The 71,593-nt window shown below is 45.5% G+C and overlaps 4 protein-coding genes and 1 non-coding gene across 5 annotated transcripts; 3 read left to right on the forward strand and 2 right to left on the reverse strand.

Moving 5' to 3' along the window:
* The first annotated feature begins 22,577 nt into the window (after positions 1-22,577).
* Positions 22,578-26,305, forward strand: LOC124652501 (protein EMSY-LIKE 3-like). The gene is made up of 10 exons (XM_047191515.1): positions 22,578-22,846; positions 23,342-23,541; positions 23,643-23,752; positions 23,851-24,070; positions 24,147-24,269; positions 24,354-24,422; positions 24,947-25,144; positions 25,225-25,287; positions 25,414-25,477; positions 25,760-26,305. Exons 1-10 carry the CDS (start codon positions 22,810-22,812, stop codon positions 25,828-25,830), a joined length of 1,155 nt encoding a protein of 384 aa, XP_047047471.1. The 5' UTR covers positions 22,578-22,809; the 3' UTR covers positions 25,831-26,305.
* Positions 26,306-26,412: 107 nt separating this feature from the next.
* TRNAF-GAA lies at positions 26,413-26,485 on the forward strand. The gene has a single exon. It is a non-coding gene; the product is annotated as a tRNA-Phe (tRNA).
* Positions 26,486-26,776: 291 nt separating this feature from the next.
* LOC124654984 (flagellar radial spoke protein 2-like) lies at positions 26,777-29,798 on the reverse strand. Its single transcript, XM_047193957.1, has 3 exons — positions 29,407-29,798; positions 28,895-29,261; positions 26,777-28,040 (listed from the first exon to the last, which is right to left on the reverse strand). Exons 1-3 carry the CDS (start codon positions 29,796-29,798, stop codon positions 27,018-27,020), a joined length of 1,782 nt encoding a protein of 593 aa, XP_047049913.1. The 3' UTR covers positions 26,777-27,017.
* A 3,091-nt stretch (positions 29,799-32,889) lies between these two features.
* Positions 32,890-34,437, reverse strand: LOC124653371. Its single transcript, XM_047192437.1, has one exon. The coding sequence runs from the start codon at positions 34,238-34,240 to the stop codon at positions 33,191-33,193; it is 1,050 nt and encodes a 349-aa protein (XP_047048393.1). The 5' UTR covers positions 34,241-34,437; the 3' UTR covers positions 32,890-33,190.
* An 18,687-nt stretch (positions 34,438-53,124) lies between these two features.
* LOC124655320 (protein FAR1-RELATED SEQUENCE 5-like) lies at positions 53,125-56,913 on the forward strand. The gene is made up of 7 exons (XM_047194235.1): positions 53,125-53,173; positions 53,262-53,504; positions 54,033-54,297; positions 54,406-55,095; positions 55,201-55,658; positions 55,761-56,048; positions 56,178-56,913. Exons 4-7 carry the CDS (start codon positions 54,582-54,584, stop codon positions 56,784-56,786), a joined length of 1,869 nt encoding a protein of 622 aa, XP_047050191.1. The 5' UTR covers positions 53,125-53,173; positions 53,262-53,504; positions 54,033-54,297; positions 54,406-54,581; the 3' UTR covers positions 56,787-56,913.
* Positions 56,914-71,593: the final 14,680 nt, after the last annotated feature.

The following is a 71,593-nucleotide window of genomic DNA, read 5'->3' on the forward strand; positions in this document are numbered from 1 at the left end:
TAGGTTTACCATATCTGAACTTTCAAAAACCACTTGAGTAGCACAATAGTTGAAGAATAACATCTACTTATTCAACTAGATTACAAAGGTCATGATTACATAAAGATCATATATGGAGAGATAGATATACCACATAGCTACCGGTAAAGCCCTCAACCTCGGGGAAGAATGATACGTCTCAAACGTATCTATAATTTCTTATGTTCCATGCTACTTTTATGATGATACTCACATGTTTTATACACACTTTATGTCATTATTATGCATTTTCCGGCACTAACCTATTGACGAGATGCCGAAGAGCCGATTGTTGTTTTCTCGCTGTTTTTGGTTTCAGAAATCCTACAAAGGAAATATTCTCGGAATTGGACGAAATCAACGCCCGGGGTCTTATTTTTCCACGAAGCTTCCAGAAGACCGAAGAGCATACGAAGTGGGGCCACGAGGGCCCGTAACCATAGGGCGGCGCGGCCAGCATGGGGCCCGCGCCGGCCTATGGTGTGGGGCCCCTGCGCCGCCTCCAACCCTACCCTTCCGCCTACTTAAAGCCTTCATCGCGAAAACCCCTGTACCGAGAGCCACGATACGGAAAACCTTCCAGAGACGCCGCCACCGCGAATCCCATCTCGGAGGATTCAGGAGATCGCCTCCGGCACCCTGCCGGAGAGGGGAATCATCTCCCAGAGGACTCTTCATCGCCATGATCGCCTCCGGATCGATGTGTGAGTAGTTCACCCCTGGACTATGGGTCCATAGCAGTAGCTAGATGGTTGTCTTCTCCTCATTGTGCTATCATTTTAGATCTTGTGAGCTGCCTATCATGATCAAGATCATCTATTTGTAATGCTACATGTTGTGTTTGTTGGGATCCGATGAATATGGAATACTATGTCAAGTTGATTATCAATCTATCATATATGTGTTGTTTATGATCTTGCATGCTCTCCGTTGCTAGTAGAGGCTCTGGCCAAGTTGATACTTGTAACTCCAAGAGGGAGTATTTATGCTCGATAGTGGGTTCATGCCTCCATTAAATGCGGGACAGTGACGGAAAGTTCTAAGGTTGTGGATGTGTTGTTGCCACTAGGGATAAAACATCGATGCTTTGTCTAAGGATATTTGTGTTGATTACATTACGCACCATACTTAATGCAATTGTCTGTTGTTTGCAACTTAATACTGGAAGGGGTGCGGATGCTAACCCGAAGGTGGACTTTTTAGGCATAGATGCATGCTGGATAGCGGTCTATGTACTTTTTCGTAATGCCCAATTGAATCTCACTTTACTCATCATGATATGTATGTGCATTGTTATGCCCTCTCTATTTGTCAATTTCCCAACTGTAATTTGTTCACCCAACATGCTATTTCTTATTGGAGAGACACCACTAGTGAAATGTGGACCCCGGTCCATTCTTTTACATCTGAATACAATCTACTGCAAACATTGTTCTTTACTGTTCTTCGCATACAAACATCATTTTCCACACCATACATTTAATCCTTTGTTTACAGCAAGCCGGTGAGATTGACAACCTCACTGTTAAGTTGGGGCAAAGTATTTGGATTGTGTTGTGCAGGTTCCACGTTGGCGCCGGAATCCCTGGTGTTGCGCCGCACTACACTCCGTCACCAACAACCTTCACGTGCTCCTTGACTCCTACTAGCTCGATAACCTTGGTTTCTTACTGAGGAAAACTTGCTGTTGTACGCATCACACCTTCCTCTTGGGGTTCCCAACGGGCGTGTGCTTGACGCATCATCAAGACTGTTTTCTGGCGCCGTTGCCGGGGACGTGAAGGAAAATTACACCACAGAGATTGCCAACTCCCACGGCAACAGCCTGTTTTCTGGCGCCGTTGCCGGGGAGATCAAGACACGCTGCAAGGGGAGTCTCCCACTTCCAATCTCTTTACTTTGTTTTTGTCTTGCTTTACTTTATTTTATTTACTGCTTTGTTTGCTTTCTTATATCAAAACACAAAAAAATTAGTTACTTGCTTTACTTTATTTACTGTCTTGTTTGCGTTCTCTATATTAAAAACACAAAAAAAAATTAGTTACTTGCATTTAATTTATTTACCTTTTGTTTATTTCATCATGTTTCCTCCTAAGTTCACTCTGAAAGAAATACCGGTAGGACGAGGGTCTATCATTGGAAGAGATAATATAGAAGCATTTTTCACTCATGTTAGTATGGATGAAGATTTTGAAGATACACCCTTGGTAAAAGCTCTTCCTACTTATGAAAGTGCTACTGCATGTTTAGTACATATGTTGGAAACTAGATTTGTTAATCTCAATCCTATAATTCAACATATGTTTCTTACACTCTCTGATATGGAAATAGGAGAAAAGAGAAATTTTGTTTTAGATGTCCTTCTTAGAGAATTTGGTGATATAGCTAAAGAAGCTAGAAAAGTTTTTATTAAGCATAAGAGGCTTGGGTTGTTCACCGACTTTGCAAAAACACTTGAAAAGATGGACATGGATAGAATAAAGTACACTAATAATGTTAATGATGGGGGAGAGATTAAAGTACCGATACCTAGTAAGCTCCTAGGAATGCATGAAGCTCTAGAAAATAACTATGCTTGGCTTGTTCCTGAAAATTTGTTTGATGAGAATAGTAAGCCTGAAAGCAACGAAAGAGGAGTTACTTACATAGACCAGATACAATGTATTGTTGAGGAAACTCCCAAAGCCCCTGGTAAGAATGTTGATGCTTCATCTCTTGATAATACTTGATTCACACTTTCTGCGCTTAGCTGAAAGGCGTTAAAGAAAAGCGCTTATGGGAGACAACCCATTATTTTACTTCTGCACTTTTGTTTTCTATTTGAGTCTTGGAAGTTGTTACTACTGTAGCAACCTCTCCTTATCTTTATTTTATTTCATTGTTGTGCCAAGTAAAGTCTTTGATAGTAAAGATGATACTAGATTTGGATTACTGCGCAGAAACAGAATTCTTACTGTCACGAAATTGAGTAGCCCCGTCTGTAGGTAACTCAGAAAAATCTTCCAATTTACGTGTGTGATCCTCAGATATGTACGCAACTTTCATTCAATTTGAGCATTATCATCTGAGCAAGTTAAGTGCCCCAGAAAAATTTGTCTTTACGTACTGTTCTGTTTTGACAGATTCTGCCTTTTATTTCGCATTGCCTGTTTTGCTATGTTTGATGGATTTCTTTGTTCCATTAACTTTCAGTAGCTTTTTGCAATGTCCAGAAGTGTTAAGAATGATTATGTCACCTCTGAACATGTGAATTTTTGATTATGCACTAACCCTCTAATGAGTTTTTTTTGAGTTTGGTGTGGAGGAAGTTTTCAAGGATCAAGAGAGGAGGATGATACAATATGATCAAGAAGAGTGAAAACTCTAAGCTTGGCGATGCCCCCGTGGTTCATCCCTGCATATTTCAAGAAGACTCAAGCATCTAAGCTTGGGGATGCCCAAGGCATCCCCTTCTTCATCGACAACTTATCAGGTCACCTCTAGTGAAACTATATTTTTATTCCGTCACATCTTATGTGCTTTACTTGGAGCGTCTGTATGTTTTTATTTTTCGTTTTGTTTGAATAAAATCGGATCCTAGCATTCTTTATGTGGGAGAGAGACACGCTCCGTTGTTGCATATGAACACATGTGTTCTTAGCTTTACTCTTAATGTTCATGGCAAAGGTTGAAACTGCTTCGTTCATTGTTATATGGTTGGAAACAGAAAATGCCGCATGTGGTAATTGGAATAATGTCTTGAATAATTTGATACTTGGCAATTGTTGTGCTCAAATAGATCATGTTTAAGCTCTTGCATCATGTACTTTGCACCTATTAGTGAAGAAACACCGTAGAGCTTGTTGAAATTTGGTTTGCATGATTGGTCTCTCTAAGTCTAGATATTTTCTGGTGAGGGTTTGAACAACAAGGAAGACAGTGTAGAGTCTTATAATGCTTGCAATATGTTCTTATGTAAGTTTTGTTGTACCGGTTCATACTTGAGTTTGCTTCAAACAACCTTGCTAGCCTAAGCCTTGTATTGAGAGGGAATACTTCTCGTGCATCCAAAATCCTTGAGCCAAAAACTATGCCATTTGTGTCCACCATACCTACCTACCTACTACATGGTATTTCTCTGCCATTCCAAAGTAAAATTGCTTGAAGTGCTACCTTTAAAATTACATTCTTTTTCTTTGCAATATATAGCTCATGGGAAAAAATAGCTTAAAAAACTATTGTGGTATTGAATATGTACTTATGTATCTTATTTCTTAATAAGTTGCTTGTTGAGCGATAACCATGTTCCTGGGGACGCCATCAACTACTCCTTTGTTGAATATCGTGTGAGTTGCTATGCATGTTCGTCTTGTCTGAAGTAAGGGTGATTTATCATGATCAAATGGTTTGAGTATACATATTGTTAGAGAAGAACATTGGTCTGCTAACTAAAGCCATGATCCATGGTGGAAGTTTCAGTTTGGACAACAATCCTCAATCTCTTATGAGAATATTATCTGTTGTTGAATGCTTATGCATTAAAGAGGAGTCCATTATCTGTTGTCTATGTTGTCCCGGTATGGATGTCTAAGTTGAGAATAATCAAAAGCGAGAAATCCAATGCGAACTTTCTCCTTAGACCTTTGTACAGGCGGCATAGAGGTACCCCTTTGTGACACTTGGTTGAAACATATGCTATGCAATGATAATCCATGTAAATTCAAGCTAATTAGGACAAGGTGCGGGCACTATTGGTATACTATGCATGAGGCTTGCAGCTTATAAGACATCTTATACATAACACATATGAATTATTACTACCGTTGACAAAATTGTTTCTTGTTTTCAAAATAAAAGCTCTAGCACAAATACAGCAATCCATGCTTCCCTCTGTGAAGGGTCATTCTTGTACTTTTATGTTGAGTCAGTTTACCTACTTCTTTCTATCTTAGAAGCAAACACTTGTGTCAACTGTGTGCATTGATTCCTACATACTTGCTTATTTGCATTCATCATATTACTTTGTGTTGACAATTATCCATGAGATAAACATATTGAAGTTGAAAGCAACCGCTGAAACTTATATCTTCCTTTGTGTTGCTTCAAAACTTTCTACTAAGAATCTATTGCTTTATGAGTTAGCTCTTATGCAAGTCTTATTGATGCTTGTCTTGAAAGTACTATTCATGAAAAGTCTTTGCTATATGATTCAGTTGTTTATTCATTGTCTTTACCATTGCTTCGAATCACTGCATTCATCTCATATGCTTTACAATAGTATTGATCAAGATTATGATAGTATGTCACTTCAGAAATTATCCTTGTTATCGTTTACCTACTCGAGGGCGAGTGGGAACTAAGCTTGGGGATGTTTGATACGTCTCAAACGTATCTATAATTTCTTATGTTCCATGCTACTTTTATGATGAAACTCACATGTTTTATACACACTTTATGTCATTATTATGCATTTTCCGGCACTAACCTATTGACGAGATGCCGAAGAGCCGATTCGTTGTTTTCTGATGTTTTTGGTTTCAGAAATCCTACAAAGGAAATATTCTCGGAATTGGACGAAATCAACGCCCAGGGTCTTATTTTTCCACGAAGCTTCCAAAAGACCGAAGAGCATACGAAGTGGGGCCACGAGGGCCCGTAACCATAGGGCGGCGCGACCAGCATGGGGCCCGCGCCGGCATATGGTGTGGGGCCCCTGCACCGCCTCCAACCCTACCCTTCCGCCTACTTAAAGCCTTTGTCGCGAAAACCCCTGTACCGAGAGCCACGATACGGAAAACCTTCCAGAGACGCCGCCACCGTGAATCCCATCTCGGGGGATTCAGGAGATCGCCTCTGGCACCCTGCCGGATAGGGGAATCATCTCCCGGAGGACTCTTCATCGCCATGATCGCCTCCGGATCGATGTGTGAGTAGTTCACCCCTGGACTATGGGTCCATAGCAGTAGCTAGATGGTTGTCTTCTCCTCATTGTGCTATCATTGTAGATCTTGTGAGCTGCCTATCATGATCAAGATCATCTATTTGTAATGCTACATGTTGTGTTTGTTGGGATCCGATGAATATGGAATACTATGTCAAGTTGATTATAATCTATCATATATGTGTTGTTTATGATCTTGCATGCTCTCCGTTGCTAGTAGAGGCTCTGGCCAAGTTGATACTTGTAACTCCAAGAGGGAGTATTTATGCTTGATAGTGGGTTCATGCCTCCATTAAATCTGGGACGGTGACAGAAAGTTCTAAGGTTGTGGATGTGCTTTTGCCACTAGGGATAAAACATCGATGCTTTGTCTAAGGATATTTGTGTTGATTACATTACGCACCATACTTAATGCAATTGTCTGTTGTTTGCAACTTAATACTGGAAGGGGTGCGGATGCTAACCCGAAGGTGGACTTTTTAGGCATAGATGCATGCTGGATAGCGGTCTATGTACTTTGTCGTAATGCCCGATTGAATCTCACTTTACTCATCATGATATGTATGTGCATTGTTATGCCCTCTCTATTTGTCAATTGCCCAACTGTAATTTGTTCACCCAACATGCTATTTCTTATTGGAGAGACACCACTAGTGAACTGTGGACCCCGGTCCATTCTTTTACATCTGAATACAATCTACTGCAAATATTGTTCTTTACTGTTCTTCACATACAAACATCATTTTCCACACCATACATTTAATCCTTTGTTTACAACAAGCCGGTGAGATTGACAACCTCACTGTTAAGTTGGGGCAAAGTATTTGGATTGTGTTGTGCAGGTTCCACGTTGGCGCTGGAATCCCTGGTGTTGCGCCGCACTACACTCCGTCACCAACAACCTTCACGTGCTCCTTGACTCCTACTGGTTCGATAACCTTGGTTTCTTACTGAGGGAAAACTTGCTGCTGTACGCATCACACCTTCCTCTTGGGGTTCCCAACGGGCGTGTGCTTGACGCGTCATCAAGACTGTTTTCTGGCGCCGTTGCCGGGGACGTGAAGGAAAATTACACCACAGAGATTGCCAACTCCCACAGAAACAAAGAACTACTCACTCCTCATCGTGGGAGTCAGCAAAGGCGATGAAGATGGTGGTGGAGTCGATGGAGATGGCTCCAGGGGAAATTCCCCGTCCCGGCAGGGTGCCGGATGATACGTCCATTTTGCATCACTATTTTATATCATAATTTACTGTTATTCATTGATATATTTCATATTTAGAGATGATACTTATGTTATTTCATCTATTTTGCATGTTTCATGATTATTGGAGGATCGCGCACCGGAGTCAGGATTCTGCTGGAAAAAGCGCCGTCAGAATGCAATATTTCGAAGATCAACAATTGACGAAATTTATATGAAAAATCCTATTTTTCCAGAAGACGAAGGGAGCCAAAAGGGGGAGCCAAGGAGGGCCACCATGGGCCCCCCTCACAGGCCGGCACGGGCCCTGCCCTGGTCGCGCCGCCATGTAGGGAGGGGGCCCACAGCCCCTCTGGCCGCCTCTCCTCCGCGTACTTCTTCGTCCCGAAAACCTAAGCTCCAGAGGATAGTCGCGAAGAGTCACAGCCGCCTCTGCGGGACGGAAAACACCAGAGAGAAAAGAGCTCTCCGGAAGGCTAAAATCTGCCGGGGAAATTCCCTTCCGGAGGGGGAAATCGACGCCATCGTCACCGCCATCGAGCTGGACATCATTGGGATCATCATCACCATCATCTCCATCATCATCACCGCCATCTCCACCGCTGCACCTCGTCACCGCTATAACAATTAGGGTTGGATCTTGATTGTTTGATAGGGGAAACTCTCCCGGTATTGATTTCTACTTGTTATTGATGCTATTGAGTGAAACCATTGAACCAAAGTTTATGTTCAGATTGTTTTTCATCATCATATCACCTCTGATCATGTTCCATATGATGTCTCGTGAGTAGTTCGTTTAGTTCTTGAGGACATGGGTGAAGTCTAAATGTTAGTAGTGAATTATGTTGGGTAATATTCAATGTTATGATATTTAAGTTGTGGTGTTATTCTTCTAGTGGTGTCATGTGAACGTCGACTACATGATACTTCACCTTTATGGGCCTAGGGGAATACATCTTGTACTCGTTTGCTAATTGCGGGGTTGCCGGAGTGACAGAAGCCTGAACCCCCGTTGGTATATCGATGCAGGAGGGATAGCAGGATCTCAGAGTTTAAGGCTGTGGTTAGATTTATCTTAATTACTTTCTTGTAGTTGCGGATGCTTGCAAGGGGTATAATCACAAGTATGTATTAGTCCTAGGAAAGGCGGTGCATTAGCATAGGTTCACCCACACAACACTTATCAAAACAATGAAGATTAATCAGCTATATGAAGCGAAAGCACTAGACTAAATTCCTGTGTGTCCTCAAGAACGTTTGGTTATTATAAGTAAACAAACCGGCTTGTCCTTTGTGCTAAAAAGGATTGGGCCACTCGCTGCAATTATTTCTCTCGCACTTTACTTACTCGTACTTTATTCATCTGCTACACTAAAACCCCCTGAATACTTGTCTGTGAGCATTTACAGCGAATCCTTCATCGAAACTGCTTGTCAACACCTTCTGCTCCTCGTTGGGATCGACATTCTTACTTATCTAAAATACTACGATACACCCCCTATACTTGTGGGTCATCAAGACTATTTTCTGGCGCCGTTGCCGGGGAGTGAAGCGCTATTGGTAAGTGGAATTGGTAAGGGAAACTTTTACTGTTAGTGCTGATTTTATTTCTGCCTGCTGCCATAATTCATTATGGAGAGATCTTCCCTTGAATTTTTATTTGGAAAATCTACTACTACTGCAAAGGTAGTGGATGAGGCGCCAGGTGAGGAAGATGTTCCATACAAAATACCTATGAAAATTATTGAACGTGTTGTGGATAACCGTTATGAAGGGGATGGAACTGTCCATCCTGGAGATCATTTACTGTTCTTACATGAATTATGCGGTTTATTCAAGTGTGCAGGTATTGCTATGGATGAAGTGAGGAAGAAGCTATTCTCTATATCGCTGTCTGGTAAAGCGGCGCATTGGTATAAATTACTTAATAATGGGGATTCTCTTGAATGGAATGATATTGTGCCCCTATTTTATTCTAAATTCTATCCTCCAAGTGAAATTCACAAGGATCGGAACCGCATATATAATTTCTGGCCTCATGATGGAGAGAGTATTGCCCAAGCATGGGGGAGATTGAAGTCTTTAATGCTCAAATGCCCCATTCATGAGCTTCCTGGTAATATTATTATTGATAATTTCTATGCAAGACTTTCTTTTCAAGACAAGACCTTGTCTGGATACTTCTTGTTCTGGATCATTTACACGCAACAAAGAAGAGTTTAAAAGGGACCTTCTTAATCGGATTCAGGAGAATACTGAAGGATGGGAGAACGACAAAGATAGAGAGTCATGTATAAATTATGATTATAAATGCATTGAAGCTTTTATGGATACTGATAAATTTCGTAATATGAGTGCTACTTATGGTCTTGATTCTCAAGTCGCTGCAAATCTTTATAGAGCTTTTGCCTCTCATTATGAATTGCCTAAGAAGAATTTTGATAAGTTTCATGAACCGTATAAAGATAAAATTGATTCATCTATAAATAAAGGTGTTGTAATTGAAACTGTGGATCATGTTATTCCTGAAGCTTATATTGAAAAAACTCCTTTCCCTGCTAAAATGAAGGAGTATTCTGTTATAAATAGTGCGGTTAATAAAAGTGAAAAGAAACCTATAGAACCTGAAGAGGAAATAAAAGTTGAACCCGCTATTGCAATAGTTAAAGATCTAGTGACTGAAAATGTGGAAGATGGTCATATTATTTTCTGTGAAGATGCTTCTAATATTGTTTCGCATCCTAATAAGTCTAGGAAAACCAGTGTTCCTATGCTTTCTGTTAGAATTGGTGATCATTGCTATTATGGTTTATGTGATATTGGTGCAAGTATCGTTGCTATTCCTTATGAGCTTTACACGGAGATCATGCATGAAATTGGTTCTTGTGAACTTGAAGATATTGATGTGGTTATTCGGCTAGCTAATAGAGAAACTATCTCTCCAATTGGTATTGTTCGAGATGTGGAAGTTCTATGTGGTAAGATTAAATATATCCTGCTGACTTTTTGGTACTTGGTTCAGCTGCTAGTAAGTATTGTCCTATCATTTTTGGTAGACCTTTTCTAAATACTTGTGGAGCTGTTATAGATTGCAAGAAAGAGAAAATTTTGACTAAATTTGCTGGTGAATCTTATGATTTTAATTTCTCTAAATTTGCCAAAACTCCTTATAAAGCCGATTCGCCTAATAATGATTTTAGAGTTGAACAGTGTGCATCTATTGCTCTTGCTCCTAGTAATCCTTTGCAGCAACATTTGGAGAATAGTGATAGTGAAGTTTTTAGGGAAGAAAGAAATGAGCTTGATGAAATTTTCCTTCGTCAACCTATTCTTAAGCATGATTTACCAGTAGAAGATCTAGGTACAGTACCACCACCAAAGGAAGATCCTGTTTTTGATTTAAAACCATTGCCTGATAATCTTAAATATGCTCATATTGATGATAAGAAAATATATCATGTTATTATTAGTTCTAAGCTTTCAGAGTTCGAGGAAGAAAGGTTATTGGAAATATTGAAGAAACACCGAGGAGCTATTGGCTACACTCTTGATGACTTGAAGGGGATTTCTCCCTCTATTTGCCAACATGCCATTAATATGGAAGATGATGCAAAGCCTGTTGTTGAACATCAGCGTCGTCTAATTCCTAAGATGAAGGATGTGGTAAGAAATGAGGTATTAAAACTTCTTAAAGCTGGTATTATATATCCTATTGCTGATAGTAGATGGGTTAGTCTTGTACATTGTGTTCCTAAGAAAGGAGGAATGACTGTTGTACCTAATGATAATGATGAGCTCATCCCTCAAAGAGTAGTTGTAGGGTATAGAATGTGCATTGATTATCGAAAAGTTAATAAGGTTACTAAGAAAGATCATTACCCTTTGCCTTTTATTGATCAAATGTTAGAAAGGTTGTCTAAAAATACTCATTTTTGCTTTCTTGATGGTTATTTTGGGTTTTCACAAATTGTTGTTAAAACTAAAGATCAAGAGAAAACCACTTTCACTTGTCCCTATGGAACTTATGCTTATAGACGTATGCCTTTTGGTTTATGTAATGCTCCTGCTACTTTTCAAAGATGCATGTCTGCTATTTTTCATGGCTTTTGCGAGAATATTGTAGAGGTATTCATGGATGATTTTTCTGTCTATGGGAATTCTTTTGACAATTGCTTGCGAAACCTTGATAAAGTTTTGCAGAGATGTGAAGAAACTAACCTTGTTCTTAATTGGGAGAAATGCCACTTTATGGTTAATGAAGGAATTGTATTGGGACATAAAATTTCCGAGAGAGGTATTGAAGTTGATAGAGCTAAAGTTGAAGCAATTGAGAAGATGCCCTATCCTAGGGATGTTAAAGGTATTCGTAGTGTTCTTGGTCATGCTTGGGTTTTATAGGAGATTCATTAAAGATTTCTCCAAGATATCAAAACCTCTTACTAATCTTCTTCAAAAAGATGTACCTTTTGTTTTTGATGATGATTGTAAGGAAGCTTTTGAAACTCTAAAGAAAGCCTTAACAACTGCTCCTATAGTTGAACCTCCCGATTGGAATTTACCTTTTGAAATTATGTGTGATGCTAGTGATTTTGCTGTAGGCGCTGTTCTTGGACAGCGAGTAGATAAAAAGTTGAAAGTTATTCATTATGCTAGTAAAACTCTTGATGTTGCTCAAAGAAATTATGCTACAACTGAAAAAGAATTGTTAGCTGTAGTCTTTGCTTGTGACAAGTTTAGATCCTATATTGTTGATTCAAAAGTTACAATTCATACTGATCATGCTGCAATTAGATACCTTATGCAAAAGAAAGATGCTAAGCCAAGGCTTATTAGATGGGTGCTTTTGTTGCAAGAATTTGATTTGCATATTATAGATAGGAAAGGTGCTGATAATCCTGTTGCTGATAACTTGTCTAGATTGGAAAATATTGCTTATGATCATGTTCCTGTTAATGATTGTTTTCCAAATGAATAATTAGCTGTAATAAAGGTGAGATCGCGAGATAGTCCTTGGTATGCTGATTATGCTAACTTTATTGTTTCCAAGTACTTGCCTCCAACCTTTTCAGCTCAGCAAAGGAGGAAATTCTTTTATGATTTGAGGCATTATTTTTGGGATGACCCACGCTTATATAAAGAAGGAGTGGATGGTATTCGCGAAGATGTGTTCCCGAATATGAACAACAAGAGATATTGAGTAAGTGCCACGGTAGTGCTTATGGAGGACATCACGCCAGAGATAGAACCGCGCAAAAGGTTCTACAATCAGGTTTTTATTGGCCAACTCTCTTCAAAGATGCAAGGAAGTTTATTTTATCTTGTGATGAATGTCAAAGGGTTGGTAATATCTCCAGACGCAATGAAATGCCTATGAATTATACTCTTGTTATTGAACCATCCGATTGTTGGGGATTTGACTTCATGGGTCCTTTCCCTTCTTCAGAAGGTAACACTCATATACTTGTTGATGTTGATTATGTTACTAAATGGGTGGAAGCCATACCCACAAAAAGTGCTGATGGTGAGACCTCTTTAAGAATGCTTTTAGATATTATTTTTCCTAGATTTGGAGTTCCTAGATATCTCATGACTGATGGAGGTTCTCATTTTATTCATGGTGGTTTTAGAAAAACTCTTGCTAAATATGGTATTAATCATAGAATTGCTTCCGCTTATCATCCTCAAACTAGTGGGCAAGTAGAATTATCAAATAGAGAGATTAAATCTATCTTGCAAAAGACTGTTAATAAATCTAGAAAGAATTGGGCTAGTAAATTGAAGGAAGCACTATGGGCTTATAGAACTGCTTATAAAAATCCTATGGGGATGTCACCTTATAAAATGGTTTATGGAAAAGCTTGTCATTTACCTTTAGAACTAGAGCACAAAGCTTATTGGGCTGTAAGAGAACTAAATAAAGATCCTAAACTAGCCGGTAAGAAGAGATTGCTACAATTGAGCTCTCTAGATGAATGGAGGAGTGAAGCTTATGAAAATGCTAAACTCTTTAAAGAGAAAGTTAAGAAATAGCATGATAGAAGAATCATTAAAAGAGAATTTAATGTTGGGGATAAAGTCCTATTGTATCGGTCTCGTCTCAGATTTTTTGCAGGGAAATTACTCTCAAAGTGGGAAGGACCATATGTCATTGTGGAGGTGTATCGTTCAGGAGCAATTAAAATTGGTTCTCTGCAAGGCGATGCCACACAAGTGGTGAATGGACAAAGACTCAAGCATTATATCTCTGGAGATTCTTATAATGAAGATGTTGATGTTATTCGAGTGGTAACTCCGGAAGCTTTCATCAAAGGTCAAGTTGACAGTCCGGCAGAGTTCGACTTTGAATAGGTAACAGTACTGGTAATAAAAAGTCCGCATTTAACTTTCCGAACAATGTTTTTGCTGTTTTTGGAAAATATGAAAAATTACGAGATCGAAACGGAGTGGAGGAGACGCACGAGGGCGTGCCCCCATAGGCCGGCACGGGCCCCAGCCTGGCCGCGTCGACCTATGAGGAGGGCCCCTCGTTGCTCCTCTCTGACTCTGGTTCGACCTGGTACTTTCCTTCTGTCGTAAAAATTTCTTCTATATAATCCCCCAGACCCCTGGAGGTCCGTATATTGTTTTCTCGACGTGTTTTGTTTCGAGCTGTTTTCTGCCAAGATCTGTTTTTGATCTAGAAGCACCATGGTCCCCAACAACAAGGGCAAGGGGCTTTCGGAGGAAGAAGTGAAGAAGATGTCGTCAAAGCGAGAGCAACAAGCCATTGGGAGTAAGCAAATCTTGGTGGGATCTGTTGACGCTCGACGTTCCTTTTCTCATAACTTGCAGGGACCCTTACCATCCTCCCCTAGCCTCGACTCTTTCCCTGTTTTGGAAGAAGCTTTACGGGTTACCGATGAGTTTTGTGATCAATACCGTGCTCTGAGAAGGGAAGTGGAGATACTTCAGGAGGAGAATCACCGACTTCGAAGAATGCTAGAGCGGTTCCTCACTCCCATCAAGGTTGTCCCATCATCAACACCACCGCCGAAGGCGTAATTCATCATCGGTATTGGCATCCCCTTGGTTTGTTCCAAGCTTGGGGGAGTGCCGCGGTATTACATCATTATTATCTTTTACTTTTTACTGTCAAGTAGTGTCATATCATGAGTAGGGAAGTTATCATATAAGATGGGTTGCAGTGTGGAAGTATCTCTCTTTAGTTGGTTGTCTATGTATCCCTTGGTGTGAGCTATCGTTATGGAATATTAATGAGAAGTCTTATCATTTACATATTGCACATCTTATTTTAGTTTGCAATTTCTACTATATGATTGATCTTGTTGTTAGTATTGGTATCGCTTTGGGAGCATTGAGTAAATCTATTTGGTTTTGGCAAACTTAGCATTGGTCAATAGCAACAAACACTTTAAGTTTAAGTAGAAAAGAGAAATACATGTAGATATGGTGTTTCATTGTCTTTCTTTCTTGTTAGCTCTTAGCTTATTATTCTAAGGTTAAAACTGTTTGTGCTTACAAGGAAGATGCATGATTGTTTCTATCATATGTATATTTGTTTGTTTCCCTCAACTCTTATGCTTGCTAATCAACCTTGCTAGCCAAAGACCTGTACTGAGAGGGAATGCTTCTCGTGCATCCAAACCTTAACCCAAACCTATGCCATTTGTGTCCACCATAACTACCTACTACATGGTATTTCTTGCCATTCCAAGTGAATACTTCGTGTGCTACCTTTAAACAATTCAAAATTTGTCATCCCTTATTTGTGTCAATGTTTTATAGCTCGTGAGGAAGTATGTGGTGTTTTATCTTTCAATCTTGTTGGGCAACTTTCACCAATGGACTAGTGGCTTCATCCACTTATCCAATAATTTTGCACAAAGAGCTGGCAACGGGGTTCCCAGCCCCAATTAATTAACTTTCATAATTTTTACAAATAGACACTCCTCCGCGGTATGTGATTGTTGGAAGGCACCCGAGGATTCGGTTAGCCATGGCTTGAGAAAGCAAAGGTGGGGAGGAGTGTCAACTAAATAAAACTAAAATAAAAAGGCACTCCTTCATGGTATGAGATTGTTGGCAGGCACCCGCGGATTCGGTTAGCCATGATTTGTGAAAGCAAAGGTTGGAAGGAGTGCCAACCAACTAAATAAAACTTTATGGGAGCCGCTCTTCGAGAGTCTGTCTGGCAAGGGGGTTAGAGTACCCGCTACCATTCGTTGACAATAACAAACACCTCTCAAAACTTTACTTTTATACTCTCTATATGATTTCAAAATTGAAGAAGCTCTAGTCATGATTTAATCCCTGCTTCCCTCTGCGAAGGGCCTGTCTTTTACTTTATGTTGAGTCAGTAAACCTATTTCCTTCGATCTCAAGCAAGCATATGAGTTGTTGTGATTAAACCATTTATGTTGTGATCTATTTCATCATGTCTTTTACTCTTCCTTGTTTAGTACAAGTTTTATCTGAATGAATATAGCTTTGAAGTTATCAATGATTGTGAGGAGATTATTATGATTGAGTATGCAAGTTGTGCCATATAAGCTTTAACATAAGAGCGCTGCTCGATGGATAAGTACAATCTGTTAATTGTTCTCTGACCAAGAACGAAGTTTGCCATCACCAATTATGATTTCTTATGCACCTTTATTTGTGATTACCTTATACTTGTTTCAAGTTGAATTATATGAGGAAGTTGTTCACTAGAATGTCTTGTGTGAATGAATATGATGCTTCTTGTCCGTATTTTGTTTATCGACTCTTCACTCCATAAACATGTGGTCCTGTTTACCGAGTTCAGTTTCGCTTGGGACAAGCGAAGTCTAAGCTTGGGGGGAGTTGATACGTCCATTTTGCATCACTATTTTATATCATAATTTACTGTTATTCATTGAGATATTTCATATTTAGAGATGATACTTATGTTATTTCATCTATTTTGCATGTTTCATGATTATTGGAGGATCGCGCACCGGAGTCAGGATTCTGCTGGAAAAAGCGCCGTCAGAATGCAATATTTCGGAAGATCAACAATTGACGGAATTTATATGAAAAATCCTATTTTTCCAGAAGACGAAGGGAGCCAAAAGGGGGAGCCGAGGAGGGCCGCCATGGGCCCCCCTCACAGGCCGGCGCGGGCCCTGCCCTGGCCGCGCCGCATGTGGGAAGGGGGCCCACAACCCCCTCTGGCCGCCTCTCCTCCGTGTACTTCTTCGTCCCGAAAACCTAAGCTCCAGAGGATAGTCGCGAAGAGTCACAACCGCCTTTGCGGGGCGGAAAACACCAGAGAGAAAAGAGCTCTCCGGCAAGCTGAAATCTGCCGGGGAAATTCCCTCCCGGAGGGGGAAATCGACGCCATCATCACCGCCATCGAGCTGGACATCATTGGGATCATCATCACCATCATCTCCATCATCATCACCGCCATCTCCACTGCTGGACCTCGTCACCGCTGTAACAATTAGGGTTGGATCTTGATTGTTTGATAGGGGAAACTCTCCCGGTATTGATTTCTACTTGTTATTGATGCTATTGAGTGAAACCATTGAACCAAGGTTTATGTTCAGATTGTTATTCATCATCATATCACCTATGATCATGTTCCATATGATGTCTCGTGAGTAGTTCGTTTAGTTCTTGAGGACATGGGTGAAGTCTAAATGTTAGTAGTGAATTATGTTGGGTAATATTCAATGTTATGATATTTAAGTTGTGGTGTTATTCTTCTAGTGGTGTCATGTGAACGTCGACTACATGATACTTCACCTTTATGGGCCTAGGGGAATACATCTTGTACTCGTTTGCTAATTGCGGGGTTGCCGGAGTGACAGAAACCTGAACCCCCGTTGGTATATCGATGCAGGAGGGATAGTAGGATCTCAGAGTTTAAGGCTGTGGTTAGATTTATCTTATTACTTTCTTGTAGTTGCGGATGCTTGCAAGGGGTATAATCACAAGTATGTATTAGTCCTAGGAAGGGCGGTGCATTAGCATAGGTTCACCCACACAACACTTATCAAAACAATGAAGATTAATCAGCTATATGAAAAGCGAAAGCACTAGACTGAATTCCCGTGTGTCCTCAAGAACGTTTGGTTATTATAAGTAAACAAACCGGCTTGTCCTTTGTGCTAAAAAGGATTGGGCCACTCGCTGCAATTATTTCTCTCGCACTTTACTTACTCGTACTTTATTCATCTGCTACACTAAAACCCCCTGAATACTTGTCTGTGAGCATTTACAGCGAATCCTTCATCGAAACTGCTTGTCAACACCTTCTGCTCCTCGTTGGGATCGACATTCTTACTTATCGAAAATACTACGATACACCCCCTATACTTGTGGGTCATCACTGAAACATAGACTTCTATCCCCGAAACTTGTCTGCGACGGCGGCGGAGCTACGGAACTTTTCGTGGATGGAGGCTTATTGATATAGGGTTCACGCGTCGGGAGGCTTCTTATAGGCAAAAGGGAGAGGTCAGTGGAGGCCAGGGGGCCTACACCACCCCTAGGAGCGGGCCAAGGCCAGGCCACACCTAGGGTTGGTCTGGTCGCCCTGCTGCCTTTCTTCGGCCCCCCTCTGGACTCTGTCTTCGTTATGGAGAAATATTTACTTCGACTTTTGTTTCGTCCAATTCCAAGAATATTTCCTGTACAACTTTTCTGAAATACAAAACAACAGAAAATAGGGAAATGGCAGTGCAACATCTTGTTAATACGTTAGTGCCGAAAAATGTATAAAAGTGCAACGAAGCATGAGCAAAACATATACAAATTGGTGTAAAACAAGCATGAAGCATCAAAAATTATAGATACGTTTGAGACGTATCACCACCCACCTCCGTTCGCACCTCGATCGTCCGAGTACTCTGATTCTTTCGCCCACCGATGTATTTTGCCCTAAAAACGACTATATATATGGCCCCAAAGAGTCCTCGGGAGGAGAGCGCCGTAGAAAGACAGAAACACCAAAGCAGAGGCTTCCTGCAGAGAATATTGGATGGGGAAACTCCATCAGGATCACCGCCGAAGGGATCTCCACCCTCTGTCTTCATCATCATCACCATGATCAAGAGGGAGAGTCCACCTCTGTACTACGGGTTTATGGCAGTAGTTTGATCTATTTCTCTCATGTTCTTCATAGTATTTAGTGCCATATGAGATGCCTATCATGATTATGGTCATATTTGTAATACCTATGTGGCGGATCCTTGTTCTATGATATTTTTACATGATATATGATCGTATTATATTTGTGAGATATGTTGATAGATGCATATTATGTACCCCGTTCTTAAGTTCATGTTCTGATCCAACTTCTATGCAAGAGCGTGTGTGGGGTGATGTGTGTGTTAGATGGAGTAGCAAGGTTTTAGTGATTGGTACTGACAACATGTTCATGATCTATTATGATTTTGCCTTTCTTTTGCTACCTCACTAAGGATAAAGTGAATGCATGTGTTATGTTCATCATGTGACTGCAATGATGATCGTATTTTATCAAGGTAGCATGTTCGATATTCAAACTTCATGTCAAAGTACTTATTGCTATGCTCTGTTAATTCTTAATACAAGATTGATTAAGTTTCATTCTTGTGGAGCATAAGAGAGGTGTGTTGCATCATCTCTATGTTAGGATGTGATACCCATATTAATATCTGATCTTACATAATACAATTTTTACCTTCATATCTCATTGATGAATTGATTTTTGTCCACCACAAGTTTACGAGAGAATAGTCAAGTGAACCCATGAACCCCGGTCCACTTTTTATCATAGGAAACACCTTTAACTTGTATTTACATTGTTTTCTATTAGCCGCACTATTTTATTTCGAAAATACAAAATATTATCTTTCTTGTTTGCATTCAAAACACCAAAAACAATCAACCTCTTTATAGTTTTTACTTAGTTATTTTGTCTAGTTAAGTTTACTAGTTTTATTACTACTTGTGTTATTTACTTACACGGAACCTTGTGCTTGACAACCACACGGTGGAGTTTGGGACACAAGGCATTTACTTATTTGCAGGATTGCTTGAAGAAGAGAGAAGATAAATACCTTTCCATCCAGTTCCCCGAGTGACATGGTATCCGAATAAAGTACCCGAGTTATATGGAAAGAACATGAAGCCCACGGATCCGAAGTTTTGGAGGCCTAGAAGCCCAGAGAACCTCGGATAAGGAAAGTAGAGTTGTAGTAGGAATAGTGTAGCAATATAGGAAAGGCCCAATACGCCTCTCGCGGTTTGTACCTTATACGGCACGAAAAGCCTTGGCTCCACCTCCTATATAAAGGGGAGCCGAGGGAGAGGGAGGGATCGAATCTTTATCAACAGAACCACTGTAACTTTTAGTCGAGCACCTTTGTCGGCTGAAACCTTCGAGATCTACTTGCCCTCTACTTCTTACAAAACCCTAAGTCTACAATCTGTAGGCATTGACGAGTTAATCCCTCGTCAATTGGCGCCGTTTGTGGGAATTGTAGGTCGCAAGGTCCTGATCTCGATGTCATCATCAACTGTAAGCAACGCGATGGACGGAGGTAAACAAGTCCAACCTGATCTCGCCGATTTTGTTCCTCACCCTCCCGCCCATTTGCATGCATATACCGACCTGGAGGAGTCGACGGAGATTACGTTCGGGAGCTTCCGCTTCCTCTTCGGGAAAGAAGGATCACATCGTCTCGCGGCACCGATTTTTTGGGACCATTAGCGGTCGTATCTGATTTTTCGGGATCGTCAACATCATCTGTCGAGTCAGGCGATGAGGAAGTTTCGCCACCATTCTTCACCAAGCCCGCTGATGGCGGGGCACTCACCGATATGTTTGGTGACATGACTTTCGGGTCATTCACAGATTCTGATCTGGAAAGCGATTCGGAAAGCTTCAACAACTACGACTTCACCAACAACTTTACTGCTAGTAGGGAGGTCTTCACCGATCCATACGATGGTGTTACCGACCCTGAGGCTGATAAAAGCACAACTACAATATACCATCAGATCTACGTAATCGCGGGAGCAAGCCGTCAAGAGGATGAAGTGTCTTAGGCTTTCGACGATTTGAGTAACCCCTACATCAATCCCGCAGATCTCACGCGTGGAACTGGCAACAAGTACATCGGAACCACGCCGCGAGAAAAAGTGCAGCTGCCGCAGGAAGCGTGGGATAGAGCTCTGAGAGCCATGAATGGTACAGAGCCGATGACCACTACAGCCACGCCGCAAGCCGCTGCAAGCATATCAATATAAAATCGCTCGTTCTAGACGAGAGTTAGAAAAGTTACAGCAAACACTCGATGAAAGAAGAGCTGCATCTGATGCGTCAAGTGAGCGCAGAAATAACCTGAGTCGACACTCAAGGACTTCAGAAGATAGTCACAGGAACACCCGCTCAAGAGCAAGGTCTCGATTGGCAGGAATACCCGAGCAAGATCGGGAAAACCTGATTCAAAACCTCGACATGTACTTTATGTCAATAGACACGGGTCAATACAAACATTAATTCATAGGGATCATCATTGATTACCAAAACCGCCCCCGGAGACTTCATGGACTTTCAAAATTCAGTTTCATCCAAAATAGGTTGGTGAACGGGTGTCTTGGGATTGGTTTCTAGAGACGAGGGGGCGGCTTGGGATGGGGATGTGGATGTTGAGGGGAGGCCTTAGTGGAGACGCTGGATTAGAAAGGAGTTATAGATAAGGGGGTGAGAACGAGATGACGGGCGGCAAGGGATTCAACGACACGACAAGCAGCCTGGGAAGCAGCGTCATGGGTAGTTTCAAAATCGCCTAGGAGGGAAGAGAGAGACGCCATACCACCGAACACCTTGACAATATGTTATTCAGTTGATCCAAGCTGGTGATTTGCTAATACCGATTCTAAGGTTTGCTATTCATTGTCTCGCTTTTTTTTTTCAAGAGTACGCCAAAGGCGTACTATCTTTATAGAAGGCAGAGGTTTGAGTACAAGAACACGCTACCACAAGTAGCACACACACCAGACCGGCTAGTCCAAAGACAACCACCACCGACAAAACAACAACAAAACGAAGGACCCTACCCTAAGCTAAAACACACAAAGCCACGTCTCGACCGACGCTAGACACCTCCGAAGAGGAACAAGTCCAAAAGGGCACTCCTTGTCAACGCGCCAAGAAAGGGGAAGATGGCGGAACTCGGACAACCCAAAGAAGACATCGTCTTGGGGATGCCAGCAATGGCGTGCATTGCGCCCTTGCAGCTAGGCTCGGACAGCGGTGAACACCGGAGGAATGCACCAGGACCTCCAAGCCGTGTCTCCAAACGCGAAGCTCCCAACAGAGGAACGACGTCGAGGACGCCGCCATCGCGCCGATCCAAAGGATCTAGGCTTCCCCCCAGAGACAGCAACAAAACCAGGCGAGAACACGAGAGACACCGACATGCCTCGGCGACGCCTCCAGAGAGTGGCATGACACCCGCGGGCGCCGTCGCCGCCGGCCCAACGAGTTGGGCAAGACCTTTGTCCGTATCGCCGCACGGCTCCGAGCCTCCGAGGTTTGGGGCAAAACTGTCCATGGAGAGACACACCGCCGCCACCGCAACTCCTCAACATCATGGTCACAAAAAGTCGTGGTCTCCAGCACGACGGCCCAAGCCACCAGCTTTAGCCTTGACGAAAACAGCGCAGCAACTCCCCACCACCTCCGACGAAGGCCAGGCTGTCTCCGGCACACCCGCTCCAGGCACAACCAGCAGATGACCAAGTCTAAAAAAACTCACATCTGGCCCGAGAAAGCGCAGATCGAGCCCACCCCAACCACCAGCTCCCACGCCGGCACCACCGAGAGGCATCGCAGCACGTCCCCAACGCCGGGGTGGACGACCGACGCACCAGGGCACTCCGCCCTGGCAAGGCGTCCTCCGCGCCGCCGCCCCCAAGATGGGGTCTTGCGCCTCCGCCTCTCGACAGCCCCGCCGCGCCACGCCGCAACCACCGGGAGCCCCGCTGCTCGACCCCAGCACAGGGACGACGGCCAGGAGGAGAAGATTGGGGGCTTTTTTTTTTGTTTAGGGTTTAGGGCTAGCCGCTAGCACGAGAGCGGCCCGGGAGAGAAGTCTCGACTCCAGCGTTTTGTATATCCAGCGTTTTTTCATTGTCTCGCTTGAGAAAAGGAATTTTGCACTCGTATTTTCGCAAGGAAGAAAAGAAAAACTCGTTTTCAAACTCCATCGTACGACTCGTGGACGGCTGTGCTCACGTGCTGGCCGACGTAAACACACGGCTACCAAAAGTCCACGTCTGACGCGCCAATAAGCAGAAAGGCCCCCAAAACTACCACCGCAGGGTGCAAAACACCAAAGTCAGAGCAAAACCGACCTTTTCTAGGGGGGCAATCGAAAATGACACTTCCTAAATTTCCCGATCGCCTTGAACCCTACCAGCCCCTCCCCGTCGCCCCCGCGTTCCCCCAAATCCTCATCCGATTCCAAGCCGCAAAACCTCCCCAATCGGCCTCCGGCGCTCCCAGGTACGCCACGATCCGTCCTCAGGCCGCTCCGTATATCTCCGGGTTCCTGCTCAGGCCGGCCGCGCCGTCCGGATCTGGGGAGGAAACTCGGCGGATTTGACTTCTAGGGTTTCTCCGCTCTCGGCGCGCCCGGCGGGTCCATGAATCCCATGGGATACAACCAGTATGACAGCAGCGGTGAGTCGCCTCGAATCGACCGCCTTTTCTTGGTCCTTTGAACTTGGCCGGGCGGAAAAGCTCCGTTCTTTCGCTCGTAGCTCGTGAGATTCCTGGAGGAAAATCTCTCGAGGAGATTCACATGAGTGGAGGATACCAAAAACATGCGAATAGCCACTAGGTATAAATTGTGCCTCTTCCTTTCTAGCAACGCCGAGCCTGTAGATAACTGGAATTCTCAAAGTTGAACAACGTGTAAACACATTTGCATGGTCCTGATGTTATTGGAACAGAAAAAATACTTCCTTTTGCCAAACCCTTGGTGCTGCACATTGATTACTTGATGTATAAATACCTAGCCTTTCCTGACCAGTTGTAGGATTCTTGAACCTCTTGCAAAACTGTAAATTTGTATGTTTTATGATGACCCTTTACGTGCTTTCGTGTTAGCAAGACTCGCGGTCAAGCTCTGTATTTCAATATGCGGTTTCATTGATTCCTTTCCCTTGCCTGCAGGGACGGACGATGATCTCGCCCCGTCGCAAAATAGAGGAATGCGAGGCCGATCTTTCAGTGGGAATGGGAGAGCATCTGCTGGACCATTTCCTTATGCAAGGACACACAATGATTTGGAGAGCGAAGTGCATCTGGTTGAGCAGGAGGCCTACACTGGCGTTCTTAGAGCATTCAAAGTGCAATCTGATGCATTATCTTGGGTAAATATTAGTAGCAAACTGAAATTAGTGCCGATAGTCCCAGTAATCACTGTTTGTCCTCCTCTTTTAGGCTGGAAGTTAATAGTTACGCTTGTGCGCAGGATAAAGAAAGCCTGATTTCTGAACTCAGGAAAGAACTGAGAGTTTCTGATGAGGAACATAGGGATCTGTTAAACAAGGTGAATGAAGACGGAGCCATTCGTAGAATGAGGTCTTTGCTTACAGGATCCGATTCTTTCTTGCCTGAAACATGTTTTACTTAATCGTCATATTCTTATTTTATTTTTCATTTGTGTAAACTTACAATAGGGAGCTGAGACAGGGAGGTGGAACCCCGAGTGGGCTGCACCGTGGCGGCAGAGTTTTTCATGACGGAGAACCTGGGCCAGCTGCCAAGAGGCCACGACCATCTCATTTAATTCCTTCGCATTCTTCAGGCCTCCAGTCCCCTAATATGTCTTCACACTCAGTTCCCTCTTCTGCAAAGTGGGGACTGGCTTCAGCATCAAAGGGCAAAAGGGCTAAGTCGGTATGTTTGGAATACTCTGCGTCATGTTCATTTGCATTCGGGTCAATTTTATGGCGATCTGTTGATGCATGTACAGACCACGCCACTGGCATTACCATCCGTGGATCCAACTTCATTGATTAAACGGAAAGTTTTTACAAGATGGCCAGATGACAACAACTTCTATGAGGCCACTATAACCCGTTACAATCCTGCTACGGTCTGTTCTAAATTTTACTACTATTTTGCTCCTTGATGCAGATATGCATCTGTGTTAAGACTTACTCTCCTGGCCCATTTTCAGGGTGAGCATGCTCTTGTTTATGACATGGGCAAATCAACGGAGACATGGGAGTTAGTCAGGCTTTGTGATGTAAGCATTGTTTAAGTTTGTGATGCTTGAACTGTTATTTATCTTTCTTTTTCTTACTCCTTGTATGTTTCCTGATTTGGTTATCTGCTTAGCACTGTACACCGTGTTGTATTTTCCTATGAATTTAAGCCGTACTGTTTTCTGTTTTTCAACCTTTTTGCTGCGAACTATACATTTTTATATGTTAATCTACTGAGTAACCCCAGTAATTTACCAGATACTGGCAGATCATGTGTCCAATACCATAGAAATTAAAGCTGTTGTCCAATACCATATCATGTCATAAATTTCGTAACATGGTACCTTTGGTGATCCATAGGGGCTGCAAATCGGCTTTGGACAACTAATCTATTTAACTATTAGCTGCATGAATATTTTGATTTTATATTGTTTCACTGGAGTATGGATTTATTTAGCCTGTCCACTCTACCGGGGATTAAATTTTACTAGCGTGACTGTCCAGAATGTCTGATTGCCAGTTTTTTAGTAAATAAATAACTATTGGACGAACAACCCTTCGACAGATGGCACCTGAAGATATAAGATGGGAACATGATGATGTATGGGGTCCTTCTGGTCCTATGTTACAGAGAAACCATAGCAACAATGGTACAGGGGCAATGGCAGGCAGGGGCAGAGGGAGGCTGTCTCAACCGCCAAATGGCATCAGCAGGAACATTGGTCAAATTGATGTGCCTAACACTCAAAGTATAGTGATAGAGGTAACTTTCTCTAGAAGGGTTCAGATATCACAAGGTACCGGATAGTGTTTGTTACTCACAATTTTATGTTCTCAACACAGGTGGAGAGGGTATTGTCAAATCCAAATGTACGTGAGATTGAAAAGGCAAAGAAACTGCTCACTGTGAGTTGACTCGTCTATCTTGATGTTGTACCCTGTCCAAAGTAGTCTATGATTAGGAAAGGCTTGCTTCTATTTCCACAAATCCTTTATTTGAGAATTGTAAGGAAAAAATGGTTGTACATGTAGGACCAGGAGCAGTCATTACTCGATGCAATTGCCAGTCTTGACGAGGCATCAGATGGTGAAAGTGGTAAGTTATTGGCCGAGTCTAAAATGCACTGTAAAAGTAATATCATCGAAGGGCAAGTAATCTGAATTGGTTTAGTGGTGTTCTGGATGATTACCTTGCGTCATGTCAATCAGTAGAAACCATGGTGATTGAAATTCTACCCAGGATCTTGAGGAATGCTAGATGAATTTTATTGATTTCTGACTTATGTTTTGCATTTCGGTAGTCGGCCTTCCTAGATACTGCCTATCTGCAATCATCATTACTACTTTGCCTATTTCACTAAGCAGTCTTCATATACAGAGGATATGGCCACGGAAGCCCGAATGGGTCCTGCTGGTGATCACATGGGTGGGAACGGCATTGCCTGTTAGTCGTTACTAGCAGTACCGGAAGATTAGTAGGACTTTTTTTTGGACCACCTTCCTGAATCACTGGACAAAGAAGCCATGTGATGAAAAACTGGACTGCCAAGAGCCGACGAGCTGTTGCTCCATGAGATGAATAGATTTGGCAGCTCAAAAGTCAGACCTGGGAATGGCGGATAGGATGGGGAAACTTTTGTGGTGCCTCTCCTTGAAGTGATCATGTTGGTGGTATTTCCTCTAGTGAACTAGAAGTGACGCTGATCTTCTAGACATTGTTAGTAACATAACTTGGCTGAAGATTATTGTGCTGAGGGCAGAGAGCTGAGTAAACCCTCTGGCCGCAATGTATGTGCACTGAGTTTTGCAGTGGGCATAATCTGTACTGTAATGTACAAAATACTGGACGCTTTCTCCTAGCTTTTAGCAATGTATTTGGAACAATAAGTATTTAGCAAAAACTGTGGACTACCAACTGGTGCCTTCTCTATCTTTCTCAAAGGAAGAAAAAAGCTGTTGTCCTGACAGCTGTTGGTTGTGCGGTAGTGCGTATCAGGTTAGTAAGGAAGATATCAACACTTCAACAAGCAAGCGGGGATAGCTCAGTTGGGAGAGCGTCAGACTGAAGATCTGAAGGTCGCGTGTTCGATCCACGCTCACCGCATTGTGCTTTTTTGCTAATTATTTTTTCCTTTTGGAAATTCAGAGCATAGGGCTGACAAAGTATGCAATACCTGGTACAGGAGACGTCCAGTACACACCTGTTTCTCATCTCTCGTTCTCTCTCGATGCCAACGTTTGTTCTACACGGCTGCTCATTGAGACGCTTTGCTGCTCGCATCGCCTCCATCTCCGTTACGTAGCGAGTGGGTGTGAAGGAGCTAGCACCGCAAAGGTAGCAGTACTCCAGTTTAAACAAACAGATAGTACGTGTTATTGGGGATTCGGCAACCAGTTTAAACTTTAAACTTGAGACATTGCATGCCAAAAGGATAACCGATCTGTTAGTCCGATTACAGCATGTGAGTTCAGTGGGTTTACCGACTAGTCTACGAGGACAAGTGGACAACCGCAAACACCCTAAGCTAGCTACTAGTACATGATTTACACACAAAAGCTCAAGCAATCGCTTCCTAATCCCTACACAGGGCCTGTCTCTACCTGCTACATCTACCTAGCAGCTAAGCATTCAAATCCTATGACTTCTTGCCACCCCGCCTGGACGATGACGAGGACCTCTCCGACCTGTTCACCTTGGCCCGCTTGGCCGGCGGTGGAGTCACCGAAGGAGCAGCTCGCTTCACCGGGGGCCGCCCGACACTCCTCTTGGCCCCGGCAGCCTTGCCCCCTCTCCCCCGGCCGGCGCTCTTCCTGCCAGGCCCCCTTCTCTTGGGCTGCTCCTCCTCCTCCTCGTCCTTGGCCGGCGCGGACCGCTTCCGCTTCGTGAGCGGTGACCCCCTCTTCTTGGTGGTCGACGCGCCCTGGTTCAGCCGCTTCAGAAAGTCCACCGCGATCCGCTTCTTGGGTAGCCCACCACCGGCGGCCGCGGTGCCCTCGGCGTCGCTCTTCTTGTTGCTGTCTGACTCCGTGGCCGCTGCGGCGGCTTCAGCGGCAGCCTTGGCAGCTAACGCCTTGGCTGAGTTCTTCCCGGGGCCGCGGGTCTTCTTCGTCCTCGTACCCCAGGCTTTGTCATTGGGCGCCACGTCCACGTCCATGTCCGTGGCCTTCTTCTCGCCGTCGTTCTGCTCATGCGCGACCAAGCTGGCCTTGTCATCGGTCTCTTCCTTCTTGGCAGCAGCGACGGCCGCCGCGGCGGCGGACTTGGCGATGGAGCTCCTCTTGCGGCAGAAGATGAGCGGCTTCGCGGCCTTCTGGATGAGCGGGCCGACGATGTCCGCCTCGGCCCTCCGCGTATCTGCTGCCGCGGCCAGAGCGGCGGCCGTGACGGTTTTGACGAGCAGCTCCCGCTTGGGGTTGGGCGCGGGCTCGCGGAGCGAGGCGGAGACCTGCGCGGAGACGAGCCTGAGCGCGTCGAGCGCCGCGGCGGCGTGGTCGGGCGCGTGGCGCGGCAGGTAGACGGCGGCGTTGGCGCAGAGCAGCAGCAGGTCGCGGTACAGCTCGGGGCTCGGGTAGCCGCCGGCTGTGGCGTCGTCCAGCCTCCGGCGCATGGCGTCCAGGTCCACGTGCCGCCTGATCGTGCCCCGGTACGACTCGCTCTCCTGCAGGGCGAAGCACGTGAATAAAGAATTACGAAGAAAATCGGACAGGAGGTGGGGGCGAAAAAAAAAAGCGAGCTGCTGAAGAGAAAAATATCTCGTGTAACTGGAGGTGGACGGCGACCCGTGTGATCGCTACGCGGCACCCAACTAGTAGTACGTGCGATAAGGAATCGATGAGTGGACGTATACGGATCAACGAACCCGCAAATGGCAGTCACTTCCCTCTAAAATTATCTTCCCCGACACGATCCCTCAAAAAAAAAACTTCATCCGCAAAAAATAAATAAATTCCGTGAGACGAACAGGAACTAGACGGACGTTATCGTCGGCTATCGCAGCCTTCCATCGCTGATGAGTGCCCTCAGGCTTCGATGACTTGAACGGCAGAGAATTTCGCGAGCATCAGCTGGCGCACACGCACGCTGCGGCAAGCGGGAACTGAACTACGCCCACCTACCGCAAGCAGCTTGCCTGTGTGGTGAGGTGAGGTCAGGTCACCGAACCATTTGGGAAGGGACCGCCCTGGTCACACGTTGGTTACGGTCACGTAAACCGGGCGGGCATGGCCGATCAGTAGTGCTCCTACGCTCATCAATCATGCCGCGTGCGTGCGTGCCAGCCCGACCCGCCCTATCCGTATAACCAGACCACTTGATCATTTTTATTGAGATGCACTTGATCATTACTAATGGCGTCACGGGGGGACCCACCGCCTGACAGGCTTAACCCTTTGGTTTTCACCGTGCACGTTCAGATTTTAACCTAGAAGATGCCAGAGCACGCCGGCCGGTGAAGAGAGACAGAAGAAGGTTTGGATGGAAGGACGGGGCGGTAATTCTCACGGGGATTTTTACCTGGCTCTCCTGAAGCCGCTCGAACACGGGGCCGAACCTGGCCGCGACCCTGTCGAGCAGCGCGGCCAGCGGCTGCGCGGACGCCGCCTCCTCGCACTCCTCCTCGCCGCCCTTCCGCCCGCCGCGCCGGCACAGGCTCGCCGAGCTCCCCTTCGACGCCGCCATCGACTCGCCGGACGCCTCCTGCTTCGCCTCACCCTCCTCTTCCTTCACGGGCCGCTTCAGATCTGTGGAGTTGGACTCCCGGCACGACACGTTCTCCCCCTCCGGCTTCGCCGCCGTCGTCGCCTCGCCGGACCCCGACGCGCTCCGCGACCGCGACCGCGACCGCTCCTCCTTCATCAGCTCCACCTTGCTCTGCAGCGTCCTGATGACACAAAAATATTCCAAACCAAATCAAAAACCACCCAAAACAAAACATTGTTTTCGCGCAACGAACGGTCGGTACAACGCTGGCGGTGAAGGGGTATTCGTTTGCTCAAAGCGTTGGTTCGGATTTCGTTTATGCTCACCCGATGGAGAGATCGCATCGCTCCACCTCGCGCCGGAGCTCCGCCACGCGCAGCCGCCGCAGCTCGTCCAGCCACGCGTCCGCGGCCGACGCGTCGGGGTCCTCCACCTCCCCATGCCCCAGCCCCTCCGCGGCCTCCTCCTCCGCCTCGTCGGCGCCGGCGGCGGCGACGACGACGGAGAAGCGGCGGTGGAGGTGGCGGAACCGGAGGCGGCAGCTGCGGGGCGTGAGGCGGGGGCGGGCCGCCAGCGGGCTGCGCGTCTGCACCTCCGTCGCCACCGCCTCCCAGCTCGCCGTGCCGTGCCGGCTCACCGCGCACGCCAGCACCAGCTCCTCCAGCGTGCCCCAGATCTCGCCGCCCGCCGCCGGCGACACGTCTGATCCGTCCGTCATCATGCGTTCAAACTCGAACAACCACTCCTGCCGCTGCTGCTACTGGTGGTGGTGGTGCCGTCTCAGGTCCCCTTGCCCTGCCCTGCTCCCACCTCTGTTATTTTTTTCCTCGTCAACTTTTTCCTTCTTCTTCCCTCACCTCGGCTTTCATCTTTATTTGAAACACATATACGGCTTCAGCGTCCTAGCGCACGGGCTCGCAAGCGCACGGAATTTCTTTGTATCTCAGGGGCGTTTCTGCCTTCTGGGACAAGGTGGGGCGAGGGAGAGCCATTTTCAAACTGGGGCCCACAGCTGGTTGTTTTCCCTATAATGCCCATACTACCCCTGATCAGCAACTAGTACTACGCACTACCGTTATTCTGACGAGGCAAAAAGCGCGCAAAATTTTAAAAAATAATAATATAACGAAGCTGTTGCATTCCATCACTGTACGAAACTGTACATGGCCACAGACCAGAAAGTATACCGTCACTGAGCCAAAGTATCCAACTGCCGGAAACACCGATGTTCAGATTGCATAATCCAACTTCGAGAGCACGTAAAAAGAATCGGAATCTGGGAAATGGGAACCTGTGTTTATTATTCCGCTGACTGACAAGTGGGGTCACACTGATATGCCAACCACGTGTATAAAGGACCTGTATATTGCCGATGAACCTACCCATGCTCGTATCCAATTATGAATATCTGTCCTGCCTGAATGAGTGAAGATGAATGTGTACCCGGCTGAACAATTGAGTTCTGAATTTTACTGCTTTTATCATAACCAATATTTACCCTGGTTTTACATTCCATAGGAGCCTTCACTACTGGATTATCTTCCTTTTTTTAAAGGATATTAGGATATCTCAAGGGGGCCATCGCAGACGGATCGATGTGGTTCATTTTTGTCGGTACGAACACGGGAAGGCAAAATCCAAGCGGTATGTTTCTGTTTGCGCGGACTCGGGGAGACCAGCAGCACGATGCAAACGAACCAAGATATCAGCATCCTAATTTTGGGCCGGCAATGCACGAGCGATGACAACAAAGCGTCCACACATGACCCCTTCTTCTCCCTGCAGGGCCCGTCTAGTCGTGGCGCACAAAGCTACTAGGCACCATCTAACACCTCTCTCTGCGACATGATCTTGCCGCCTGCCACTGCAGACACCGTATGTTTGGGTTGCTGCTCACGGATCGTGGCGTCGTCATCGCACACACTTGTCGGCACCAACGTTCAAAGCTGTGATTGCGGTGATTGGTGAGGTTTACTTGAGATAGCCAAATGTTACCAACACTACCCAGATGTTGTCCATCAACAAGGCAAGGGTTGTTCAAAAAAAAAAACAAGGCAAGGGGGTTTCTAGGGATGATCAGAAGCATAGATTACATGCACTAGAAGTGAAACTCGTTTTGCATGAGAGGGGCAATATAGCGGGCATGCAGAGAGATGCATTGTCATTCTTGAGGCAGTTGTGTCACAAGATCTATGAATTTGACACTCTTTCTTTGACATGACCGGTTCCCACATACCATAGTGACGTCAACGTTCTCTAGCGCTCTCCGGTATCTCTAGGCTTGTATAAGGCAATGCTCTAGTGGTTCACTATGAGGTTAATTTGAACTGATACGACGAGCCATATTATCGAGTTGACGACGTCTGCCCTGACTGGGCCACACTTGTGAAGACCATCCGCGAGCCTGAACTGAGAAGAAGAAGAGGTTTGCCAAACAACAAGAGCTTGCATGAAAGATGTGGAATGGGCATTTGGTGTCCTCCAATCTTGGTGGGCTATTTTTTGCCCCTCTACTAGAACATAGAGCCTTGAGACCATGTGGGAGAAGATAACCGCTTGTGTGATCATGCACAACATGATCGTTGACGAAGAGTGCGATGATTGCCTCCATGACTAAGAATGACAATTTTAGGGCGAGTTGGTTGAGCCACATTCTCGGGCATCTACGTTGAGGAGTTCCCCCATATGCATACCGAGCTCCGCGAGTTGGTTCATGATCTTCTTCAGACGAATTTGGTTGAGCATGGGTGGGCATTGGAAGGCCACAAGGAGTAGTCATCACATCCCATTTTATTTATTTAATTATGAACTATGTTCTTCTATTTGCTATGAATTATATTGTTTATTTTGATGTACCCTACTTTAATTTATTTGGTTGCAACATTATATTTTGCAATACATATGAGCCATTTAAGTTGAAAATATGGAAAGATTCAATCAAAATAGCCAGGCCAAACCAAATGTGTCGGGCGCTAGGCTACCCCTGACCCAAACAAACAAGGGTGTCTCGACGGCTAATTTTGTGTCCTCAGCCCGACCCGAATGAACATATTTGATGTCCAAAATTAAATGTGTCCAAAATGGATCAAGCAGTTGGAGATGCCCTTACAAACTACCTCCCATCCGTAATATTTGCCGTCGATTTTAGTTGTACTAAAAAAGTACTACTCCCTCCGGTTCAAATTAATTAACTTCACTTTATCTAGATACACATGTATCTAGACATGTATCTAGAGCTAAAAACAATGTCTAGATATATCCGTATCTAGGTAAAGTTGAGTCAATCGATTTGGATCGAAGGTTGCTAGATTTTACTCCATGAGTACAAAAGTTAGCTTTGCTAGATTTTACTCCAGGCCACACAGAGACGCATGTTACGAATATTCTCATGTATTTGTTTGAAGTATTGGATATAAACCTCAGGAGTCTTCTTTATGTATTTTAGTGGAGTCAGATCATTCCTTTTCCAACTTGATTCCATACACTTTCGGGGCCAGTTGGAGAAGTTGTCTTAAGATTTTAACTGCAACTAGATAGAGGCAACTTACGAGCATCGGTGCTTTGAATAAAGCTACAGGCAACAGCTACAGCTGGGTTAAGCCTATCACAGCACCAAAACGCAGGCACCATAGCAAGCAAGTTACAGAAAAAGGCCCCTGAACAGAATCTGGCTAACAAAAGCATTTCGGACATCTGATGGAAGCTGAAACTTGGACTAACAAGAATTTGTGAAAGGAGGGTTTATACATAGACAAAAATATCATATAACTGACGAAGGAAAGCTATCAAAGCAACCAAGTTACAAAAGATTGCCTCGAGAACAGAATCTGGTGAACAAAAGCATTTGGAACATCACAATGGAAGTAGAAACTTGCGCTAACAGGAATCTGTGAAGACAAAAAGACAGGTTTATACATAGACGGATATACCCTAACTCAGGCAGCGACATGGAAAACATAGAAAGTTATTGCATCACCTTATGAGAACCTGGTTTGCTTCCACTCAAGGATGCAGCAAACTGCCTACCAATCTATTATTATTAAGCACAAAATTGAGGACGACATCAACCTAAAAATTGCAGAGCTTGCAATGCCAGCAAGCAGTGAAGCCTCACTTCCTGCGGGCCTCTAGCGCCTTCTTCAACTCCTCACCCGCATCATTCGTTCCACTGGCTGCCAGCTCCTTGCCGATCCCATCAGGCTTCACAGGGAAAGGATGCTGTGACGGCGGCGAGATCGCCTGCAACCTACGAGCCTCGCCTTTGCTGGGAACTGAAACTGCTCGGCTGACACCGATCTCAGCACGCAGACCCTCCACAGAGTGCCGCAGCATGATGCTCTCATCATTCAGGGCCTCCAGCTGCCTCTTGAGCAACGAGAATTCTTCTGCCTTGGCTGCAGGTGCGCTCTTCTTGTCTCCTTCAGACTTGAGATGCGGGGTGTGCTCAATTGTGATCTTGTTCATGACGAGCAGCGGCAGCTTGCTGACGGCGAGGTTGCCTGCCTTGCGCCCGTACCCATCGTCGGCGAGCGCGGCCTTGAGCTCCGGTGGCACGCGCAGGCCCCACTGGAACCGCAGGCTGGCCTTGTTCCAGAGCGGCATCATGCTCCTGGTGGTGAGGCGCATCCCGGAGAGGAAGGTGCCCACACTACCGCCGCTCTTCCCGGCGGCCGCGACGTTGGCCGCGAAGCCGTTCCCGTCGAGCGAGAAGGCCTTGTGGCCCTCGTGGTCGTGGTCGTCGCCGTTGGTGAGGTCGGCCAGCTTGTGGGGCGGGGGGGCGTCGGAGAGGGGCGGGGAGCGGACGGAGTTGGCGAGGGAGAAGTCCCCGATCCGGGGCTTGAAGAGGAGCTGGAAGGCGGGCGGGTTGGAGGAGAGGAGGTTGAACTCGGCGGAGAGGGCGAAGGGGGCGCGGACGGGGGAGCCGAGCGCGCCGAGGCCCGTGCGGACGGAGAGCGCGAAGGGCTGGAGCGGGTCGTTGGGGTGGTAGGAGAGGCGCAGCGCCGGGCCGGAGGGGAAGGCGGTGGAGAGGTCGAAGCGCAGGTCCTTGGCGTCGCCGCCGGCCGAGACGCCCGAGAGGAACGGCAGCCCGAGGACGCCGATGGGCACCTTGGCGCGCAGCAGCGGCCGGTCGTCGTCGCGGAACTTGATGGACGCCTTCATGGTGGCTAGGGTTAGGGTTCGGGGCGCCGGGATCTCCGCGATTCGAGAAGGAGAGGGATGGGTGGCGGCGACGGGGAGGTATTTGAACTGCGGAGGCGAGAGGGATCGGGGGCGGGGATCACGCCATTTCGGGTGCCGGAGGGGGAGCCGGCGGCGGCGGCGGCGGCGGTCGCGGCTGGGTTTAATTGGGCGGAGGAGGAGGGGAAATGAATTGAAATGGATGGAGCGGAACAGGATTGGGTTGGAGCTGGAGCTGGAGCGCTGGACGGACCGTTATTTTCTCGCCGTTTTACTGCCCACACGTTTCTACCGCTGATCACGTCTGTGTAGCTCGATTTTTCCCCAGGTAATCAGTGTGCTGCTGTGCAGCCCCTGCTCGATTAAAATAAATAAATTGGTTTTTACCTAAGGATCCATGCTTATTTGAACACATTCTCATTATCAGTTAACAAAATGAAAAGCATGTACTGCAAATAAAAAAATATTTATTTTCGAGAATATATGATGGGGAGAACATTAAAAAGAAGTCGCTAGAAACACGCGCTGCATATACCATGCAAGGAGCTAGAGGCCACATCCAACTATGTTGCCTTTGCGATGCATGGTACTGAAAATGGAGTTCAACCTGAATTAGAGTGAAATAACACCCTGTTCGACATCAACAAATTGATTTGGTATCTTTGGTCCTCAACTACGAGGTTGGACACACCAAATTTGTCCACGGATGACTCGTGGACACGCAAGGATAAGCATTCCTAAAAAGAATGTTGCAATAAGACTCATGATTGCATTGTCTTCATGGTCGTCATTGTCTTGAGATTTTAATAACAAGAGTACAAGAAATCTTTGTAATTCCCTTTACATGTAAACATTTTGTATAGTTGATTTTGGTCTCTTGACACGGTGGTTTTTTTACGGATTTGGGTTTTCTATGTCTCTTGTGCGCTTGGTTGAGTTTATTTTGCTACATAAATTTACGAGAAAATTAAGTGAAAATCTTTTGATTCCCATAAATCAAGAACTTTTAGTGATGTTGATAAAAAATAGATGAAAATGCAAGTGACATCAAAATACGTAAAATACACGTTTCATAATTCGTGCATTTGCAACCATTTTAGTTTGCATATAATTGTATAGCACTGTCGCCCGCACTTAAATTGAATTGTTTATCTTGCACATCTGAATCAGCACAATTATCATATGATTTATCATTTATTTTACGGTTTTAACTAATAACATTGAATGCATAATCATACTAGTACTCTATCTCAAAGTTTAGTGTTCACAAATCAAACATATGTAGTGTTTGTGCTGGGAATTAACTAGTCTCACAATTTTTTTCCCTAAATTTAACGGTCCTCTAGATATTACAGTTGAGTGAGAGGAAGATCCTCAAATCTCCTAAATATGTGCTCACATCCAGCGATTTAGATAAGGAGGAAACGTTGTAAGCTCTGTAGAGCAACCAACAAGAGCATCTAGCTATTTTCAGTGTGTTCATGAAATTTTATATATATCTGGTCTATCCATAACGGGTTTATTATTTTTCTACTTTACTATGTACAAATATCTCAATAAAGACATATATAATGCACGACTCAATCTGTTTTGTCTAATCGCATATATATCTTTGCAATCCGTTTATACTAAATTTTATTACTTCTTGCATCTCACTATCACTAAATTGTAAAATAATGTTGTCTTCTTTGCTCGCTCCCCTTTCACCACAGTGAGAAGTTGAGTTCCAAAGTTATCTTTAAGTAATATAATAAGTGGTGGAAAATCCTAAAAAATTACAAATTACCACAAGATTTTACATTTTGTTTTTCTATTATATCAAATATTGAATATGTAGATTTATTGGTATAACTAATTGTCAAAGTTTATTTTCATAATTCAAATATACATGATAAAACAAATACCGACATGCTACACTGGAGCTAAACACTCATATCCACAATATAACTTATGCCATTTAAATATATTAGAAGGTGTTTAATATTATTTTTCTATTTCAGCCATACAAGTGTCTCAACATAAGTTTCTATTTCGCATGAGTTGGAACATATTTTTGATAAAGGTTCACAAAATATGGTTGGTTGCCTAGATTTAGTTAAGAGAGAGTTCTAGAGTGTATGAAGTGTTTTATGTGAATTAAATGTGTTATTGTCTTCGAACAACAAGATACTTGGGGGGTGGGGGGGTGGCAAACGTGGTTATCGAATTAGTAATGATTACTAGTGACGTGTACACCGGCCTTATAGCGAAGGTCGTTGTACACTATGGCAAACGTGGTTATCGAATTAGTAATGATTACTAGTGACGTGTACACCGGCCTTATAGCGAAGGTCGTTGTACACTATGCGAGAGTTGACACTATAATGTTTTTTATAGGTTCGGTCGCCTTGTTAGACCAAGATCAACGTCCATGGAGAGGACCCACACCTCGTGCATGATTGCAGTGGTTGCTAGCTGCCTTCTACACGAAGGCTCTAACCTCAGACGGGGCATTCACATGCCAGATCTTTGGGCACTGCTTCGATTGTAACTTCCCGAGCACTTTCGAAAGGCCAGTGGCCAATCTTCATTAAGGAAGGAGAAGATCTTTTACAATAAGCTCCGAGGTGGAGCGAGTGTCTGGAGGAGAGCTTGAACCTCGACAAGCTTAGGTCACAAGAAAATCTCCATAGTGAGCGCCAGGGAATCAAGATAGCATATACACGCCTAGCCAAGCTTAGATAGTAGCTACCGGTCCAGCGGATCGCTATAGTTAAATATCCGCTCTGGTGCTCTGGAAAGCCTCATCCGTTGAGTGATGTACTCCATTAAAGTTTTATGAGTTTCTCTCCTTCCATATCTTCCAAGTGTCGAAGTCGCGCCGGAGAGTCTTGGGCACCCTCTTCCTGACGCAAGCCCACCGGTCCTCGGTGCTTGCAAAGCTCAGGCAGGGAATCGGGAAATCAACGGCAGACCACGACCTGATGTGGCGCCAAACTCGCACATTGAACCTACAATGGACGAAGAGATGGGTATAGGTCTCATTTTCCGCAAGGCAGAGCTGACATGAACTGGCGTTGGGCCATCCTCGACGTTAGAGGCTGTCAACGGTTAGACGCTGGTGCACAAACAACCACGAGAAGAACTTGCAGACCAGGGGGTTTGGACTTCCAGTTAGCACCTGCAAAGGGGAATTTCTGTTAGCCGCAAAGAAGAGCTTATATGCACTGCTTGTGGAGAAGCAGCCATCAGCCATCGGTTGAGTCGCACCAGACCAAGGAGTGGCCGTTGTCGTTGTCAAGGTGTACTTGAAGCTGCTCGTCCTAGAGATGAAGGTCGGGATGTGAACGGGCTGGGTTGACCCGCTGGGTCGCTGACCCAGCCCAAAAATTCAGGACCAGTGGATCATGTGGGTCAGCCTCGAGCTGAGATTTGGGTTGGCACAGCCGGCCCTGAGTGACCCGTGGGGTCAGCCGGGTGATACGTCTCCAACGTATCGATAATTTCTTGTGTTCCATGCCACATTATTGATGTTATCTACATGTTTTATGCACACTTTATATCATATTCGTGCATTTTCTGGAACTAACCTATTAACAAGATGCCGAAGTGCCGCTTGTCGTTTCTGCTGTTTTTGGTTTCAGAAATCCTAGTAAAGAAATATTCTCGGAATTGGACGAAATAAAAGCCCAGAGGCCTATTTTCTCACGAAGCTTCTAGAAGTCCGAAGGAGAGACGAAGAGGGGCCACGGGGTGGCCAAACCCTAGGGCGGCGCGGCCCCACCCCTGGCCGCGCCGGCCCGTGGTTTGGGCCCCCCGTGCCGCCTCTTGACTTGCCCTTCCGCCTACAAATAGCCTCCGTGACGAAACCCCCAGTACCGAGAGCCACGATACGGAAAACATTACCGAGACGCCGTCGCCGCCGATCCCATCTCGGGGGATCCTCGGAGATCGCCTCCGGCACCCCGCCGGAGAGGGGAATCATCTCCCGGAGGACTCTACACCGCCATGGTCGCCTCCGGAGTGATGAGTGAGTAGTCTACCCCTGGACTATGGGTCCATAGCAGTAGCTAGATGGTTGTCTTCTCCCCATTGTGCTATCATTGTCGGATCTTGTGAGCTGCCTATCATGATCAAGATCATCTATATGTAATTCTATATGTTGCGTTTGTTGGGATCCGATGAATAGAGAATACTTGTTATGTTGATTATCAAAGTTATGCTTATGTGTTGTTTATGATCTTGCATGCTCTCCGTTATTAGTAGATGCTCGGCCAAGTAGATGCTTTTAACTCCAAGAGGGAGTACTTATGCTCGATAGTGGGTTCATGCCCGCATTGACACCTGGGACAAGTGACGTAAAGTTCTAAGGTTGTGTTGTGCTCGTTGCCACTAGGGATAAAACATTGATGCTATGTCTAAGGATGTAGTTGTTGATTACATTACGCACCATACTTAATGCAATTGTCTCGTTGCTTGCAACTTAATACTCGGAGGGGGTTCGGATGATAACCTCGAAGGTGGACTTTTTAGGCATAGATGCAGTTGGATGGCGGTCTATGTACTTTGTCGTAATGCCCAATTAAATCTCACTATACTCATCATGATATGTATGTGCATTGTCATGCTCTCTTTATTTGTCAATTGCCCAACTGTAATTTGTTCACCCAACATGCTGTTCGTCTTATGGGAGAGACACCTCTAGTGAACTGTGGACCCCGGTCCAATTCTCTTTACCGAAATACAATCTACCGCAATACTTGTTTCTACTGTTTTCTCTCGCAAACAATCATCTTCCACACAATACGGTTAATCCTTTGTTACAGCAAGTCGGTGAGATTGACAACCTCACCGTTTCGTTGGGGCAAAGTAGCTTGGTTGTGTTGTGCAGGTTCCACGTTGGCGCCGGAATCTCCGGTGTTGCGCCGCACTACATCCCGCCGCCATCAACCTTCAACGTGCTTCTTGGCTCCTCCTGGTTCGATAAACCTTGGTTTCTTTCTCGAGGGAAAACTTGCCGCTGTGCGCATCATACCTTCCTCTTGGGGTTGCCCAACGAACGTGTGAAATACACGCCATCAAGCTCTTTTTCTGGCGCCGTTGCCGGGGAGATCAAGACACGCTGCAAGGGGAGTCTCCACTTCTCAATCTCTTTACTTTGTTTTTGTCTTGCTTTAGTTTTATTTACTACTTTGTTTGCTGCACTAAATCAAAATACAAAAAAAATTAGTTGCTAGTTTTACTTTATTTGCTGTCTTGTTTGCTATATCAAAAACCCAAAAAAATTAGTTTACCCGCATTCACTTTACTTATTTCATCATGTTTCCTTTTAATTTTACTACAAAGAACATACCGGTAGGACGTGGGTCTATAGTCGGGAGAAATAATATAGAAGAATTCTTCAACCATGTTAGTACCATTGAAAATTTTGAAGATAGACACTTGATAGATCTTGCGCCTACTTATGAAATTGCTGCTGCGCATTTAGTTCGCTTGTTGGAAACTAAATTTGTTAATCTTAATCCTATAATCCAACACATGTTTTTCACGCTTGGTGATATGGAAGAAGGGGAAAAGAAAGATTTTGTTTTAGAAACCCTTCTTAGAGAATTTGGTGGTCTAGCAAGAGAAGCTAGAAAGGTGTTTGCTAAATTCAATATGCTTGGTTCTCCTACTAATTTTGCTAGTCTCCTTGAAAAGATGGATATGGATAGAATAAGATACACTAATAATATTGATGATGGAGAGGAGATCAAAGCACCAATACCATGCAAGCTCCTAGCTATGAATGATGCACTAGAAAATAATTATGCTTGGCTTGTTCCAGAAAATTTGTTTGATGAGAGTAGCACACCTAAGACTAATGAAAAGGGAGATGCTAAAACTTATGTATCTAATATAATATGCCTAGTTGAGAAAACTCCACACCTCGCTGAGAATGCACCACCCTTCGATAATACTTGATACACACTTTCTGCGCCTAGCTGAAAGGCGTTAAAGAAAAGCGCTTATGGGAGACAACCCATGTTTTTACCTACAGTACTTTGTTTTTATTTTGTGTCTTGGAAGTTGTTTACTACTGTAGCAACCTCTCCTTATCTTAGTTTTGAGTTTTGTTGTGCCAAGTTAAGCCGTTGATAGAAAAGTAAGTACTAGATTTGGATTACTGCGCAGTTCCAGATTTCTTTGCTGTCACGAATCTGAGCCCACTGCCCTGCAGGAAGCTCAGAAAATTATGCCAATTTACGTGCATGATCCTCAGATATGTACGCAACTTTCATTCAATTTGAGCATTTTCATTTGAGCAAGTCTGGTGCCATTTTAAAATTCGTCAATACGAACTGTTCTGTTTTGACAGATTCTGCCTTTTATTTCGCATTGCCTCTTTCGCTATGTTGGATGAATTTCTTTGATCCACTAATGTCCAGTAGCATTATGCAATGTCCAGAAGTGTTAAGAATGAGTGTGTCACCTCTGAATATGTCAATTTATATTGTGCACTAACCCTCTAATGAGTTGTTTCGAGTTTGGTGTGGAGGAAGTTTTCAAGGATCAAGAGAGGAGTATGATGCAACATGATCAAGGAGAGTGAAAGCTCTAAGCTTGGGGATGCACCCGGTGGTTCACCCCTGCATATATCAAGAAGACTCAAGCGTCTAAGCTTGGGGATGCCCAAGGCATCCCCTTCTTCATCAACAAATTATCAGGTTCCTCCCCTGAAACTACATTTTTATTCGGCCACATCTTATGTGCTTTTTCTTGGAGCGTCGGTTTGTTTTTGTTTTTGTTTTGTTTGAATAAAATGGATCCTAGCATTCACTTTATGGGAGAGATACACACTCCGCTGTAGCATATGGACAAATATGTCCTTGGTTTCTACTCATAGTATTCATGGCGAAGTTTCTCCTTCGTTAAATTGTTATATGGTTGGAATTGGAAAATGATACATGTAGTAATTGCTATAAATGTTTTGGGTAATGTGATACTTGGCAATTGTTGTGTTCATGTTTAAGCTCTTGCATCATATGCTTTGCACCCATTAATGAAGAAATACATAGAGCATGCTAAAATTTGGTTTGCATATTTGGTTTCTCTAAGGTCTAGATAATTTCTAGTTTTGAGTTTGAACAACAAGGAAGACGGTATAGAGTATTATAATGCTTTCAATATGTCTTTTATGTGAGTTTTGCTGTACTAGTTCATCCTTGTGTTTGCCTCAAATAACCTTGCTAGCCTAAACCTTGTATCGAGAGGGAATACTTCTCATGCATCCAAAATACTTGAGCCAACCACTATGCCATTTGTGTCCACCATACCTACCTACTACATGGTATTTTCCAGCCATTCCAAAGTAAATTGCTTGAGTGCTACCTTTAAAATTCCATCATTCACCTTTGCAATATATAGCTCATGGGACAAATAGCTTAAAAACTATTGTGGTATTGAATATGTAATTATGCACTTTATCTCTTATTAAGTTGCTTGTTGTGCGATAACCATGTTTATCGGGGAACGCCATCAACTCATTGTTGAATTTCATGTGAGTTGCTATGCATGTTCGTCTTGTCCGAAGTAAGGGCGATCTACACCGAGTTGAATGGTTTGAGCATGCATATTGTGAGAGAAGAACATTGGGCCGCTAACTAAAGCCATGTTCCATGGTGGAAGTTTCAGCTTTGGACAAACATCCTCAAATCTCTAATGAGAAAAGAATTAATTGTTGTTGAATGCTTAAAGCATTAAAAGAGGAGTCCATTATCCGTTGTCTATGTTGTCCCGGTATGGATGTCTAAGTTGAGAATAATCAAAAGCGAGAAATCCAAATGCGAGCTTTCTCCTTAGACCTTTGTACAGGCGGCATAGAGGTACCCCTTTGTGATACTTGGTTAAAGCATATGTATTGCGGTGATAATCCAGGTAGTCCAAGCTAATTAGGACAAGGTGCGAGCACTATTAGTACACTATGCATGAGGCTTGCAACTTATAAGATATAATTTACATGATGCATATGCTTTATTACTACCGTTGACAAAATTGTTTCATGTTTTCAAAATCAAAGCTCTAGCACAAATATAGCAATCGATGCTTTTCCTCTATGAGGACCATTCTCTTTACTTTTATGTTGAGTCAGCTCACCTATTTCTCTCCACCTCAAGAAGCAAACACTTGTGTGAACTGTGCATTGATTCTTACATACTTGCTTATTGCACTTATTATATTACTCTATGTTGACAATATCCATGAGATATACATGTTACAAGTTGAAAGCAACCGCTGAAACTTAATCTTCTTTTGTGTTGCTTCAATACCTTTACTTCGAATTATTGCTTTATGAGTTAACTCTTATGCAAGACTTATTGATGCTTGTCTTGAAATGCTATTCATGAAAAGTCTTTGCTTTATGATTCACTTGTTTACTCATGTCATACACATTGTTTTGATCGCTGCATTCTCTACATATGCTTTACAAATAGTATGATCAAGTTTATGATGGCATGTCACTCCGTAAATTATCTTTGTTATCGTTTTACTCGCTCGGGACGAGCGGAACTAAGCTTGGGGATGCCGATACGTCTCCAACGTATCGATAATTTCTTGTGTTCCATGCCACATTATTGATGTTATCTACATGTTTTATGCACACTTTATATCATATTCGTGCATTTTCTCGGAACTAACCTATTAACAAGATGCCGAAGTGCCGCTTGTCGTTTTCTGCTGTTTTTGGTTTCGTAAATCCTAGTAAAGAAATATTCTCGGAATTGGACGAAATAAAAGCCCGGAGGCCTATTTTCTCACGAAGCTTCCGTAAGTCCGAAGGAGAGACGAAGAGGGGCCACGGGGTGGCCAAACCCTAGGGCGGCGCGGCCCCACCCTCGGCCGCGCCGGCCCGTGGTTTGGGCCCCCGTGCCGCCTCTTGACTTGCCCTTCCGCCTACAAATAGCCTCCGTGACGAAACCCCCGCACCGAGAGCCACGATACGGAAAACATTACCGAGACGCCGTCGCCGCCGATCCCATCTCGGGGATCCTCGGAGATCGCCTCCGGCACCCTCGCCGGAGAGGGGAATCATCTCCCGGAGGACTCTACACCGCCATGGTCGCCTCCGGAGTGATGAGTGAGTAGTCTACCCCTGGACTATGGGTCCATAGCAGTAGCTAGATGGTTGTCTTCTCCCCATTGTGCTATCATTGTCTGGATCTTGTGAGCTGCCTATCATGATCAAGATCATCTATATGTAATTCTATATGTTGCGTTTGTTGGGATCCGATGAATAGAGAATACTTGTTATGTTGATTATCAAAGTTATGCTTATGTGTTGTTTATGATCTTGCATGCTCTCCGTTATTAGTAGATGCTCTGGCCAAGTAGATGCTTTTAACTCCAAGAGGGAGTACTTATGCTCGATAGTGGGTTCATGCCTCGCATTGACACCTGGGACGAGTGACGTAAAGTTCTAAGGTTGTGTTGTGCTCGTTGCCACTAGGGATAAAACATTGATGCTATGTCTAAGGATGTAGTTGTTGATTACATTACGCACCATACTTAATGCAATTGTCTCGTTGCTTGCAACTTAATACCGGAGGGGGTTCGGATGATAACCTCGAAGGTGGACTTTTTAGGCATAGATGCAGCTTGGATGGCGGTCTATGTACTTTGTCGTAATGCCCAATTAAATCTCACTATACTCATCATGATATGTATGTGCATTGTCATGCTCTCTTTATTTGTCAATTGCCCAACCGTAATTTGTTTACCCAACATGCTGTTCGTCTTATGGGAGAGACACCTCTAGTGAACTGTGGACCCCGGTCCAATTCTCTTTATCGAAATACAATCTACTCGCAATACTTGTTTCTACTGTTTTCTCTGCAAACAATCATATTCCACACAATACGGTTAATCCTTTGTTACAGCAAGCTGGTGAGATTGACAACCTCACTGTTTCGTTGGGGCAAAGTAGCTTGGTTGTGTTGTGCAGGTTCCACGTTGGCGCCGGAATCTCTGGTGTTGCGCCGCACTACATCCCGCCGCCATCAACCTTCAACGTGCTTCTTGGCTCCTCCTGGTTCGATAAACCTTGGTTTCTTTCTGAGGGAAAACTTGCTGCTGTGCGCATCATACCTTCCTCTTGGGGTTGCCCAACGAACGTGTGAAATACACGCCATCACCGGGTCGAGCCAATCTCCTATCTCACAGCAGCTTATCTGTATCTATATCTATCTATACCTACTAATAAAGGAAGTAAGATTTCTTCTCATTTTTTCGTCCGTTTTAAAACTACCCCTATTTCGAAATTACAGGATTTGCCACCGTTATATGTGGAAACGATCTGTCGGGCAAACGCTGTTTTTTCACCGTGTCCGTCGTTCCACTGGGTCTGGCCTAATTAGCAACCGACGCCCGCAGGTCGCTGCAAGCCGATACCATATGTGTTTTAGCAGTTTAGGCTTTGGAACGCAAACGGTTCGTACGTACTTCCTCCGTTCTCAAATAAGTGGACATCTAGCCTCTAAACTTTGTCCACAAAAGAGTGTACTCCTATCTTCCCAATGCAATTTAATTGCTTCTCTCTCATCGCACGGAAATCAAACCCAATAATATTGAGCACATATTTTTCTTCCTTTTTACATGCAATTAGCTTATTGGAGGTGAAAGAATTAAAGAGGAGAGATGCATGTTCCCAATGTACTTTTCACTCCACCTCATAATTTATCTTGAAAACCCCGCAGGTACACTTATTTGTGGACGGAGGGAGTACATGCTCTGTCGATTGAATCCTATCTTAACTGGACTGGATACGATCTCTCGATTCTCGAGTCCTCCCTCTGGCTACCTTCTTTCCATCGTGCATATATATCCGGCCAAGCCGAGCGAACAAAAGCCACGCATAGGGTTCGTTCTTCCCCGCCATCGACACGTCGCCACCCGATTGATCTCTTGTGGTGCCGCCTCTCTCCCTCGCTAGGATCTTCATGTTCGTGCACGCTGAGCCTGTCCCCACTAGGGAACGCTCCGGGCATGACGGATGTTATATTGTGATCGAAATTCATATACTAAAAGGAGACTAACTTCTGACGAGCGGAGAGAGCTCCCGCGACAAGGATCATTGCCACCGCCTATATATACATCTTGAAAGCCGCCGGCTAGGGTTTATCAGATTATAAGATAACCCACGGCGTTTGTAAACACTCCCCGATATAGTGAAGTTTTGCTGGCTGGCGCCCGTGGTTTTTTTCCTTCTGTGTTGGAACGGGTTTTCCACGTTAAATCTTGTGTCTCCGCTGCATTTTTCTTTATAGTTCTTCGTTATTTGCTTGTCGCATTTATAACACCGGACACAACGAAAAGCGAGGATAGGAGACGCGGGCCCGATGCGTCAGCGACACGGAAACCTAAAATCCCATCGCCTACCTCTGGTCAAGCAATGTTAATGGCGCCCCAGCTTTCCCAGGCGACGCAGGGACGCGTCTCGTCGTGCATGGCCGCATGGCCATCCGCGCCGGCGTTATTGCGTCCAACGGCCTGTTGCCGCTTCGCCTGGCGCCGCTGCATAATAAGAGCGCCCCTCCTTCCATCCTCATCCCAATCTCTCGCCGCTCCAACCTCTCGCCGCTCCTAAATCTCCTCCTCCCTCGCCGTTCCCAACCTCCTACTCCAATGTGTTCGTCTCGTAAGAGCGCCGCGGCGAACGGCTTCGGCCGCGGCAGCCTCACTGTGGCAGAGGCGTGGGCGTTGTACCGCGCGGGATATCCCGTCCCGCCGAACAAGCGCCTGCCAAGTAGCGGCGGGTGGAAGATGGTCGTCAACGTCGTCGGAGTCCCGCCACCGCGCGGGAGGGCACAGAACGCTGGAGGGACGCGATCAGGGGCCGGTGGGCTCGCCTCATCGCCGAGGAGCGGGCCCATCCAACCTGGGCGGCCACCGGCAACGACGCCTGGTGGGTCGACTAGTTCCAGGCGCAGCATGACGCCGAGGTGAACAACACCGCCGGCCTCATTGGCCGGCGAACACCTGGAACAGGGAGGGACGCCTCCTCTTCTGGGGCGTTCCCGGGCGTACCCTGGAGCACGTCGTCGATGGCATCCAGAACGGCGCGCCTGATGGTGCTTATCGTTACGCCGATTTCACACTGTTGGGGAACCCCAAGAGGAAGGTGTCATGAACACATCAACAAGTTTTCCCTTAGTACGAAACCAAGATTTAATCGACCAGTAGGATAAAGGCGTGACTTCTGAAGGTATTGTTGGCTAACTAGTGGCAGGGCGCACTACCGGCGCCAGCAACAACGTGGAACCTGCACACAACATAACCAAAGTACTTTGCTCCAACTTACAGTGAGGTTGTCAATCTCACCGATTTTCTGAACACAAAGAATTAGACGTATCGAATGGAAGGAGATGTTTGCAGAAAGTAAACAGAACATGATTGCAGTTGAGTTTATCAGTAAACAAATTAGGACCGGTGTCCACAGGTCACTAGAGGTGTCTCTCCATAATGAAATAGCATGTTGGGTGAACAAATTACAGCTGGGCAATTGATAGAATATCGATCAATACATGACAAGATGATTACTATGAGATTTGATATGGGCATTACAACATAATACATAGACCGTAATCTAACGGCGTCTATAACTAATAATCCACCTTCAGGTTAGCGTCCGCACCCCTTCCAGTATAAAGTTGCAAGCAACAGACTATCTCATTAAGCAATGTGTGTAAAATAAATAATAGTATTACCCTTGAATAAAACATTGTTGTTTTTTTCCTAGTAGCAACAACACATCTACAATCTTAGAAGTTATAAAGTCACTCTCCCAGAAAACTAGAGGCATGAACCTACTATCGAGCATAAATACCCCCTCTTGGAGTCACAAGTGTCCACTTGGCCAGAGTTTCTACTAGCAACGAAGAGCATGCAAGATCACAAATAACATATAATATGAATATATAATCAATCTCAACATAGTACACAATATTCATCGGATCCTAGCAAACCAAACATATAGGATTACATAAAGATGATCTTGATCATGTAGGGCAGCTCACAAGATCGATACATGAAGCACAAAGTGGAGAAGACAAACAGCTACCCATAGTCCATGGATGAACTACTCATGCATCACTTCGGAGGCGGGCATGGCGATGTAGATGCCTCCGGCGATGATTTCCCCCTCCGGTAGGGTGCCGGGAAGAGCTTCAGAACCCCCGAGATGGGTTCTGCGATGGCGGTCGCGATGAAACTTTTCGTGGATGGAGGCTCGGGTATCCAGGGTTTCCTCGAGAAGATGTATAAATAGGCGAAGGATTTTGATCGGTGGGGTGCCTGGGGGGCCCACACCCCCCCTCGGCGCGAGCCAAGGCCAGGCCGCGCCAAGGGTGGGTCTGGCCGCCCTGTGGCACCTCTTCGACCCCCCCCTCTAGACTTCGTATTCTTTTCGGTAAAATATTGACTTCAGCTTTTATTTCATCCAATTCCGAGAATATTTCATGTACAACTTTTCTGAAATACAAAAACAGCAGAAAACAAGGCACTGTGGCATCTTGTTAATAGGTTAGTATCGTAAAAGTGCAACGAAGTGTAAGCAAAACATATATTAATTGGTGTAAAACAAGCATGGAGCATCAAAAATTATAGATACATTGGAGATGCCGTCGTCGCCGCCACCATCCTCTACGCCCGCAGCACGCTAGCAGCCGAGGAGGACGTACTCGTCCTCCTCCAACTCTTCTTCGTTAGGGCCGGCGCGATCGACGCCTTCATCGAACGACGCCATTCCCTATACCGTGCCTAAGCGCGAGGTGAAGGACGAGCCGGAGTTCGCGACACCGCCCATCAATCCGAGGCGCGGCGGCAATAGCGTCAGCCGACATCAGCACAGGCGCGCCGCCGACGCCCTCCTTATCCCGAAGCCGGAGGTGAAGGAGGAGCAGGACGACGAGGCAGCCGCGAAGGTGGCGCTGTTGACGGAGTACGAGCGGCAGCAGCGACGACCCCGAGGATTGCCCTGGCTTGCGAGCGGCGTGCTTGACGTCGTTGAACGACAAGGACGCCTGGCGGGCGACCTCGACGCGGCGACCGCCATGTCCATCTGCGACTCCGGGATGCCGCTCGTGGACCTCACCGATGACGGCGAGGCTGGGCCAAGCGGCGCGGTGAAGGACGAGCCAGACAAGCGCGGCAAGCAGGACGTCATCGTCGACAACATGTACAACTTCCACCAGTACTACGACGTCTATGGTCGCCGCAAGTACTACTAGATTGGTGTTTAGTTTAAATTTCATCGAATTTCGTTCAAATCTATGTAATATATAGCAAGTTTAAATGAATTCAGTTGTTTTTGCTTAAGTTTTAAAAATCTGAAATTTTGTTTGGAGGACGTGGCTTTAGAGCGACGTTCCCAAAACGACACAAAGGAAACATGTCTCCTAAACGACAAACCTGACACACTTTAGGGGAGATGCTCTTAATAGCTAAGCAAGCAGGCACGTCGATTGAATTTTAGGTACTAGCTAGGTAGGTCGTAGGAGCACTCACGAACGCATAACCTGCTCGTATCGAGCATCAAACTTCTTTCCTCTTTTTTCACGTACATTTCAAGATTAGATAGTATACTTACTTTTATGTACCCGCTTAATCATATAGAGAAGTACGTATAATACACCCCTTAAACTTGGGTCGACCGAAAATACCCATCAGGGTTGCATATCATTTTTATATTTATTTTGAGAATTGCATACCATTTTTATATGGTTTGACCCATGGCCAAGCAAATTGGCCTCAGGGTCACAAGGGCCGGGTCCAAGGCCTGATCCGGGCTGACCCATTTCCATCCTGAGATGGAGGTAGTGGACAAGCGCAGCAGTGGACAGTAGACACGGGGGCTGCTGTACACCGACCTGGTCGGCATGTACAGGGCACCGCACACCCCAGCGATCAGGTCGGTGGGTTGGGCCGTGGCCCAGTAAGAGTAGGTCCTTTTTTTCTTTTTTTTTCTGTTTCTTTTCTGTTAATTTTTTTTCAACATCTAACTTAAAAAAAATCGGAGAACAAAATTTAAAATCTGTTCAGATTCGGAATTTTAAAAATGTTCAGATTTTGATTTAAATTTTTTTCGAAATTTGAACATTTTCGGATATGGACATAATATAAATTTGAACATTTTTTAAAATTTGTAAAATTTATTTTGTCCAAAAATTAACATTTTTAGTTATGAACATTTTTTGAATTTGATCATTTTTTAAAATTTGAACGCTTTATATATTTGAACGGATTTCAAATTTGAACGCTTTTATAAGTTGAACATTTTTTGTATTTGAACATTTTTCAAATTCGAACGGATTTTAAATGCTTTTATAATTTGAACATTTTTTGTATTTGAACGGTTTTCAAATTTGAACGTTATTAAAATTTGAACAATTTTTGAATTATGAACAATTTTCAATTTTAAATTTTTCTGTTTTTAAACTTTTTTCAAATTTGAACAAAAAAAAATAAACAGAAAACAAACAAAAAGAAAACAAAAAAAATAGAAACATAAAATAAAGAAGAAAAAGGAAAGAAAAGGAAAAGGAAAAAGAAACAAAAACAGAAACAGAAGAAGAAACAGAAAACAGAAAACGGAAAAAATAGGCGAACTGGGCCGACCAGGCCGACCCATACCGAGCGCGGGGGTGTGCGGCGCGCGGTAGCGGCCGACCTGATCGGTGTATAGGATTTTCCAGTAGGGGGGCTGCTGTACACCGACCTGGTCGGCATGTACAGGGCACCGCACACCCCAGCGATCAGGTCGGTGGGTTGGGCCGTGGCCCAGTAAGAGTAGGTCCTTTTTTTCTTTTTTTTTTCTGTTTCTTTTCTGTTAATTTTTTTTTCAACATCTAACTTAAAAAAAATCGGAGAACAAAATTTAAAATCTGTTCAGATTCGGAATTTTAAAAATGTTCAGATTTTGATTTAATTTTTTTCGAAATTTGAACATTTTCGGATATGGACATAATATAAATTTGAACATTTTTTAAAATTTGTAAAATTTATTTTGTCCAAAAATTAACATTTTTAGTTATGAACATTTTTTGAATTTGATCATTTTTTAAAATTTGAACGCTTTATATATTTGAACGGATTTCAAATTTGAACGCTTTTATAAGTTGAACATTTTTTGTATTTGAACATTTTTCAAATTCGAACGGATTTTAAATGCTTTTATAATTTGAACATTTTTTGTATTTGAACGGTTTTTAAATTTGAACGTTATTAAAATTTGAACAATTTTTGAATTATGAACAATTTTCAATTTTAAATTTTTTCTGTTTTTAAACTTTTTTCAAATTTGAACAAAAAAAAATAAACAGAAAACAAAAAAAAGAAAACAAAAAAATAGAAACATAAAATAAAGAAGAAAAAGGAAAGAAAAGGAAAAGGAGGCTAGACGTAGTACAATGTAGCTAGACGTAGGCTTTTTTCTCTAAGGAGGGGCTAAACCTAGGTTGTCACGCCCCGAGATCGGGTCTGGACGAGACAGCCGTCGCGCGCCTATAAACCGAGAGGCTTATACTCGCGCAAGGCTAAAATGCAGGCGTAAAACCAGCACAGTGGACCTGAGAAGCTCAAATACACCAAATTATATATTTATTTTACATTTACACCAGATTTACAACTAGATTCTCTAGCGCTTCCCACCCGCTGGTCCAGCCTAATCTCCGATGACGAACTCTTCTGCTGCGCAACTCTGATAAAAACATTGGGGAGCTGGGGTGAGTACGACAAGTCATACTCAGCAAACCGATTATACACAATCATATAAAATGTAAAATAGAAATGTTTTTCGAAAAACAGCAACATGTGGTTAAGGTATTAGACATATTAAAAATGCATGGTGCCACACATGAAAGTAAGTTTCCCTACCCGGGAATCACAGGGGTGAAATTCACACTTTTACACTCTGCAGAGGGGTACTCCGACATCGACAGTCTTGACTAGGTTGCGCTAGTCAAGCGGTGTTCTTATACCCGCTAAGACCCGGACACTCGACCTATCGATGCCGGTCGCTCCTACGGATCCATCACCGACACGTTCCCGAACAGAGGCCGTCCCCAGCGGAGAACACATACAGTCCCATACCTGAACTGTGACCGGTACAATACGTTTACCTTCGTAGCACCAAGTTTGCTCTTATAAAAACAAGTATCTCTCATGTTGATCACTTTCTATCGATATTCGCGCTAATGCCCGATTCGTACTGGTGGCTCCAGCGGATCCATCACCGCGTAACGACACTGGCGAATTAGCCCACGAATATCTCCGATACCATCTACCAACTACTATATCATGTATTTAACAGCAATATGTATTCTACAAAAATACATGAAGGGTATAAAGCAGCTTGCCTGAATACTACTACTGTATAGCATCGATGTTGGCCAGCTTGACTACTCCAGGTACTGGTTAGAATCGGCATAGCTCATACGCCAATGCCGTGGCCGAGAGAATACCAGCAAATATGCGGAAATTCATTTCGGCTCCCGGGTGCGTATGCTCCCTCTACCAACAAAACATATTTCGAAGTGTGGAAAAATTTTGACAAAAAATTCTACATGTACATCTCCATAATATATGTGTATGCGTCAAGTTTCACGAAAAAATAATATTTTTTGTGGCCTATGTAAAAAAGAGAAAACTTATCCTGTGAAAAGCATTGTTTTCAGCACTAAATTTTGTCTTTTTTACACACGTCACATGATAAGTTCATTTTTTATGAAACGACTTTGTGAGCGCGTAGCACGTGAAGATGTACGTGCGGATTTTTTGTTTCAAATTTTTTGAAATTTAAAATACATGTAACATGCATTTCAAAATATAGGGAGCATATGCTCCCATGTTCCAAAACACCACTCCCGCAAATATGGCAGTATAATATACACGAATAGGTTCTTCTATACGATCTAACAGCGCCTCCTCTTAGATAAAGCTTCACCTAGACATTGCACTCCCTCCATGGTCTCACTCTATATTCTCTCTCTCAAAGAAGCGGTGTGTGTATGTGTAAAATGAAGTACAGTGCATGCAGTGCAGAAGCTCCGGCTATTTATAGGATGTAAACACCGCCTGACTAGCTAAAATATCTAGCCGGCCGCTTACCGCCTGAAGCTGAGCGAAAACGTCCAAGTGCAGCCCCTGGTTTTAGCAAAAGATCACCAGTCCACGTATCAAATGCTCATAGGCTAACTATCATGCAAAGCTACACGTAGGACATGGCCGACATGCCTCCATTCCATCTGAGAATAGCACGTTGCATCCTACCGCTTCATGCATGGATGACTCAGGCTAAATAATAAATTACTACTCCTAGTTGGTTTCAGTCCTGCCAACGTGAACCAAAAGCAAAGCACCAATTCTTTCCTGATCTCACATTCTATAAGCAGATCAACACGGGAGAGGCGTTTTGTCACCCGGGTGCAGATGATCCGGTTATCTGGACCGGACGTTCGCGTCTTGGGATTCGAGCGGGTGGACATACGCGTGCAGTTACGTCCGTCGGAAAACAGCGATACGGGCTGAATACATGGACGTGTACGTGTGATGGGCCCCACCGGCAAGGGAGACGGGCGTGTGCCTCGTGACGGCGTGGACAACCTGGACTAGTGGGACAGTTTGTTCTTACGTTGGAGGACCGTGGTCCAGGTGTGATGGTGAGGTGTGGTTAATTAGATGGACCCTCGCGACGGATCCAGATAGAACTATTCCCCCCAACTGTCATGTTCTCTTCTTCCTGTGCGGCCACCGGTCCGATTTGTGCGCGGCGGCGGAGCAGCCCCGGTGCTTCCATCCTCTCTCCGGCGGCCGCTGACTGATCGTACTGTGCCTATTCTTCTTCGTGGTCGCCGGTGGGAAATAGCGCGCAGTGATGGATTTCCCACTGGATCCGGTGAGCAGGTGCGCCTGATTCTTATGATGTTTTTTTGGGTGTGGGGCTAGTGGATTCTTTACGGTGGCGTGGTTCTTATGATGTTCCTAATCGCAGCCTCCCAATTTATGGGGCGTTCCCGGCTGAGGCGGCGGTGGAGATTTTGCAAGGAGGGGACTCGGTCAGTAGCAACGCGGGTCCGGCGCTGGCGACGGGGGCAACCGTGCTTGGGGACATCCTGGATGCGACCAGCGTCGGCGATTTTGCAAGCGGGCTTGGTGGCGTGGATGGACCAGTAGCTGCAGATTCAGCGGAATCTACGGAGCAGGACAATCCTCAGTCGTCTGGATGGAAGAAGAGGTATGTATTTTTCTGCAGATTACAGCTGATGTTTTTTCGAGTGCATCCTGTAGCCGATCTGTAGTGTGGTGGTTGAGTAGTCTGCATCAATAGGGCACATGAGATTACCTTTGAAAATGATGCGGAGTAACCTTTCTGGAGTGCTGACAATCAGTATGAAAAAATTGGTAGCAGAAAATTAGTAGGTAGGTAGAGGACGTAAACGGGCCAAATAATTATTCAGTGAAAACTATTTTGTTCACTGATTTTTAGGGCATAGGGGGTTAACATCACCCAGTTTTAGGGTAGTGAGCTACTGTTTTTATGTATGGTTATTATTGGAACAGCATGCTGGATGGGAGTGCGCTGGTTTTTTTGAATGAACTTGCAGCAGAGCGAATTATTTTCGGCACCACCTTGTTTTTTGAAAAGACCTGCTGGATTGGAGGATTAGAACTTGTCGATGTGGTCTGCCATTTGGAAAACGTGTTAAACTAGTAGGGCGGCGGACCAGAAATGACATACTGAATGGGAAAATTGAATTTGCAGGGTCCGTGTTGGGCGTGCACCACCTGACCGAACTCACTGCGCAGAGAGGCAGAGCGCACTGGATAAATCCGTCAGGTGTTTCGCGGAAAAACTGGGAGACAAAGTCATTGATCCGTGCTTGGGTACAACCTTCGACTCGATTGGGGAGGTGTACGATTTTTACAATCTGTACTCCTGGGAACATGGCTTCGGTATCAAGTACGGCAAAAGCCGGTTGAACTCGGAGAAGACGAAATGCATGCAGGAGATAGTATGCGGTTGCTCGGTGAGTACCTTAGTGGATAACAATGGTTTTTGGTGTTTTTTCTTTGTTCTCTGTAGCTTTTTTGCAACTGTTGTGTGTAGAAAAGACTAACCATTATCCAACAAACAGGGGAAACCAGCAGGCGAAAATACCAGGTCATGTCGTTGTGAATGCCCTGGATGATTAGGTTGCTGAGGTCTGCCGATAACGGCTAGTATATCACTGAGCATCGGGTCACTCACAACCATGTGCTGACAGAGACGTGTGGCGAGACAGCGTTCTGGCCGTCTCACAGGCACATAGATATGTTCACCAAGGACCTGGTGAAACAGCTTAGGGATAACAACATAAATATTGGAAAGGTGTATAGCATCATTGGGAGCTTTTTTGGCAGTGTTGACAACCTGCCCTTCACGAAGCGGTCGCTGAGGAATTTGTGTGGGCAGATTAGCCGGGAAGAGGCAGATGATGATGTGAGGAAGACAATAGAGGTTTTCGATCAAATTGGTGCAAAGGACCCAGATTTTGTGTTCAGAGTACAGGCTGATGCAGAAACAAGGATCAAAAACCTCATGTGGACAACGGGGGCAGGGAGGTTGCAGTACAAGTATTTTGGCGATGTGGTAACCTTTGACACAACGTACAAGACAAACTTGTACGACATGCCTTTCGGTAATTTTGTCGGCGTGAATAATCACTTCCAGAGCATAATCCTAGCTGGGGTGATGGTGAGAGATGAGCAAGTAGAGAGTTTCGAATGGGTTTTTTCGGAGTTCGTCCGTATGATGGGCGGTGTACCTCCGAAGACCATACTAACTGGTGAGTTTTGGTCGTACCTCCGAAGACCAATGCTGTTTGTTAAGTTTCGGAAGCAAAAATATTAGGGTGCAGACCTTGGATTAATGTGTTGTTTGTGTGGTGCAGACCAGTGCCGGGCAATGGAGGTGGCCATAAAGAAAGTACTGCCAGGGACGTGTCATCGGTGGTGCAAATGGCATGTGCTGAAGAAGGCAAAGGAGTCGCTTGGGCCAATGTTTACAAGGCGGCATTCATTCCGTGCTGAATTCCACAAGGTAGTAAATCACATGCTCACAGTCGATGAATTTGAGATTGCATGGGATTTACTTCTTGAGAAGTACCATCTGAGAGGGCATGCTTACATGACGCAATTGTATGAGGTTCGGGAGAAATGGGCAAAGCCTTATTTCAAGGGTATTTTCTGTGCGAAGATGACCAGCACGCAGAGGAGTGAGAGTGCAAATAGCATGCTGAAGAAATATGTGCCGAAGGGGTGTTCGATGCACATGTTTGTGTGGCAGTACATGAGACTGGTGTATGACAGGGAATCGGAAGAAAACTATCAAGAGAAACGTACGAAAGTTGTAAGTTCATTTGCCCCCCTTGTTTTAGTAAAAATGCGTAGGCTGCACATGTCTGTTTTGCTTGTCTGATGGAGGGTGTCTTTTTTGTTTGGCTTAATGCAGAGTGGTGCGGTCGTGCGGTACAACTTCACAATAGAGAGACATGCTAGTAAGATTTACACGAGGCCAATGTTCGAACAATTTGGCAAGATGATATATGAAGCATGCGCTTATAGAGTTGACGAAGTGGAGAAGAACAGGCTGTACAGGACAACCCACACAGATGCCGCACGGCGGGAGAAGTGGAGCAAGGTTGTGTTCGCCGTGAAGATTATAGGTGATGGGGCAGAGTTCGAGTGCGAGTACGGCATGTATGCGCACATGGGGATGCTGTGTGGGCATGCTCTGAAGGCAAGTCATATCCGTATGAACTTTTAAGTTGCCAGAATCAGCCATAGCGTGGGATGTGCTGCTCACGGGCACGAATTGGTGTGCAGTTCTGTCCTAACTGTAACTTTGGTATTTTTTGCATTATTGCAGGTCATGGATTATGTGGGGGTAACAGAAATACCTGACAAACATATAATGAAGAGATGGACTAGGGACGCGAGGGATGTGCTGCCTGAGCATCTCCGACATTACCAGCGTGACCAGGCTGCGGGAAGGAATTTCACCAAGCGGCATTCCACTCTGTACATACAGGCAATGGAGCTTGTCAGGCTTGGGGATACCAGCGCCGCGGCGTTTGAGAAGCTGGTGGGATTATTCAGAGACAACCTTGCTGTGATGGCCCCATTTGAGGAAAACAGAGATGGTCTGGGATTAGAAGACAGGTCGACCGGTGGCTGGATGGATGGGAAGCGAAAAGGAGACGAGTGTTCCAGGTCGGGGAGTGTGGCGGTATCTGAGCATGCGATGGCCGGTATGGCAGCTCCCTGCAAGAAACAGAAGGTTGGGAGGCCAACTACAAGTCGCGACCGAGCTCCGTACGAGGAGCGTAGCAAGAGGACTAGATTTTGTAGCATTTGCAAGCGCCCTGGGCACAAAAAAACCGCTTGCCCTGATAGGGGGGACGAACCAAAACAGCAAAGGAAAGCAGGCAAGTGCAGTATTTGTGGTGTTGCTGGGTATCGCGGAGTACCTGTGTGAGTGTCTGTATTTTCGTTTTAGGAGTGAGCAGGATTGTCAACTGGTGTGAAACTCTGTAATAGTACCTGAATTTGTTTTGTGTTTTGACTTCTCCTGAAAGTGTCATGTGGCATGGTACGCCACGCAGCTGGGCTTGCGAGAAATCTTGAGCATTCCATCTGTCCCTTCTGTTTTCTGATGCATTAACTCTGCTTGTTTTGCCAAGTGTCTGTGCCTGCTCTGGACTCCAGCCATGGGTACCTCTACACAGGTTGCATGAAGTGCAGTGTGGCACAGCTGTGTAGTCTGCTAGAATTCGAAATTCGAAATTCGAATCAGTGGGAGGGAAAAACCTTGTCCAGCGCATATAAAAGCCAGTAGCCTTGATGAATGCAGATGCAACCTGGGGAGAAATACCGACGGCAAGAACACATATCTGCTAGCATTCGTGGGTGGAGATGGCACCAACCGAGGCGTGGTCAAGCTTGGCTGGCTTGACAAGCGAGTCTGGTGCGCAATCCAACGCTAGAAGCAGTGGACATGTACGTACTTGTGTTTTTCACTCTCCCTGCTGTCTGTTCTTCGACTTTTGCATGTGGTCACTGCTTAGTATCCCCGTTTACTTGCAGGTGATTTCGAACTCGAATGGCAGCGGCGTGAACAATGTGGTAGCTGCTCTGGTGGTTGATCCTCGTGCAGGCGTTGGAGAAAACGGAGGAAGAGTTGGGGTGGCGGGCTCTGTTGTTGAATCCGTCAGCGATGAGGTGAGAAAATAGGCATGCTGAAACTTGTATTCAGGAGGCAGGCTAATCTACCGTGCTAAATCTGGTTTTTTAATGAACTGGATGCAGGCTTCCGTCATGGGTGTTGTGAGATCTACAGCACTCGTAAAGATGCGTGGGGCGCTGCGTGTCTGCGACGGGAGGGTTCCGTTGAATTCGGTCCACCACGGTCCACAACGTGTTGGCGAATCTTGGACCGGGATGGGTGGAAGTACGGCGTGTGCCCCCGATACTGCTGCACGGCTGGACGACTGTTCCTAAAATAATCATACGCCCAGAATACATCCTGCAATACAATGCGTCGCCCAGATCCCGAGAAATCTGAATGGACCAGATATCGGGTTCATCTGGACCCGGGTCTCGTTTTGAATTTCCGGATCAACACAACATTTTGCTACTACTAGCTACTAGCTAGCTCGACAGATACACTGGTACTACATCAAGTAGTAGTCATGCCAAATAAATCAACTTGCCACTTTGATTAACTCATTTTTTTCTTCTTCAAGAAAGTATTAACATGCAATTTAAACACTAGAGATTAGCAAAATTAAAATAACTAAATGTAGATTAGCATCCAACTTAGATGCAGAGTTTAGCCAAAAATCAAACTTATTAGAAGCAAATTATTTTTCGACCCAAATAAATTAATAACTAGAAATTTTGGGTTATCACATAGGTAACCCTATGTCTTTGCCCAATCTAAATCCGCAAATCAAGGCAGTGTTGCCCCCCTGTCGTAGTCACATCCACAATACTACAGATATATTCTTGCTATCCTTATACTAAATTTTATTACTTCTTACTAAATTGTTAAATATTTTTGTTGTCTTCTTTGCTCGCTCCCCTTTCACCCCAGTGACACATTGACTTCCAAAGTTGTCTTTAAGTAATATAATAAGTGGTGTAAAATCATAAAAATAAATACAAATTACCACAAGATTTAACATTTATTTTTTCTATTATATCAAATATTGAATATGTAGCTTTATTGGCAATACTAAATGTCAATGTTTTTTTCATAGTTCAGATATACATGATAAAAAAACACCGACATTCTGTACTGGAACTAAACACATATATCCGCAATATAACTTAAGCTATTTAAATATATTAGATTAGAAGGTGTACTATTATTTTTCTATATATTATCCTATACAAGTATCTCAACAGAAGCTTCTATTTTGCATGAGTTGGAGCATATTTTTGATAAAGGTTCACAAAATATGGTTGATTGCCTATATTTATCTAAGAGAAAGTCCTACAGTGTACGAAGTGTTTTATGTGAATTAAATGTGTGTTATTGTATTCGAACAACAACATATTTAGGATTAGCAATGATCAGTCGTATTGTGTATACCGACCTTATAGTGAAGGTCGTTGTACACTATGTGAGAGTTGAACCAATAATGGTTTTTATAAGTTTCGTCTTGTTGGAGCGCAACGCAATTCTATGCATATATTAGGAAAGCGTCGAGGGAAGTGGACATGGACCTCGGGCTATAAGGGCATTTCCAACGGTTCAACATATTTCAGACGCTAAAAATGACCACGTGTTCGTTTATATCGGGCCGCGGATACGGAAATGGTCGTCAGATCACGAGGCCGGTTTAGGGCTATTTGCACCAAAAATGTGCAATATATGAAACAAATTGGCCATAGAAAACAACAAAAATAGATGTTCTAAAATACTTTATTATTACAACTAAATAATCACGAATGTTTACATGCATCAAGCATTAAAATACATAGAGCATATTTCACAATTACCAAATAAAAGTACATGAGATTGGCTACTCATCCATCTTTTGATGCCCAACCAATGCTCACCGATGGTTAGTCAAATCCTTCTGGAGGCGTTTTGAAATATTGTTGTTAGAGACTTTAACAACGTTCATATTTAGGAACTCCTCCCAGGGTATGGCTCAACCAACTCACTTTGAAAGTCTTATCTGTGTTCATTGTGGCCATCTGAACACTCTGTCTCGATGATTATGTTATGCATGATCACACAACAGGTCATCACCTCATGCATGGTCGGCTGAGACCATGTTCTAGCTGGGTGACGAACAATAGCCACCAAGCTTGCAGCACACAATGACACAAATGCACGCTCCACATTTTTTCTGCAAACCACTTACATCTTTTTTGGTTTGGAGATTACGGATTGTCTTCACTAGTGTGGCCCAGTCATGATAAATGTCATCAACAAGATAATATAGTTTGCCATATGCATTGCCATTGATCTCATAGCTCACCTTTGGAGAAGTGCCTTCCATAAGCCGGTTGAACACTAGAGAGCAGTACATTGACATTTGCTCATGTGCTCGTGGAGGATGGAGGCCGCAACCACCATGAGCTGCAACGTTGCACGTACTCTTCGTTGGAAGAGCTGTCAATGCATTCCCTCCACAGCCTCTCGAGCGACTGCCTAATTCCATCTGCGAGGCACCAACAGTGCATCAATACGAAGTCATGTTGGCACAGAATGGACGGAAATGCTGTCTGAAAAGTGCATCGGGATCATACCAGCAATTTATCGAATAGGTCCTAGGCGTCGAGGCTAGCAGGCGCTCCCTTCAGATGTGCGGCCTACAAGGAGGGGAGCGACGAGGGTAGGACCTCTCCACTACCCTAGGTCCTAGCCTGGACCGAGGAGGAGCCGTGGCACGGAGAGACCTGGTCGAAAACATCGGTGTGGCGCAACGACAGTAGGGTGGCGGCGTCGCCCTAGGGCTACCTAGAATGGACATGGGCCGCAAGAGAACTCTGTTCGATTTTGATGTCCCTGACGTGCGGGGCCGGATATGAATACAAGGTCACGAAACGCGTCCGTACCGACGCATTTTGACTCTAAATTTTGACCGCGTTTGCTTCCCCGCGGACTGACCGATCATTTTGCGTGATGCCGCTGGGCTAGTGCAGTTCCATTTTTCGACCGCGCGGAGTTTGCGTTAGTTTGCATCGGACCACTGGAGATGTCCTAAGAGTATTCCCTAGGAGCGCGGAGTTTGCGTTAGTTTGCATCGGGCCACTCAAGATGCCCTAAGAGTATGCCCTAAGGCAAAGCCAAGCTCCGACTCCATGTCGGTTCAAGCTGTACGAAACTCCACAATTGACATATTTTGATGGCAAAAGGTCTCCTTGGTAGGGCTGCGAGCACGAGCCGGCATAAACCCACATATATATAGGTGTTCTAAAAGTTAACCAAGTGAATTTTTATTTAAGATTAACCTATGTTTGACATTTGATATACCTACATGCGTGTTAGCCGGGATGTCCGCTTGGCAAATCCTAGTCCTCAGTCTAAGAGCATCTTCAGCTACCCGACGCAAACAGATCGAGCCTATTCGTTATGATACGCGTGGATAGGAGGACTGAAAAACCACAACCTAAAACTGTTCAACGCAAACGAATCGATGCGCGCGGACCGATCCATTCAGAGCCTAAATTTGGGTTGTAAATCCGTTTACACGATAGATAGTACATATTTATCTAGAAAAAGCTAAATCATTTATTTTAAAACGAAGTGAGTATATTTTGTGACGAAGTTTCAGAAAGGTACAGCTGCGTACATTTTCCCGAGATCACCGTCCATGGAGAGGTTCCACACCTCGTGCATGGTTGCAGCGGTTGCTAGCTGCCTTCTACACAAAGGGTTTAACCTCACACGGGGCATTCACGTGCCAGATCTTTGGCCTCTGCTTTGATTGGAACTTCCCATGCACTTTCGAAAGGCCAGTGGCCGATCTTCATTAAGGAAGGAGAAGAAGTTTTACAATGAGCTCCGAGGTGGAGAGAGTGCCTGGAGGTGAGCTTGAATCTGGACACGCCCAGGTCACACCAGACGCCCCAAGAATCAAAACAGCAGAGACACAAGAAAATGCAGACAAGCCTAGCTAAGCTTAGACAACAGCTACCAGGCCGGCGCGGATCGCCACGGGGAAAATATCCTCTCTGATGCTCCGGAAAGCCTCCTCTGTTGAGTGTTGTACTCCAATAAAGATTCTGTTGAGTTTCTTTCCTTCCATATCAAAATGAAACCCTGTTTAGGAGGAACTAGACATTTTTGATATAGTAGAAGCGGGACTTGACGTGACAATTCTGAAATTCGTCCCTGACAGGAATCGAACTTCGGTCGTAGGAGTGCACCACTACGACCCCAACCACTAGGCTAAGCCCACGTCGTCAATATAAATTTGCTGTCGCCAGGATTCGAACTAGCGGCCTAGTAAGTAGGAAGCTCACCGCGGACGTGTGAACCATCAGCCCCAAAGTTTTTATCTTTTAAATATGAAAAAATGAATTAGTGCTAGGAGGAACTAGACACTAAATGATATAGTAGAAGCGGGACCTCGGCGTGAGAATTCTAGAAATTCGTTCCTGAAAGGATTTGAACTCTGGTCATTGGGGTGCGCCACTGCGACCCCAACCACTGGGCTATGCCCACGTCCTCCAAAAAATGAAATCGTGTCTAGGAGGAACTAAACACTTTTTTGATATAGTAGAAACGGGACTTGGCGTGACAATTCCAAAATTCGTTCGTGACAGGAATCGAACTTCGGTCGTTGGGGTGCGCCACTGCGACCCCAACCACTGGGCTAAGCCCACGTCGTCTGAAAAATGAATTAGTGCTAGGAGGAACTAGACACTAAATGATATAGTAGAAGCGGGACCTCGGCGTGAGAATAGCCCAGTGGTTGGGGTCGCGATGGCGCACTGCTGACCAGAGTTCGAATCCTGTCGAGAACGAGCTTCGGAATTCTCACGCCGAGGTCCCGCTTCTACTATATCATTTAGTGTCTAGTTCCTCCTAGCACTAATTCATTTTAGACAACATGGGCTTACCCAGTGGTTGGGGTCGCAGTGGCACATCCTAACGACCGGAGTTCGTTTTCTGTCAGGAACGAATTTCGGAATTGTCACGCCAAGTCCCGCTTCTACTATATCAAAAAATGTCTAGTTCCTCCTAGACACGGTTTCATTTTTTTCTTTCCTTCCATATCTTCCAATGCGTAAGGATTACAATAGTGTCGAAATCGCGTCTGAAAGTCTTGGATTGAGTAGATTGACGGACTCTAGAGATGGGATAATAACCTCCCTCCGGGGGCTTCCCCAGTGGCACTTATTTTACCGGGGAGAGGTGATAATGCCATTGTAGACACGCTGCTCTTAGGAAGCAGGGGCACTCTCTTCTTGAAGCAAGCTTAGAGCATGTCTAACAGGCCCCGTATTTTTTCGCCCCTTAAAATGCGAGTAGAGGGCCCTGTATTCACTTTTCGCCGGCCGAAAACTCGTCCGAGCTAGCAGACCCTATTCTGTTTTACGGGGTGGGGATACGGGGTATGCTAGCTCGGACGAGTTTTCAACCCCTCAAAACAGGGTGTTTTGACAAATTGGATATTAGAACCAACACAACATTCACATAAAATAAATGTTTTACATCACACAATAATCGGAGATACGTCTCTCCATACAACTTGATCACCATCTTGGCAAACATACGCACACAATCCGTGGTTGTTTGTACACTAATGCGAATGTACTCATCGGTATAATCTGTCGGTATACCGTATGCAATCACCCTCATTGCGGCAGATATTTTTTGATATGGGCTAAATCCCATGACTTGGGCAACATTTCTTCTTTGCTTGAAATAATCGCAATTAGCCTCGCAATCTCTGACTATTCTCTCGAACAAAGTCCTACGCATTCGGTACCTTCTACGGAAGAGGCGGGGAGGATAGGTCGGTACCTCGGCAAAATAATCTTGCATCAGCTGTTCGTGGCCGAGTGCGCGGTTCCGCGGAATGCACATACGCCCCATCACGGATCCTTTCCGCTGATCCAGCAGCCTGGCGCGGTCCTCCATGTGCTTCATGCCGAACAGGAGCAGCATCATCTCCGTCTCGTCGTCGTTGAGCAGCTCGTCGAGGTCCGAATCGTCGGAATCCGACGAGGACCAATCGGTTGACGTCGCGTCCAAATCCACCATGTGCACATCCTCCGAAGCCATCTACCACGGTGAAGCATGCATCAGCCCCAAACACCTCCATTTTACCGGCAAGAACGAACAAGAACACGGCGGAATACTCACCGGCGAAAACGGCGGAGAAGACCGCGGCGGGGGTGCGGCGGCGCGCGCGGAGGGACGCGGATCTTCGGCGGGGGTGCGGCGGAGGTGCGGCGGGCGTCGACGCAGCTCGGCGGGCGGCGGAGGGGCGTGGATTTGACGGATTCCGGCGGCGGCGCGCGGGGGAAAACGGGTGGGGGGAACTGAAATATCCGCGCGCGGTTTCGGAAATGGGATACTGGTTTGCCCTCTATCGCCGCTCCCACCCTGCACAAGTAGGGGGCGAAGACCCGCCCCGTAATCGAAAACAGCAAAAATCGGAGCGGGGGCCGTTTTTACGGGGTCTGTAGACGGCCGGGTAGAACCGAAACCCGTATTCCGGCGGTTATTATACGGGTTTGGCCCTTTTAAGGGTCTGTTAGACATGCTCTTACAATTGCTTGGTGCTTGCAAAGCTCGGGCAGGGAATCAGGAAATCAGCGGCACACCACGACCTGATGTGGCACCAAACTTACATGCTGAATCTGCAACGGAAGAAGAGATGGATACAGGTCTCATTTTCCGCAAGGCAAAACTGACAAGAACCGGCATTGGGCCATCATCGGTGCTGGAGGTTGTCAGCGGTCAGACAGCGCTGGTGCACAGCCATCCATAATTCCACATGAAGAACTTGCAGCAGCCAGGGGCTTTGGACTTCCAGATAGCGTCGGCACAGGGAAGTCTTCTGTTTGCCGCGAAGAAGAGCATATATGCAGTGCTTGTGGTCTTGCGGAGAAGTAGACATCGCTTGAGTGGCACCAGACCGAAGCGTAGCCGATGTCGTTGTCAATGCGTACCTGAAGCAGCTCGTCCCAGAGATGGAGGTACTGGGCAAGCGCAGCAGTAGACACCCCACCTTTGATGTCCTTGATCCACCGATTATTGTGAATGGCTTGTGCCACACCGAAATACCGGAATCTTTGACAAACGAGGCGAACAGGGGAAACGAGTCGACGGTGGCTCGCCAGAATTGATCTCTTACTCATCCTCGGCGAGCATGCAGGGAAAGCAGCCATCGCCCAACTGACAAAGAAAATCCAATTTGCAGGCCACATGGACAATTTCTATGATCGGACTATAGGCCAGACGATTCGTTAAGTTCATTTTTTTTTTTGTCTTGTTCACTTGGATCATCACCATTCCAAACAAACTCCAACGAACTTGGCCATGCATGTAGCTAGAAATCTTTCATCTTCACAACCTACGAGCAAAACCTTCCTGGTACAACACACTACGAAATAAAATTCTGAAACAAAAACCAGTCGCTACTCAACGAAGCGCACAGGCGAATGAATCCACAAGAGCCGGCTCAAAGAAGCACCGGACAGCGGCCGACGACGTCGGCGGTCATCCATGACACTCCCTCCTCCGCCTTCCACACGCCGTCGTCGAAGTTGCGCGCGTACCCTTCCGCGTCGTACCCGTACCCGCACCCCGCCGACACCCTCCGGCAGCGGCCCCTCCTCGCGTGCACCCACCGCCCCTGCCGCCGCGCCGCGCACAGCCGCAGTAGCCCGCGCCTCAGCACCGCCCACGCCCCTCCTCGGCGCCGGGTATCGGCAGGGCTCGATAGCCTCTGGTACGACGTGGCGCCCATCGCGGAGCAGCCGACGTGAAGCTTTCCCCTGACCTCTGTCTGTGCGTACGCGCCAAGCGAGAGGGGAATGGTGGAGCTGGTGGACTCGCATGGTCACTAGTGGTTATATGAACGTGGGTGCCCGAACGAGACCGTGTGATGGAGAGCCATCTCGAGTTCTCGACGAGCTGGACGTTCTCTTTCGAGGCCGTTCCCTTGGTGCTTTCCGACGAGCTGGAGGACCTTTGTTCAGCTGTTGCCTGCGTTGTCCGCAGCTGCCAAATGGGCCAACCGTTAAATTACAGCTTTTGGTTTCTCTGCTCCGATTAAGCTAATTTTTTTTTTGCGGGGGAAAGAAAGCTTTATTAATCAGAAACAAGGTTACAATCAGAGGCTAGTGTTCCCACAATTGCCGGGGGGGAAACACCAAGCCAGAATTCAGTCTGACCCTGGATCCTACCAAGTTGTACTAGCTCATGACTAGCTCTATTGGCTTCTCTACTTATTTTCACTAGTTTACTCTCTCTTTCCCTTCACATATCTCTAATAACGTTTACCCTAAAAGCATAGGCTGATATATTTGGTGCAGCACCATTAATTAGTTTGACAGCCTCAGAACAGTCCGACTCGATGATGAATCTCAGTTGCGTCCATTGTAAGGCGAGCCTCATTCCCTCCTCAATTGCTGCTACTTCCGCTTCAGTAGCGTCTTTGCAATGCCGTAGTGGCCGGCATGCTGCAAAGACCATAGCTCCTTGGTGATCACGGCCAATCATACCAACTCCTGCCCGATCATCGCATGAGAAGGCGCCGTCCACATTCAGCTTAACTACATTTTCGCTTGGTGGTTCCCACTTCTGTCGTGCCTGTTTTCTACCATCCCCAGGCTTCCGTTGCTTCATAAAACCTTGGCTCTGATCCAAGACCATCTTCCCCTTTGTAATATCTGCATCAGGAAATTGTTTAATCATTAGGAGAGAATTCAGATAACTTACTAGAAACCTTCGAGAGCCTTCAACTGACGGACAGGGTTTATGATGCGTTATTTCATTATGTGCATGTCAAATCCTCCAGATTGTCATAAGTGTCATCGCTTGCTGATTTAAAGGAATGGCTTGTAGTAGATGAATGAGCCAATCTGGTCCAGTGGGCTGCAGTAGGGAGTCCGGCGGTAGCTCCCATACTTCGGACATTGCACGCTAGAGGTCGCGTGCGTGCGGGCAGCGCATGAAGACGTGGAACGTATCCTCATCTTCCTGGCCGCAGACTGGACACAGACCACAGGCGGCCATACCTCTTCGCCGCAAGTTCACCTGTGTGGCTAGTGCATTGCGGCAAATTTTCCACCCCAAGGTTCGCACCTTGGGTGGAACTGGGCATTGCCAAATCAACTTCCAGCTTGGTTGCTTCCCATCCGGTCTTACACTTGTTGCACCGCGATCTTGTTGCATCATTACTCGATTGAGGGCGAGTCGATATGCGCTCTTAACCGTGAACATGCCTCGTTTGTCAGGGAACCATGCAGGAAAATCCTCCTCATGTCTCGTTGATGTTTTGATTTGGATTATTTCATGGATATCCTCCTGGTGGAAATATTGCTCAAGGCGTTGCATGTCCCAGGATCCATCAGGACGCAAGAAATCAGCCACCCACCTATACCTGCATCTGCCTTGGCTTGTCTTCGGATGGTGGTCGGCTTCTCTGGGTATCCAGGGGTCGTGCCATACACGTATCTGCGCCCCGTTACCAACCCGCCATATTATACCTTGCTTTAGTAGCCCAAGCCCGTACTCGATTGCGTGCTATGTGGAGGAGCCATTTCCTGAAAAAACAGTGTCCGTTAGGGTAGTACTTGGCTTTAAGAATTTGCGCACATAGGGTATTAGGATGTTGTATTAGGCGCCATGCTTGACGGGCTAGCAAGGCCTGATTAAAGAGTCTCATATCTCGGAATCCCATGCCGCCATAATCTTTAGGCCGCAGCATGATATCCCATGCCACCCAGTGTGTTTTTCGCTTCCCATTTTCCGCTCCCCACCAATATCTGCGGATCATCTTTGTTAGCTCATCGCATAGGCCAAGTGGCAATTGAAAACACTCATCACATATACTGGAATTGCCTGGGCAATTGCTTTAATTAGGATCTCTTTTGCAGCCTGGGATTTATGGTTATCGTCCCACTCCACTAAACACTTCGCCAATTTTGCCTGTAGGCTTTGGAATTTGTCCCTGCCCATCCGACCTTCAGGTGTTGGGAGGCCGAGGTACTTTGATTCAAAAGTTTCTTGTTCTATCTGTAGCACTTGCTTCACTTCTGTGCGCTTGAGCAGCGGGCATGCATCACCAAATAAAACCGAACATTTGGATGGATTGATAAGTTGCCCAGTACTGGTTGCATAAGTGTCTAAAATCTCCTTAACTTTAAGAGCCTGTACCTCATGTGACTTAAAAAATAGTAAGCTATCATCTGCAAATAAAAGATGAGACACACCTGGGGCATTGCGGCATACTTTTAGCGGTTCCAAAGTATTATTATCCACTGCATCTTGTAGGAGTGTAGATAGTCCATCTGCGACGAATAAGAACAAAAATGGAGAGAGAGGATCACCTTGTCGGAGGCCCCGAGAAGGAGAAAATGAATCTAGGGGGTTCCCATTAAATTTTATCCTGTAGTTCACCGATGTGACACATGACATTATCCAGTCTACCCATCGGTGCGAGAAACCCATCCTTTGCATCACTTTCTTCAGAAAATCCCAATCCACTCTGTCATAAGCCTTAGATAGATCTAGCTTATAAGCACAAAAATCTTTTGTTTTGTTCACGTTGTGTTCAATGAAATGGAGGCATTCGAAGGCAACCAAAGCATTGTCAGTGATTAACCTTCCCGGAACAAACGCACTTTGGTTGATGGACACAATATCACCCAAAATGGGGCGGAGTCTATTCACCATACATTTCGCTATGACTTTATATATTACCGTACATAGACTGATAGGCCTGAAATCTTTGAGTGTTTCAGGTTGGTCGGTTTTTGGTATCAAAACAATAGCCGTGTCATTCACCCCATCTGGCATCTTCCCTGTGACAAAGAATAATTTAACTGCGTTAATTACTTCCTCCTTAATAGTCCCCCAATTTCGTTGATAGAACCTGGCTGGAAATCCATCTACACCCGGTGCCTTGAGAGGGCCTATTTGGAACATGGCATCACCAATCTCCTCGTCTGTGAACTCCCTGCACAACTCAACATTCATATCAGCAGTTACCTTTTCTTTTGTCAGCGCTATCAAATCTTCGGAATTAAGTGATGGATCACGTGTGAAGAGTTCCTTAAAATAGGATGTCGCCATTCGCTCCATGTCAGTTGGAGCTTCTTCCCATACTCCTTCACTATCTTTTAATCTTTTAATTTTATTTCGTCTTGCCCGCCATACCGCTTTTTGGTGAAAAAACCTTGTATTTCGGTCCCCCTCTTTAAGCCAAGTAACCCTTGATCTCTGTAGCCATAGCAGTTCTTCTTTATAAAGCAGCTCTTGCATTCGATCAGTAGCACGCCGTATGGACGTTTGGTCAGCATTATTCAGCTTTAAAATTTCCAAGTCACTACGTGCCTTACCCAGTTCTCTGATAATATTCCCAAAGCGCTTCTTACTCCACATTTGCAACATGGTCATGACCTGATCAAGTCCATTCATCACATCAGCTAGATTGTTCTTTTGTCCCGCTTCCCGCCATGCCGCTGTAATCCGTTCAGTGAGGTCTGACTCCCGCTCCCATATAATCTCGTACTGGCGCCTGGGTTGGCGACTTGGTACTCTGGTCTCTCGTTCTAATTGAACAAGGATGGGGCAATGGTCTGATACTGGTGAAGTTAGGTGCTGCACCCTGGTTTCTGCAAATTGATCTCGCCAAGCCGGGCAGGCCACAGCTCTGTCGAGCCGAACCCGTACGTTCGCTCTCCCCACTCTTTTATTATCATATGTATACGGCACACCTGAAAAACCAAGATCCGTTAAATCGCATTCATATAAAACTTCACGAAAAGCATCCATTTGAGGTACTGATCTTGGGGTATTAGATAGATGTTCCTCTTGCCAAAGCGCTTCATTAAAATCTCCTACTACAAGCCAAGGAAGGTTAGAAGAAGATTTTAGGTTACGTAGTTTGTCCCACATACGGTGGCGATCTTCCACCCTCGGTTCACCGTAGACACAAGTAAGGCGCCATTGGGGATCACTCGGGGACTCACGCACATACGCATCAATATATCTTTCATTTATTTCTTGCACCTCTACAATTATTTGATCATGCCAAAATAAAGCTAAACCACCACTTAAACCATCACTGCTAAAACCAGCAAAACCTCCTAAACCTAACCTATGACGCAACCGACGCATTTTATTCTTACTTTGCCTAGTCTCACATAAGAAAACAAGACGCGGACTCCAAACTTGGGAAAGAGTAGCTAGTTCACGCACTGTCGGGTTATTCCCGGCACCCCGACAGTTGAACGAGAGGCAATTCATTGCCCCTGACGAGGCCGTCCATTCGGCCTCGTCAGGTTACCAGGTGCTGCGTGCCCGGTCGCGATCTTCCTCCTTGTCCTTGCCGCCACGCTGTCCGCCGACGTCTCCTTCGTCTCATCCTGCACATCTGCTGCTCCCATCTTCTTTCCTTTTTTCTGTTTACCACTGGATAGTGCAGTGTAGTTGAGGGCTAAGGAAAGGTCAAATTTTGCCCAGGAACTTCATTGACTTCAGGGGGTCTCTTGCCTAAAACCGAGTCAGCTGCAGCCATGGAGACATCTGATCCACTTCCACTAGGAATTTCAAGATGGGATAGGTCTCGTAGAGGTGGAATCATATCACTTGAATGTGGCCCAGAAGGTGTGCCACGGCTACCACTTGTATTCGTTGGGTTACTCTGCATGAATTGCATGGCCATTGGTGTGAGAGCCACCTGAACCGTGCCACTTCCTCCACCCTGCCCAAAGTTTGGGTTCCCTGGCATCCCCTCATTGCCACGCATAGCACTGTCATTGTCCATGGAAACCTTGTCCTGGCTCAGCTTGAGTTGCATGCCCTTTACTGTATTTGCCAGGTCTGTCTCCACTGCTTCCTCTGTTCTGTGCTCCTTCTCCTCAAACCCATCCTGAGCATCCACTGCTTCTGGAATATCAGTCGGAAGGTTGCCATGTATGTTGTGTGCCGTGCGCCCGGATGTCCGCGGCATACCCAGCGACGATGAACTCACGCTTCCTTCTGGAGTGTTGAAACGGAGGGGCCTCTTCGCTGCTGGTTCGTCAGGTGTCGAGACTGCACGACTCTGAAACTTACGTTTTGGTGAGGGGGCTTGCTCCAGTACAACCCCCTCCTCCTAAACTCGTAGAGCCCATCCAAGCCCATATCCAAAACCATGTATATCCATGTATAGGTATACAGATCCATGTATAGGCGTGATGCAGTCTTCAATCTCTGTCCCGCACACAACCCTGAGCCGCCCAACCTCGCCGTTGTCGACCGTCGTGCTTCTTCACTACAGGCAGGTCGGCGTCTGCTTGGCCGCATCATCTCGCCCATCGCCGCCGGCCAGACAAGCAGTCAGACATGTCCGGCAATTTTTTTTTCTCTAACAACAAGTCCGGCAACTCCCAATAGCCCACATTAAAATTTCGTCGCTCGAAACTACTTCGACGGACATGTATCGGCCGGACTGTCCGTCGCGTCAACGCGCCGCAGCCTTGCCGTGCCTCCACCCTTACCGGCACACACCTACAAGGCCATTCCGAGCTGTGTGCCGGCCGGATCCACCTTGGAGTGCATAGTGCCTGGCCAGCACTGCCACCACCACCAGTCCGCCGGCCGCGACCGTCGCCAGCGATGAACCGCCGTACGTATGTACTGGTATACATACATATGATAGAAAGACGTATAATTTGGTTGGGCTATACGGGTTTTGTAGTATTAATTATGAAGGGGTATCAGACGATCTCAGCCGTTCTTGTGTTTGAGTTTGTCTAAGTTTAGGTTGAGTTTGAGGGGAGGGGGTTGTACCGGAGCAAAGGCCTTTGGTGAGCAGCGCAGGTTGGCATCATACTGCAGAGATGGTATACCGTTGTCCTTCTGTTCGCATTGCTCCTCGCTGTGTCCGATTAAACCACAATGGAAACAGAAATAGGGAACCCTTTCATACCTCATCTGATAGATCTTTGGCGTTGGCTGGCCTTTGACAGTGGTTTTGAATCTGGCGATAAGCCGCTGATTCAGCGGCCAATCAATGCGGACCCTCAGGTACTCACTAAGCTCCAACCCTTCTGCATCCACATCTACCTCGACCACTTTGCCAAACTTTGATCCCA

Source organism: Lolium rigidum, chromosome 5, assembly GCF_022539505.1.
Source record: "Lolium rigidum isolate FL_2022 chromosome 5, APGP_CSIRO_Lrig_0.1, whole genome shotgun sequence".
NCBI lineage: Eukaryota > Viridiplantae > Streptophyta > Magnoliopsida > Poales > Poaceae > Lolium > Lolium rigidum.

Coding starts and splice junctions, on each gene's coding strand:
- LOC124652501 (XM_047191515.1), top strand. CDS start 22,810: ATGAATCCCATGGGATACAACCAGTATGACAGCAGCG. Junction 23,542..23,642: donor AATCTGATGCATTATCTTGG/GTAAATATTAGT, acceptor GCTTGTGCGCAG/GATAAAGAAAGCCTGATTTC. Junction 23,753..23,850: donor GGAGCCATTCGTAGAATGAG/GTCTTTGCTTAC, acceptor AACTTACAATAG/GGAGCTGAGACAGGGAGGTG.
- LOC124654984 (XM_047193957.1), bottom strand. CDS start 29,798: ATGACGGACGGATCAGACGTGTCGCCGGCGGCGGGCGGCGAGATCTGG. Junction 29,262..29,406: donor CGATGCGATCTCTCCATCGG/GTGAGCATAAAC, acceptor TTGTGTCATCAG/GACGCTGCAGAGCAAGGTGG. Junction 28,041..28,894: donor AGCGGCTTCAGGAGAGCCAG/GTAAAAATCCCC, acceptor TTCGCCCTGCAG/GAGAGCGAGTCGTACCGGGG.
- LOC124653371 (XM_047192437.1), bottom strand. CDS start 34,240: ATGAAGGCGTCCATCAAGTTCCGCGACGACGACCGGCCGCTGCTGCGC.
- LOC124655320 (XM_047194235.1), top strand. CDS start 54,582: ATGTTCACCAAGGACCTGGTGAAACAGCTTAGGGATAACAACATAAAT. Junction 55,659..55,760: donor AAGAGAAACGTACGAAAGTT/GTAAGTTCATTT, acceptor GGCTTAATGCAG/AGTGGTGCGGTCGTGCGGTA. Junction 56,049..56,177: donor TGTGTGGGCATGCTCTGAAG/GCAAGTCATATC, acceptor GCATTATTGCAG/GTCATGGATTATGTGGGGGT.